At 47.3% G+C, this 55,938-nt stretch overlaps 2 protein-coding genes and 1 long non-coding RNA gene across 5 annotated transcripts; 1 reads left to right on the top strand and 2 right to left on the bottom strand.

The window, feature by feature from the left end:
- Positions 1-874: 874 nt before the first annotated feature.
- Positions 875-8,078, bottom strand: LOC120681923 (protein indeterminate-domain 5, chloroplastic-like). Of its 3 annotated transcripts, none has more exons than XM_039963605.1 (4): positions 7,785-8,078; positions 6,927-7,238; positions 4,791-5,190; positions 875-2,587 (listed from the first exon to the last, which is right to left on the bottom strand). In XM_039963605.1, exons 2-4 carry the CDS (start codon positions 7,120-7,122, stop codon positions 1,423-1,425), a joined length of 1,761 nt encoding a protein of 586 aa, XP_039819539.1. In that variant the 5' UTR covers positions 7,123-7,238; positions 7,785-8,078; the 3' UTR covers positions 875-1,422. The 3 variants fall into 3 exon arrangements, with proteins under 3 accessions (XP_039819539.1, XP_039819541.1, XP_039819540.1); XM_039963607.1 differs by lacking the exon at positions 7,785-8,078 and adding an exon at positions 7,487-7,736; XM_039963606.1 differs by lacking the exon at positions 7,785-8,078 and adding an exon at positions 7,322-7,480.
- A 13,656-nt stretch (positions 8,079-21,734) lies between these two features.
- Positions 21,735-22,282, bottom strand: LOC120680474. Its single transcript, XR_005677682.1, has 2 exons — positions 22,132-22,282; positions 21,735-21,995 (listed from the first exon to the last, which is right to left on the bottom strand). It is a non-coding gene; the product is annotated as an uncharacterized LOC120680474 (long non-coding RNA).
- Positions 22,283-37,199: 14,917 nt separating this feature from the next.
- On the top strand, positions 37,200-40,901 carry LOC120681272. Its single transcript, XM_039962784.1, has 2 exons — positions 37,200-37,302; positions 40,285-40,901. The coding sequence occupies exons 1-2, from the start codon at positions 37,200-37,202 to the stop codon at positions 40,899-40,901; spliced, it is 720 nt and encodes a 239-aa protein (XP_039818718.1).
- The last annotated feature ends 15,037 nt before the right edge of the window (positions 40,902-55,938 follow it).

Raw genomic sequence — 55,938 nt, 5'->3', positions numbered from 1 at the left:
CTTTATGATCTATTTGGCCGTCTGTTGCTACTATATTTAATTCTGTCGTTTGTTGAATGGTGCCATGCCTCCATGATCTAGTTTCTGGTGGGGAATAATTGATCCAAGTTTGTTGCTTTTTGGAAGCCAACAAATCTCCATTGTGCAGGGCACAAGATTCCATTCAGAATTTAAGCAACCTATGTTTATGTTCAAGCCTGATGAGCACACTATACCAATAATGGCCTGATCGATTTTGTCCTGGTTCCTGATCTGCTTGTGGTGTTGATTTTTTTTGAGCTTGTGGTGTTAATTGTGAGGTGCGGTAGTGTCTTGTAGCAATGTCGGCAACAAACCTTTGGATAGTCTAATATAGTGCAAAACCTAGACTTATCTTATTTATTTGGACTAATAATAATATAATCGTGAAGGTGCATTTGGAATTTTGGTGATATAATAAGATATATGTGTGGTAAAATATGTTAATTGTTTGTGTAGCTAGTATCCTATAGGTATGCACGATGTGTAGCTTGATTTGCAAAACGATGGATAGATATTTATAAATAGAAATATATTTTAATGACATTGGTGAGTAATTTATAAACATGTATATGTGCATTTTAGGCTAATTTTTTCGTAATGGTAGTGGCGGGTAATTTTAACTTTTTTCTCCGATTAACATGTGAATTTCTAAACCTTGAGAGCGAATACGGAGTCTCCGCTTGTTACCCAAATATTAAGATAATAGATAGATGGATATTTTTTTTGCTGGTAAATGGGTTTCACGGAACATTGGACAAGATGCATTAGCAACGTATTATCAACCTAGCTAGTCAGTGCTGACCCAATACTTGACAATGCATATATATCTGATCCATTCATGCAGAGAAATAAGTAGGATGAATTTGAGCTAGCATGATTAATGGCATTGTAAGGGGAATATTGTTTTGCTACAAGAGAAAAGGTAACAAAAAGCAACAGAAGGTTGGGAGTGGAGCAAGTTTAAGCTCCACATCACCCCCATTAAGCTAGCTACAAGCATCCTTATTGGTTCTATCACCAGATAAGCTATACTTAATCCAACAAAGATTATCCAACTACAGGGAAGGAAAAACCAACAGGAAGAAGAAGACCAGCATGAACACCAACCCCCACCACGAGCAAAGGGGTCATCACATGCGTCCAACTCGCACTAGCTTACTCCGTCCATTAGTCAGAGAAGACGCCTCTTCAATTTCTCTCTCTCACACAGTCTCACCCAAGGTCCCTTCAGATGACGAAAGCTTTTATCCCATGCATGAACTCACTCATGCGATACTCAGCTTCTAATTAACTTGCCACTACGCTATATAACCTTGATTACTCCTCGCATTGGTTCCGCTAGCTTGATCAAAGTCTCTGGCTTGAACTCATCATGCCTTGTAAATCTCGATGGTCGGTCGGTCATGGCATCCTGCCCCCGTTGAAGGACGAGGCCGACTTCATCTCGGCCTCCAGTGAGCTCATGTCGCTGCTGCTCTGGTGGTCTCCTCCTCTCGGCGTTGAAATCCCGCGCACGATGCCGCCTCCGCCCACGCCGAGGAAGTCCCGCGTCATGTCGCCGCCGCCCTGGCCGAACTTCACCTCGTGCTCCATGTCGCACAGCTGCCTCGGATCAAACATCCCCGCGCCGTTGCCGCCGCCGAACATCCCCGCGGCGCTGACGCCGCCTCCAGCGAGCGAGATCATCAGGTCGTTTAGGTTCGCCTCGCTTTGCTCCATGTGCGGCGTCGCCGGCCGCCCGTGAGGGGAAGAGCCGACGAAGCCTCGGAACATGGATGCCGCGCCGTTGGGGTTCGAGGTGGCGCCCATCTGCGCCGCCTTCTGGAGCAGAGCGGTCGCCGACATCTGCGGCAGCATGGTGGCCTGATCACCGCCGAAGAACCCCGGCGTTGGGACATGGTCTCCGCCACCAACAAAGTTTCCGCCGAAAATCCCCGCCGCCGATGCCTCCGAACCCCCGCCGCCGCCGCCACCACCTGCCCCGCCGCTGAACTGGTCATTGTTCATGAGTCCCTGGCTTGCATGCTCATGACTAGACCCCGAGCTGTTGCCATTGTTAGCAAAGAAGCCCAGGTTGAAGAGGCCTGGCGCCGAGCCGCCGGGGCCCCCAGCGCCATTGCATTGGAGGTCGGGGAGCTGCATGAGTCCATGGAACGGCTTGCCCTGCATGAACGAGTGGGGCCCATTGCCCGCGTCGTCGCCGAAGTCCTGCCCCGCCGCAGCCGCCGCGTTGAGGAAGAAGGCCGCCGATCCCTGCGGGGCCGGGCGGAAGGCGGACGCGCCGGAGGTGGGCGACAGGAGGTGGTCGAGGCGCGCGGCGATGCTGCCGCCGCCGCCGCCGGCCGCGGCACCGAGGCGCAGGAGCTCCGGGGACGGGTGGTGGTGGCCGTCCTGGAGCGTGGAGTTGAGGTGGGAGCCCACCTGCGAGAGGCTGAGCGCCATGTTGCCCGCGTTGGTGGCGCCGTAGAGGTGGCCGGTGAGGCTGCTGAGGCTCGTCGGCGGCAGCCGCGCGCTCTCCTGCGCGAGCGCGTCGCAGAACGCCCGGTGGGTGATGAAGCTGTCCCTCCTGCACGCACGCATCGACGGCATAGGTCAGAGGCAGGCAGGCAGCAGACGACGACGCCATGAGCCCGAGGCTGGCAGTGAAAATGCACAGTAAAAGTTGTCGCGACAAGTAAGCATGCAGGTTTCGTAGGAAAACGGCAGGGGCGCAGGCGCATGCATGGGCGGATGGCCCATGTCACGCTGGGGACGGCGCGGGCACCGAGGAACAGCGGCATCTCGGGTTAAGATACTGTTTCTGATGGACATGTGAACGCTGCAACTGGACGCATGCATGCTGATGCTGTGCCACTGAATGTTATGTATGCTCATGAATCTGAACAGTAGTCTCTCTCTCTCTCTCTCTCTGCATTGGAGGCTCTGCATTTTTCCCTTTTGTGGATATAAGGATCTGCAGTAATTATGTCGTCAGGATGTGTTTATTCCCTAATAATGCTAAAGACTGCTATTACCTGTAGCCTTACCCTTACATGGTTGTCTGATAGCAATGGTCAAAGGTGTTTGGTAAACATGCATGGACGCATGCAGATGCAGATATCAACCAGCAGCTAGCTAGCCTCACCAGTTTTTTTTTTTTTGAAGTAAAGCTAGCCTCACCAGTCACCACAAGGAAAGCCAGCTCAAGATCCCAGAAACCCATGTCAATCAAGGATGGAAAAAAAGGGACGGAGATATGATGGATAGCTTTGCCATGCTATAGGTTCCCACTTGTAGGAAGCTTCAAACGAGAAAAGCAGCGAGGCATAGGCATCAGAACTGTCATGCACACGAACACACACACCAAGGAGATCAGAAAACTTTGTGGAGCTGGTAAGCTCCCTTACCAAGGGACCAAGACAGACACACATGGTGGGAGGAAAAAAAAGGGTGCCATGTCTATCACTATAACTAGATTACTAAAATTAACCTAGGAGCGAGCAGGCCTGATCAAAATTACCATCCTATACAACAAAACGTGTGGAAGAACAGGCGGGTTTCTACTTTCTAGCAGCCAGCAGTGGAAGAACTAGTTATTCTCCAACAACTCAAGCGGCGGCCATTAATGCAACTCCTGTTGATGCTCAGCTTCAGCTCCCATACATGCTTAGTTCCTATTGGAGAATTTTTTGCCATACCCATGAAAGGGAGGAGAGAGAGTGACCACACCATTTTGGGGACATGTTTTAATCCTCCAATAAATGAACAGTGCCTCAAAGTTACACCTAGCCACCTAGGTGATGCATGCATGAACGAGCTAGGCAGGGCATACATGTTGTGAGGGCACGGCAACGTGTCCATGAAAAGGTGTGGACCTGTCCGGGCTCACTGGCACGGCCAACGAACGGCTCTGCCACATCTAGACAGCGGCCAACTCACGTGAGAACAAGGCAGGCTTACATGGCAGCCAAGTGATCGATTCAGTAGAGAGAGAGAGAGAGAGAGAGAGAGAGAGAGAGAGAGAGAGAGAGAGAGAGAGAGAGAGAGAGAGAGAGAGAGACAGCTGCATGCGCCTTACAAGTTGACTGCCCCTGACAGAATGGACCAGGAAAAATGTGGGTCTACAGGTCAGTAACAACATAGACGCATGCATATAAATGTGTGATGTGTAAAAACTGACGCACGAATCAGTCCAGGAAAAAAAATCAAAAGTAAAAACATGATACTGTGACGAGAGTGTTTGGCGAGACAGAAGGAGAGTTTGCCGGTTCCTGCTTCGTGCTTCCCTAGGGATGGAAGTCAGGAAAGGGAAGCTCGATCTCTTCGTCTTTCTAGCTAGCTAGCTCATCATCAGCCAGCCATGTCAGCCGAGCACCAAAACTGCTACACCTACAGGCAGGCGCCATGTCGCCGCGAGCCCAAACAAAACCCTAACCCTAAAGAAGGCCAAACCGTGGAACGTTCCTAATACTTTACTCGCTCGCCCGAATCCGGGAGCCATAAGCGGACAGCCACAACAGGCTCATGCAGCTAGCGAGTGCAAAACCCCATGTCGATGCCTGCCATGCTTCCTACCACATACATACACTGTCTCGCCGCCCATGATGCAGCAATCATGCACGAACAGGCTAGCTAGCTGGCTCTCTAGATATATGTATATATGTTTATATATGTACAAACATATATACAAATAATGCGGCTAGCTAGCAATGCAATGCAAGCTATAGGAGGCAGGAGAAGATGCATGCACCGATCGAGATGGATGTATAGTAATAGTAAGGAAAGTATACCTGGAGAAGAGGGTGCCGCAGTCGCAGCGGTACTCGCGGGTGCCGCAGATCTTGGAGTGCGCCTTCCAGTCGGACTGCACGGCGTAGCGCTTGGAGCACTTGTCGCACTTCCACTTCTTCTCGCCGTGCTTGCGGCAGAAGTGCTTCTTGATGCCGGTGAGGTCGCCGAGGGCGCGGGACGGGTCGTGGTGGACGCACGTCGGCTCCGGGCACAGGTACACGCGCCGCCGCTGCGCCTGCAGCGGGTTCTTCTGCTTCAGCTTCCACGGCAGGTTGTGCCCGCGCCGGTGGAGCTGCAGGTTCTGCTCCCGCTGGAACCCCTTGTTGCACACCTCGCACACGAACCGGTTCGTCGCCAGCAGCGTCTTGGGGGACAGCGCGATCACCTCGGCGTCGGGGTCTGCGATCGGGATCGAGTCGAGGCCGGAGAGAATCAAACACAAGCCATGCATGTTTTAGAACTTAGAAGGTTGGTTTGATCGAACATTCCAACTGGTGCATGCATGATGATGATCACAGAGAAGGAGAAAGCAGGATAAATCCACAGCTTCAAATTATTTGAACTCCATGAACTACTGTAAAAGAAATGCAGCATGTGGGTATATATAATAAGGATGCATGTTCATCAACTCTTGTGGGTGGATTAGCTAGCTAGGAAGACAGAAAAGATCGAGCACAACATGGCCGTGTTTATTATGTATTGATCGAGTCTTATTAATTATTTCTATGGAATTATTGTTCTATATGTGTGGGAATTACTACTAGTATATATTTTTCTTACAGGTTAGGCACGCATGATTAAGAAAAAAATATGGTGGGAGCTAGTACTGAAGATATAGTAATTTGGGGGGATCGGAGAAGATATTTGTTAATTTTTTCGCTTTCCCTTCCTCTCGGCTCGGGTGTGATGACTGATGAGCTGTGGGGGCACGGTAGAGACAAAACTGGGACACGGAGAGGGAATATTTGCAAGAGATTTTGGGGAAGAACAAGCTAGCGGGAAGAGATAAAGGGAGCAAAGGAATCGACATGGATTGTGTCATGGCTCCTATTTGCTTCTCATAATTGGGGGAAGAACCGAGTAACAGCTCATGCATGCACATCTCGCATGGAATCTTGGGAGATAAACTGATTTTGTTTTTTTTTCTTGAGAAACATACATATGGATCGGAGCTATGTTCGTTTTTTTTTTTGGAAAAAAATGTCTTTATAAGAAAACAGCTGGTAGAAGAGTTTGAATTCCTAAACCGGTTTGCGTGATTGAAACGTGAGATTTGAGAAGAACACACGGAAAAGTTTTTTTTTAAAAAAAGAAATAGTCTAGAAGCACCATGAATGAAGTCTACTCCTAGTTTTCCATTCTCCACCTGAGGCCCCGTTTAGTTCGCGAAAAGTTTGCGAAAAATTACTGTAGCACGTTTCGTTGTTACTCGACAAATAATGTCCAATCATGAATTAATTAGGCTTAAACGATTCATCTCGTGCTAATCAGTTAAACTGTGTAATTAGTTATTTTTTTAACTATATTTAATACTTCATATATGTGTCGAAAGATTCGATGTAACAGGTACTGCAGGAAAAATTTTTGAGAACTAAACGGAGCCTGAATTAATTCCCACTCTCAGGTGTGAGTACAGAGCTTTAAATGAAGTATTGATTGAAAGGTGCAAACTGCAGCCCGAACTCTTCAAGGCTGCTCCTTTTGCAGCCAAGGTATGGTAGAGAGGGGATCCGGGTTGAACTAGGTAGGCAGGAGAGAGAAACCAAAAGAACTCGAGAATTATTATTCCATAAAATTCTGTTTCCAGCAAATTAAAAACAGGCTGTAGCTTGCACACATCTGTGTTGGAAAACCAGGCAACAATTCTCTGGACTACTATTACGTATGTAGTTCAGAGAGCAGTAATTCCGAATCAAGAACTAACCAGAGAAAACACAAGCAAGAAATTAACCACGGGCAGACAGAGAAATGGAAACAGAAACCGAGAGTGCACATGTGAGAGAAGAAGATGCTCCTAGTGCCAGCTTCCAAATCATAAAACTCCAATCGATCCAGACGAGATCTCGCAGCAGGCATGTATGCAGTATGCATGCACGGCCGGAATCTAGAGAAAGGGTGGTACTTGCGTGAATCACCTGGCAAAGTTCTCTTCTTCTTGGGCGGCGGCGCCGTCGGCGCGCCTTGGCCGGACGCCGGAGCGCTCGAAGCAGCACCGGGAAGCGCCGCTGCCAGCTGGTGCTGCTGCTGCGGTGATAGCAGCGGCTTAATCTGGTCTTGCTGGTCCCCATCCCTAATCCCGAAGAACGCCGCCGCCGATGAATTCGATGCCATCGCCTCCCGATTTATCCCAGCACCAACTCGAAGACGCCAAGAGAGCTTCTCTTCCCCGGTCGTCGCTTTGGCCTGTTGCTAGGATTGGCAGCGTCGTTCCTCGCCCTTCCCCTTCGCTGCGAACAAGCAAGAGTTCCCAAAGTGAGACACCAGAATCAACAACGGCAACAAGCGGGTATCGCCAAGAAACAAGACGCACACAGCCACAGCATGCGAGCAGCAGGCGACCATGGGAGAAAAAGAAGGGGATGAATTTGCTGTTCCGCCGGAGACAAATCGATCGAGGAAGAGCCCGACAGAACCAAGGAGAAAGAGCGGAGAGGAGCTAGAGGCCCCAGAATTCCTGAGGGAGCGATGGCTATACCTCGCTCATGCACATGCGCTTGGAATTGATCTGAAACGAGAAACAAATCGACAAGGCGCCGAGAAAAACTCCAAGGCATCGGCCGCTTAGGACTCTTCCGAGATTAACAAAAGAACAAAGCGGACAGGGAAATCCAAACAAACAGTTGCACTCAAAACAAGTAAAAAAGCAAAACAACAAATGCTCGCAAACACCCACACCCACAGACTCATACATGACACAAACATACAGAGAGACAGATACATATATACTATTTAACAAGAAGAATCGAGGGATGGAGTTTGTTTCTTCTCGATACCTCACTCTCCCTAGCACTGCTTTGCTCCTCTCGCTTGCTCTTGCGACTGGGGAGGGGATAGAATGAAGTGGAGGAGGCTAATAAGAAGGTTGTTGTCTCATTTCTTTCTTCATTTCCTTGTCATACTTTTCCTCCTCTCTCTTCTCTCCCTCTCTCTCTCTCTCTCTCTCTCTCTCTCCTGCTGCTTTCCTCTCCCACACTACTCTTATATGCTCCACTATAAATCAATTTCTGGAATTTCCCCTGTGCCCTTTCCAAGGCCTATGCGCACCAGGAAAATATACAGGAGAGCGAGGCCGAGAGGGAGTATTTTTATATACAACTCAGAGCAAGAGAGAGAGAAAGGATATGTATGGTAGCACACAACGGATGGGAGCGGGGGCAAGCTCACGCAGGCAAGCGGTGTCGTGAAGCGTCTGAGGATTGGGTCCACCGACTGCGTGGGGCTTTCCTCTCAACATCACTCGCACGCACACAGGCACAAGCTTTTCCCCCGGCCGGGGTTGTTTTGGCCTGCCTTTTAGATGTTTATGGGCTGCAAGCGTGCATTTACGTGCGCGTTTCATGTGCTTTTGCCAATGCATCAAATTAAAGGAGTAGTCATCAACTCATCATTAACATTACTACCTAATTTCTGTTAGATCCACGAGCTTTTTGTTGGTATTTGTTTGCACGTATGTGCTCCCGTGTCTCTGACTCAAAATGATTACTACGGAAACGTTATGGTATATTACGTTACATACGTGTGATTGCTGATATATAGGAGTTATCTTAGAGATACTAGAGCAGATATATAGTACTACTCTAGTAAGAAAGTAACATCATGTAGAGTGAACACCAACTTATATCATGTATAGTACAAAATCCGCTCCAACAATGCGATTTGTTTGTTTCTGTAACAGACATATATAAAGCTTATTTGCTTATATGGCCATGATTAGCACCTACCTACCTTTGATTATATCCATCAACTCATGCATTGTGCAAATTCTTGCGTAATCATACAACAACTTAATAAGCAGCACCGTAAATTCATTAATTTTCTATTACAAATTATATATTCTACAACTACACCATTATGCATTGAACTACTATTTATTCAAGTAGCATATATGTACTATAGTAGAAAATATCTTTTATTAATGGCTAATATATGTTTGTTTGGAATATTCATTCCTAGTTTTACAGACTTTAATTTGTTGGTGATCCAACTAGTTAATTTTTTTACGCTTCTATTTTTTTCTTGAATGCGCAAGAGAACTACGCATCAATATATTAATAAGAAGGCTTCTATGTTGTTTTTAGCAGAATATTTACAATAAAACTGCTGACAGGCTATATGATCTAATTGTGTATACATGATGCTCTGTTGACAGGGTCACCAAAAGATGTTCCCGCATGTACGATCCTCCAAACAGTAAAAATTAAATATAGTAGATATATAGGAGACAATTTAGGATCAACAAAATACTATCTCTTAGTTTTGCATGAGCATAGTCAAGCAATATGCAATCTTATTCTGAGCATATTTATCAAGCAACTCCCCCCAAAAAAACTGAATAACATATCATTAGCTTGATGGAAACACGTGAACAACTACGCGTTCCAGTGCAGTACATGTATACTTCCAAGCAAGTTTATACAAAACCATATTTTTATTTCTATTCACTTTTCATGGGATCGATCAAGGACATTCTCCATCGTCCAAAGCAGCTACTGCTGATAGCAACCAGCAAACTAAACAACAAAACCAGTTTTGATACTAGCTTTTCAGCCTGGGTATTATATTAATTGCTTCTGTCCTCCAACCCAATTTTAACTGCCCATACATCTCTCATGTAAACTATACATGCACGGGCGAATTCAAACCGTAGAAAACCATGACGTGTAAGAGCTGGAACAATCAATGTACTACAGGCTAGGCAGTTTCCAGTAGTCGTCAGTGACCACTGCTGGACATGGAGAGACTGGTAGAAAATGTCCAAAAAAGCTAAGCTTGTGCGTAGCCGTCGAGGCCAAACGTTCACGATAGATGCCGAGGAACGCACCGTGACACTGCTGGTGCCGGGAAAGGGTCCGAGACAGCGGACGTAAGCTCAGCGCTTGTCGTTGCTCCCAGGTAGTCTATAGTCCGGCCTGTTGCTCGATCTGTATATAGTGTCGTCATGGCCTTCAACACGCTTTGAAAAAAATTCGCCGGCCGGTAGCGACGACGTGCGTCAAGATAAGCGTCTGCTTGCACGTACGTAGATGTCGGTAGCCCAGGACTAGGGTACCCCCTCTTGCTGTGTCTAGGCAAGAAGAGCTTTGTAGTTATCCTTAACTACGTCCAGCAGCCGAACCCCTGCGGTCCGGAAGCCCTGTTCACCCGACAACGGTTCCCGGACTCGTCCTCTGGTTGGGAAAGGTCCGGGAGCTCCACGTGTTCCGGAAGAAGCAGGCGCTCAGCCCGAACAGCCGGAGGCTCCGGACCTCCCGTGGAGGTCCGGATCCCCGCGGAATCCCGGACCCCCCTTTGGGGTCTCGGACCCCCGGTATAGTAACCGGACCCCTCGCCAAGGGAAGGAATCAACACTCCGCCTCGGGGTGGTCCGGAGCCACCACGTGTCTGCAAGCACAGACACGTATATAAAGCCGCTTGGTCTCCATATTAAGGTTCACCTACTGCTGTATTCATTGCGGTAGGAGGACGTCCGCATTGATGTAGCAGAAGCCGAGGCGATTCTTTGACCAGGGGGCACTATTGATCGCGTATTACCAAGATGCATAGTGGGGCTGCTGGCGCCGCCCACGCCGCGCCTGTCAGTCTGCCATAACAGATGGATACGACGGCTCGGCTTCACCCATTATGACGCCTACATAATAGCCTCAACAGGTCACGCTGCAAGCTACGTTCCCCCAACGGGCACCTTGCTGACGGGACAAGAGAAGACCACCCTTTGCTGACGGGACAAGAGAAGACCACCCTTTGTCAGAGGGTCAGCAGGGCATGGAAGCATATCGGAGGAAAGATTCGTAACCACTGTAGCCATTTAAATACTCTGCGCAGTATGCCGCACAGTCACGTTGGGCCCACTTGTCGGGGCCCCAACGTCCTATGTATCCGCACCCCTTGGTCTATAAAAGGGGGCGCCCGCTAGAAGAAAAACTCAGGCTGGGTAAAAGCCAAGGCCCGTCAGAGGATAGATTCATACACAACCAAGATCAATACCTCTCCCAGTGGATGTAGGGTATTACACTCCGGCGGCCCGAACCACTCTAGATCGTGTGTTCTTGTGTGCTTGTCTCAGAGCTAGATCAGCCCAATCGCCTAGTACCTTCCCGAGTACTCCCTCTCTGGGAATAGGCGGGTGCGCTCCGCCACCCGGCAGTGGGTCCCCTAGAAATCCCACGACAGTAAACATCCCAGGTTATTGACACATGGGCAGATGTGCTACATGCATGTGCAAAAGAAAAAAGAATACCAAAAGGGAAGAAAAGAGAAATTAAAATCAGCTTTGCTTTCCTGGCGCCAGGCATGGCGATCTCGACGTGTCACTGACGTGCCATGGTGCCGGTAGCTAGCATGAATGGGAAGCTGCGCACGTGACACATGTATATTGGATATATATACGTTGCGCTGTGGCTCACGGTTTTCTGATCCTTTTTCTGAAACAGTATATATGGCGCACAGCTGTGGTTAAGGTTTTTTAGGAACCGATCATCAACTGTTCTTAGTTCGGGATAACAAAAATTTTGAGAAAAACCGATGAAATCAATCTGTTCGATTCGGTCTAAACAGTTGCTCATCCTCACCTAGAATTCGGTGGCAAGCGTGAAAACTGCCGACCACCGGATGCTATATGGATCCAGAAGATAACTGGCAAGAGGTGGCAAAAAAGTAAACCGGACAAGTAAGGTGATGCATGCATCACAAGTTAAGTATTAAAATTTCCCCGACAACCAACATATTTTGATCATGAACAGAAATGAATTATTTGTGGTTTTACTTTTTAGGCGTTACCATTCTATAGTATTTTTGTAGATTTTTGGTGTCAGAGGCACTAAAGAAACGTCTTTTTTTTTATAGCACACCATACTCGATGTACAACACATCGCAGTTAAATGTGTTTCTTTGCTACCATATACATAGCAGAGAGAGAGTTGTGCACGTGACACATGTATGCATTGCATATATACGTTACGCTACAGCACACGGTTTTCCGATCCCTTTTCTAGAAGAGTATATATGGCGCATAGATGTGGTTAAGATGAAATTTCAGGAGCTGATCGGTTCTTAGTTTGGGATAACCGAAATTTGAGAAAAACCGATGAAATAATCAATCCGTTCTCGGTTGTGTCTATCCGGATGCTCATCCTTTACTAGAGAATTGGGTGGCAGCGTGGAAACTGCCGACCACAGATGGTATAAGGGTATACAAGATAACTGGCAAGAAGTGGTAAAAAAATAAACCGGAAAGGTCAGGCACGATGATGCATCACAAGTAGTATTAACTTTTCCAATGACAACCAACATATTTTTACCAATTACGTATTTAGTATATAGGTCTGGTTTTCTTTGGTCATGAACTGAATTTTGAATTATTTGTTGCTTTAGGTGTTACCATTATATAGTACTTTTATAGATTTTTTTTTATCTCTGGGATGCTAAAGAAGCGGCATTTTTCTATAGCACACCATACGCGATGTATTGGTCATTTTGGCATTACCAAAATGTGGTTTTCTCTACAGCACATCGCATTTAAAATGTGTTCCTTTTATAAGCTCTGTAAGATTTTGAACTTTTTTTTTCTCTCTTAAATGATATATAGCAGTGCTCCTACAAACATTTCAAAGAAAAAATGTTCTTAATTTTGCCCAGAGAGAGAGAGAGAGAGAGAGTTGGTGTGTGTGTGTGTGTGTGGGGGGGGGGTTGGTGTTTACGACCAAGCCTGCTCAGGGATACCCTTAGCAGTAAGATTGTAGGTAGGAATCGACTAGCTCTGGAACTAGATGGTGCAAGGAACACGAGAATTTAGATAGGTTCGGGCCGCGAGATGCGTAATACCCTACGTTCTGTGTGGTTACTTATATTGCCTTAGGTGTTGATGTGTGTTGAGGGGGTCCCTGCATGTCCTTATATATCCGGGGGATAGGGTTATATGGAAAGTCCTAGCCGAGTACAGTTGGAATCCTACTACAACACCCTTGGGTAATTTCTTTGTACTGCAGCTAGTAATACGCCTATTCGGGGAGTTACAAGAGAGATAAGGTACATCCATGTGCTATCCCTTACTCTAGAACATTCTATGCCTATAAGCAGTCCCGCTACCCCGGGTCTGACAGGGGGTGATCCGGTTCAACCTGACCTGACGGTCCCTATCTCGAATAGAGCCGCTTCCCTACCCCGCTTGACTCCATCCCCTTGAACTCTGCTGATTTGTGCTCTGCCCACTGCTAATTAGCACCGACAATTTCTCTTCTGAGCCCTGTATATCCTCCCGAGCTCCAACGGCTCAAGGTGGGCATTCGGTTCTTCGGTTTGGTTTCTTGGTTTTTTTTTTGAAAAAAATCGATTCTAAAAATAGGAACTGATCGGTTCCTAGAAATTTCAAGAACCGGGCATCTTGGTTCTCGATTAGTTCGGCTAGAACCGAACAACCGATTTTTTTTAGCAGAAGGTTAGATAATAAGAAAAATATACATGTTCTATAGCAAATTTAGACAATACTTCCTCTATTTTAAAAAATAATAAATGAGAATGGAAACAATAATGATAGAGTAAGAGAAGTACATAGCAATTGAAATATGACACATCACATATAAACTAAATATACTCTTACAAAATGCAAGGTTTATGTAATCGGTTCTTTCAGTTAATTCAGTTAACCGAGAGTAAGAACCAAACTATTTTCAGTTATTTTGGTTCCATGCTTTTTGGAACTGAATAGGGAATTGATTTTTTCTATTTTGGTTATTTCGATTTGGTTTTCGGTTCTCGGTTAATTATGCCCACCTTGACAAACGAGTTTGCACCCAAGTCTTTTTTTTTTCTGACTAGTTTGCACCCAAGTCATGCTATGCTAAGGTCAAGGTCCTGATAGTGTCGATGGCATGGAGCATGTCATGGTTTTCATCGGAAAAGCTTTAAATCCTTCCTTCATGTTTGTTTCCATGTGATTAGGATTTGGAAAAGAGGATATTTATTTAGGTATCTACGCTTATATATATGTAACTAGCACAACAAGCAAAGCACACCACACATTCTAATGTGTGGCGTTTGTATATTCCATCTTGCGTGGAGCAAATAATTGATGAGAATGTAGTTTTGGTTTTGAGTAGTATATTTTTTAGAGTAATATATAAAGCTCGTTATTCCTTGGAAAAGCTAATAGACATGACATCTTTGCAAACATGCATGAATATATGATACAGATTAAGGGGTCACCGCTCATTGGACATCTGCGCACCAGTTTCTCTACAACACTCGTCATTGTTGCTCCACCATCGGCCATCAAAATTAAATAAAAATTTAGCTCAAACAATGCAATGAGAGCTTTCATATCTTGATCTGAAACCTATATAAATTTGGACATCGATTATTTTTAACTACAAACAGAATACAAGGGAAAAAAATTACTGATCCTTCACTATGAATAGAGAGCCGGCAAACTAAAGGAATCATTGCTTGCTTTTTACTCAAAGTAAGGGTTGGATTTGGAGAATTGTATGCACACGGTTGAGATAGGTGTGTTTTTGGACACATACGAATGTGCGTATATCTGTGAACTAGCAAATTAAAAGCTAGAAAACTGCCCATTCAGATTGTAAAAGCAATCCCCAAATCATTTCATTATTTTCATTTTTCCAGTTTCCCCCATCCCTTTTGCACGTTTGCTAGGCTACTACCATATAAAATTAGCTAGGTTTGCCAAACAGCGCGTCAAATCACACGGAATGTATTTGTTAAGCCGCCCCTATCCATTGCACCAATGATATGCCTGTGTACCAGGTCAATCATCCGGAGGTAAGTAGGATGCCCTAACCTAGTCAAACAAGTCAAACTGTGGCCGTCACGGAAACCTATTTAATCCGCGCCCTGGCTGTCGTCCTTGACGAACAATATAAAAACCTCACCTCCCTCTCATCAGCATCTGAGCATCTCCTCCTCCAGGGCTCCAAATCTAGAGACGACGCTGCCCCGGCAACGAGACAGCGCTCCCTAGGGCTAGGCGCAGGGAAAATTGAATTAGGTGAGGGAATTCCGTGCGAGGTGGCGACTGGCATCATGCGGTTGTTCGCCGACAGGAGTCTCATAACTCGCGGCCCGCTGCTTAATTAGACCTAAAAAAAAGCACATCCTCTGATGATGCTGCTCGGGGATCAGGCTGTATGCAGCTTCGTCAGGGGCCGCGCGCCAAATATCATGCACATCAAATCACACTCACCTTCCGATCCCCGCGAGTATTAGTTTAAGCCAGCAGCATTTGGCCTGTTCCACGGACATAAATTCCAACATGGTACCATGGTTTTGTTCCGATTTGTGGAGACAGAGAAAGATGCTAACCTAACCTGTCTCTGATTGCCTGCATATGTACATATTTCTGCTGATACATGATGATGCGTACAGTAATTGTAGTGCTGTAGGGTATAGTAGCCGAGTGTACATGCGTCGTGTGTGGTTGGCGTTTTGTCTGTAGCACATAGCCGCAATAAGGCAGTGGTTGAGGAGGAATTTGGGTTCACTGTTTGTGTGCTGTACTGCTGTGACCCGTCGGGGCCCACAGGCGGCCCCTGAGATTCTCCCCGTTTGGTTGCTTTCCTGCTACGCGCGGAGACGTGAGACGACGAGACTAGCTAGATAGATAGCACTAGCTTCTTGAGACATACTAGACACTATCCTACTGGTATATCTCCAGGTTTTTCCAGCAGTAAAATCAGATGAAATACCAGCGTTCGGAGCAGATGGTAACTGGGGAAAGGTGAGCAGGGCCGTATTATAGTTGTATACTGGCTGACACTTGAGGAGCAACTTGGGAGAAATAGGCACATCAAGATTATTCAGACTTCTCTTGCAAGGACTGACTGGAATTTTAGCTTGATTATTCCGCTGGGTATCATATCACGTGAGAAAGGTTATTGGAACAAAAGACAGGTCTTTCTGATGAAGGGGTACCAGTTACAAGAAGTAAAACACATATGCATGTAAAAGATTCCATGCTTCAGATATGGCCTTGGATGTATGCAATATGGTCATACAGTAAGTTTCAGCCGTTGTCTCCAGATCTTAAAAAAGGATCAGGGTCAGGAAACAAGAAAATGTACAAGTTGCCGTTCTCTATACCGTGTGAACTAGTCCGGCCGGCCGGCTGCATACATATAAGAAATACGCTGGCTGATAAAAATTCAGAGAGAGAGAGAGAGAGAGAGAGAGAGAGAGAGAGAGAGAGAGAGAGAGAGACCTGGTGGCCTGTTGTATTCTTGTAGACTTGTGACCTCACTACTGTACACGCCATGGTCTCGTCTCTGTCTCTCTCCTTTCTCTCTCTGTGAGTGAGATGTCAGCCTCATGCCCAGCAGCTTATCCCGGAGTTATTCTCGGGCATTCTCCTTAGGGTTCATATCCATGCGCAAGGACGGGAAACGGAAGCAAGGAACAGCCAGGGAATAGGAACCTTTGTTTCCTCTTTTAGAGAGAGCTGGTAGACGAAGGCATGCACGCAGAGCTGCAGATCCGGATGCGTCGCCATGCTTGCAAAGCTTCTCCATGGACGCACGTCACCCTGCGTCTCAGTTCATGACGGCCAGAGGCGACAATGATACCAGAATATTAAATTTGTCAGGCCAGTATGGTTCCTTATTTTGTTCCTTTCTTGAAGCATTGCTGTATGGCGTGGCAGATCTAGTACGTACATACAGTACCTTTGAGAGTACTGCGTACTGATGAGAAGTGAGGTTTCGAAGCGTTTGTTTCAGCAAGTCGCGTCGTTGTGGAGGCTGGATCTAGTAGCATTGTTAAGGTACAGGTACAGTAGGCCAGGAAAAAAAGTACAAAGCTTTGCTTCTTCTCCATGGATTTTAGAGGGCTTGGATGAGTTTCGAATATGTTTGGTTGATACCAAAGCTGGCCAAGTCTAGGCTAGCAGGCCTGTTGACTATATGATATATATGTGGCATGGTGCCTAAGAAATCATGCACGGACGGATCAACACACTTGCATGTGTAAAAGATTGTGGCATGTCTAACGTGTGGCGTGACAATTTTAACTGCAAAACCAAGGATGCAGTTAGTCAGGGTCAATTTTATTTCGCCAGTCGCCACCATGTCGGAAAGGGTGCGAAGGTGCATTTTATCCAGTTTAAATAGTTCGGATCAAAGGTGGTTTAAGATATCTGGGCCCTGTTTGGATCCAGGGTGCTAAAAATTAGCACCCCTCCTTTTAGTCCATTTTAGCTCTTAAGGATCCAAACAAACGTGCTAATTTGGGGCTAAAGTAAATTAGCATACCCAAAAAATTAGCACCTTTAAGTGGTGCTTATTGGGCTAATTCACCCACCCAGTACACCTAATGGTTGGGATATATTTTTTAGTCCTCAAATTAATTAGCACATGGATCCAAACAGCTCTTGAGGCTAAATTTTGGAGAGCTAATTCATGGACTAAATTTTAGTTCTCAAATTAGTTCGAGCTAAAGATATGATCCAAATAGGACCAGTATTGGAATTGAAGGTTGAAAAATCAGACTCTTAAGGCTATATATAGTTGAAGGGTTTACCTGGACATCGCCCTAACTAATAAATTGCCAGTAGCTCAGCATAAACTCCTGTCAGTCTGGACGTACCAGTTTGAAGCTAGCTAGTGTCTCCATTGGCCAAGGCGACTAATAATCCAAACACGTTGGTAGAAACAGCCTTACCTGCCAGGTTGTCAGAGCTTTTCTTTTCTGCAGAACTCTTCAGTGTGTAAGCCCTACGGTAAAAAAAAAGGGACGCGCTCTCGCGTTTTTAATTGATACGTATGTGTGATGTGACCTGCCATGTATGGACCGACGTGTATTATACTTATCTTCAGATTCAGCTTCTAGGAGGAGGTGAGAGGAGTACCACATGTTTTCTGGTAATAAACGAGTTCAAAAAGTTTCGTCTTCTTTGATAGATCATCGATGGCAAGACTAGTTAGCATAGTTTGCTCATGTTGTAAGAAACAGCAGGGTACGAAGTTTACTGGTAATCTTCTCTAAAAGCTATAGAAAACTATAGCGAGCTATAGCGAAAACTAAATTATTTAGCAGAATGGTAAAATAATTAATAGTTACATACAAAATTAGAAACATCATTGGTCTAGCACTCTAAAATAGACTCAACATGTCTCTTGACTGCCTTGTCTATGGTCCATCCTAGTTATAATGATTCTTTTAACTATATCTTGAGGGAACGATACTACGAAAATATACTCACAACTTGATCCTTAGCATTGCCAAATATCGCAAAAATATTTTTTAGCAGACATTTATTAGCACTAAATTCCGAAAAACTCTTTAGCAGATATAGCAGACAAATATTGTATAGCGTAGTGGTAGATCTTCTAAAAAGCTAATAACAGACTATAGCGGGCTAACGGTTTTGAAGGATCCTCAGTCAACGTCATGTCAGGATAGATTTGTGGTGGCGGCAACGGATCAATCGTCTGCTCTGCTAGAGAGGCCCGATAATAAGTAATACCCGCGTCTCCGGAGTCCACGAGACTTCGTTCCCACGGAGCTTCCGGTCGATCTACTTGCATTGGCTCCTTGGCTGTGGAAGCCGTTAAAATTTTGCCATCGTCGCCTATGAAAACGACATGAATTTTCTCCTTCAAACAAACAAAAAATTAACGATCTGAATTTATTTCGTAGACCGGCGGTCCCATCACTGGGAGGGTCCACGGCCGCACGAGATGATGGTTAGAGATCGACCGAGATTTGGCCTCTTGTTTAATCATTCCATCTCGGCGGAATGAAGCGGTTGGCGTACGTTGGGTGTCTTTCCGGTTAAGAAAGACGTACGCGCGCTAGCTAGCTAATAGCAGCTGCTAGCTATTAGGGGCGGTAACGGGTCATTGATCCTAATGATTTTTTCACAATCCAATTTGATCCATATAAATTTTCAATTTAAAATTATATAAGATTAGAGTCAGACTCCAGCCCTTAGATTATTATCTAGGCTAAATTTTAAGATTCTTTATCATTCCTAGCTAAATTTTAAAGCCCTTTATCACCCTATGCAACACCAGATTGAAGAGAAAAATTGGCAAACTGCAAGCGTGCGAGACACGATCCGTAGGCGATGGTAACGTGCACAAAATGGAGTTTTTTGTGTGATGTGTGAATACATGTATATACACGGTCGCTCTCCACTGGAATCGTGCCTGAATAAACGCATATTTTAGGTGCTCCAAGATTGACAGGTGGCCAGGATGGTGCAGATGGCTGGGACGGATCCAGTGGTGGATGTAGGGGGATCTATTTTTGAGGAGAAAGGAGGAAAAAAGAAAAGGAGAGAGATGAAGAAGAAAAGAAGGAACGAGAAGAGAAAATTATGAGCGTTTCGTGGCTAGCTCCGCCACGGATGGCTCACTCTACAGGCAATGTTGTGATGAAGTGTTAGTCCTTTTTGGAAAAAGGGGGATGAGACACACAGTGCTACCACCTTGAAAACCTGAGGCCAGCATGCACAGTGCCACTACAGTCGTCACATGCATGTATGAGCAACTGAGGGTACAATCTCACCCTCCCGACCGGATCCCTTCTCCACAGTACATTTAACGCGAGCAGGACAGGTCGACGACGATGACGACCCGTCGTCCGTCGGATCCCAATCCGATCTAGCAGCGGCAGCCGGACACATGCTGGCGCGGCAAGTCACATGCATGCGCGCACGCTACTGGCCTACTGCAGCACTAGCTAGGAGGAGTACTCGACCGGCCCGGCTGGCTAGCTGGTCAGGCCGTGTGTGTGTAGCCCCGTATGGACCATGGCATGCTGCATCATCCCGCCGCCGCAGAGGCCGGCAGTGCAGGCAGGCGCGTGCACAGCCGCGTCTCGCGTCGCGTTGCGCGGCGCGGCCACGGCCCACGCTGGCTGGTCGCGGCCGCCCGCGCGGCGGGGCTGCGGCGGCGCTAGCGGCTGGCCGCCGTGATTGTTCCCTGCCGCCCTCGCGAGTCGCGACTCGCGCTCACAGGCGCGCGCGGTCGGGGGGACGGCGCCCTGGTCCCGTCCCGTCCCGTGCATGCTCTCGCCACCGCCGCCGTGAAACCAACGTCCACGCGGCGGTGGCGCGCGACGCGCGCGCTTGGCGTCTTGTTGCCCGGGGCCCCGAGCGGGCGGGGCGGGGCACGCGCGCGCGGTTGCATTGGGGAGACGCACCTGATGGCTGCTGATGCCGATGGGATATAGCTGAACAGTGCGCAGGTGAGGGGTACGCAGCGCACGTACTACTGTTGCTGGTGCCCTAGACTAGGCTAGGCGCTTGGGAGCTAGCGGCTAGCGCCCTGCCGCCCGGCCGGCCAGCGGCGGCAGCACCGCGCCACGTCGTGAATGTCCGGTGCGGTCAGTGGGCGGGGCGGGCGGTCTACGCCTGCAAAGTACTTGCTGATACATCATGGGCAGCCGTGTATGTTTGATGCCGACCTGATCGAGAGGCAGATCTTTTCCCGGTGCTCGCTCACGTGTCAGCTTTCGATAATTTTTTTTGAAAGATCAGCGTTCGATAATCCATCTATATTTTCACACACATCATGAATAGTATTATTATTGCAACATCACGTGAAACCTGAAACCTGGACCTCTGTGATGCTACGTACGTACTGCACCACGTGGCCTAGAGCAACAAGCAAGAGATCTAGCTACATCGATGCGATCTACATACAGTAGTGGTAAGCCCAAAGCAAGCACGAATAATGCATGCACGAGCTAGCTTGGCGGCCGACTAGATTTGTACGCGCATCCACACAGGAAAGACCCACGCACGCATCGCATGTGGATCTATCCCAGCACCACCGGCACGGACGACGGCCATGCCCGAGGACGACGGCCGGCCTTCTCGCTCGCCTCGGTGTTTCCCCCTTGTGTCGGCCTTGTACCCTCTCCTGTCTCCTGGACTAGTCCCGGTTAACGGGAGCACGCGCGGCTGTTCCGTCCATCACTTGGCCGCCCTGTTGCCTTGTGATGGATTTCGCGAGCAGCCTGCACTGGCGTCTGGTCATCTCAGATCATCGGCTCCCTATGATTTTGCCCTTTCAGCACAGCGGCGTTCACCTATGGATGGGATGCTGCCCATGATGGCGCCGCATGCATGCAGGCAGTCCAATTCCGATCGTTCAGATTCAGAATCAGATCTGAAAAGGCCGGTGCCTATTTGCCGTGTGCGAAGGGCACACGGCAAAGGCCGGTTTACACTCGGCAAAGTGTTTGCCGAGTGTAACACATGGTAAACAGCCCACGGCAAACAACGGACGGTAAAGAGCTAGTTTGTTGTGTGCTACATCTCGGGCACACGGCAAACACTTTGCCGTGTGCATTATTGGACCAACGGCAAAATAAAGTGCACTGGCGTAATCCCGTTGAACAGCCTGTTTGCCGTGTGGCGTAACGGCTTGGCACACGGCAAACATAGCCCCTTTGCCGTGTTCCCTGTCCTTGGCACACGGCAAACAATGCCACCTTTGCCGTGTGCCACGTGGATAGGCACACGACAAAGAATGGCAGCTTTGCCGTGTGCCTTGTCATGGCACGCGGCAAAATTAATTTTCAGATTCATTTTTTTTGTTTAATCACAAATATTTCAGATTCCAATCAAATTAACATCACAGGCAATTCATATATATTGCATCAAATGTCACGATCATTTCATATATCACAATTTGCATCACATTCAATCCATAGATGTCCAAATGCAAATATAGCAAATATCACAATGCATACAAGCCCAAATGTAGTCGATACAAGTCCATACAAGCACTGGTAGTTCATACATGTCCATACAAGCACAAGTTCAAACGATAGTCTATACAAAGAGTGCATGTCCATACAAGCACAACTCACGACTACGGCGGCGGCGGCGGGTGCTGCGACCACGAAGGGTTCTGCTAGAACTGCTGCATGTAAGTCACCCATTGAGGAGGCGGCCACACATTCTGAGGCATCGGCGAAGGGGACATTTCTGTTGGCCCATCATTTGATGCCGCCGATTGAGGCTGCAAATTCAAAGTCATTAATTTGAAGTCTTTGTTTCTAAGACATTGTTTCTAAGGCATTGTTTCTAAGTCATGATAGAGTTGTCTATTAGTCAAATAATGATAAATGAAATTAGAAGGTTGTGAAATCGCTCACAGGAGTAGGGGTAGCTGCACGCGCAGGGATATTAGTCTGAGTGAATTGCGGTGGTGAAAGACCCATTTGCGAGCCCAGAGTCTGCATGAACTGAAAAGCCAGGGCCAGCTGCATCTGATTCTGCTGGGAGGCTTCCTGTGTCTGCCGAAGGTTTTGCTGCATCCTCTCCCGCTCGGCCGCCCACGCCTGCTGCTGTGCTAGGAGCTGTGCTTCAAAGTCCCATTGCATCTGGGCCTACAAAATTAGATTGCATGGTTAGAGTACCAAGAAACATATGTCAAAATTAATAAACCTTTGTTGTAACAGAAATAAACTTTAGTGCCTCCATCTGGATCTCCGTAGTGCTTTGATGTGGGCGTATGGCCGGGCTAGAGCTGGTGCTCCTGGCTCGAATTTGCGCGAGAGTAGGAGTACTGGCGTTGTCAATCAAGCTGTCTCCAATCCAGTACCGGCCATGCTTCTTCCCTCCTCCCACCCTCATCACGACTTCTGCATCAATGGGCTCCGTTCTCGGATCAAAGTCCGGCCTATTCACCTCCGTTGCCATCGAGTTGTACTCACTGAGGCGACTATTGACAGTCGCGTTACTGTACGCTTCTGGGGGGGGGGGGTCCGCCGGGTTGTAGTTGACATCCGATGTCGCCTTCCCTTTGTGGGCCAAAGCCCACGCCTTGATCGGGGGGCAAGGCTCGCCTCCATGTGAGGCCGACTGTGAAAAAAGAAAGATGATTACAAATTGTAACGGTTGAGCGTTAAAATGAAGAAATGAATTCACTTACCCATCTGGCCGCGTACTGTCATAGGTGACTGTTGCCCTGATGGTGCGGTGCACCTGGCATCATCAAACGCCGCTGCCGGCAAGACTCGTGCATCTCCACCCAACCTTCCGCATACCACCTGTCGATTATCATGTCCCAGCACTGTTCATTCCCGGCTAACCACCAAGGAATCACCTGCAGGTCATACATGACATATAAGAAGATCAACTGTAGCGTACTTCATTTTAGTAAAAGTCAATATTAATAATATTGTATATTTTCCCTCATATATTGTTCCCGAGTTAGCCTGAGGTTTCGCACAGCCCCTTTGTTGGTCTTCACTTTTTTGATGCGACGTTTGTAATCACAGTTGGCCTGGATGCGCGCCTCGTAGAGCATATCCGCCACCAGCTTGTGACATGCCATGTTTGCCACCTCGCGTGCCACGGTCATCATTCCCTCCTCGCACAATAAAGAAATCCTTCACATGATGATGAACGAAACCATTATATCAAGAATGTCCAATTAATGAGATGTATTGACAATTATAGCGCATACAAGACTTACCCACAGTTCCTGCAACACCCGCTCTGCCTTGCTCGCAAAGCACCTGCCTTCCGGTCCGGTCTATCGATGGCTTGGATGTAGTGCTCCCAAGCTGACGCCGGCTGAAGACGGCCGTCAATCTCGATGCATCCAGGGTAGTGGTCCTTGCAAAGCAGGCCCAGAATGCCATTGGGGATGCGTTTGTGAACACCTGGAACGACGATTACAAAATTCCTGCCAAAAATATTTGTGTAAAATTGGAATTGAAATATATAAGTACGAAACGTAATGAAATAGGCTAAAGTTACTTACCTTTTACCGTCCGGCCGAATAATCGGCCGTTGCTCGAGCAGTATAGGTCGGTTCGGGAGACGAGCGGGGCCTCGCATCCAGACGACAGGTATGTCTCCTACCACCCCTCCCTGGTCGTCGTCCTCCTCACTAGAGGCCTCCTCCTCCTTCTCCTCCTCCACCTGGTCCTGCTCCTGCTGCTGGTGGTCCTCCTCCTGGTCCTCCTCCTCCTGCTGCTGCGGCGGCTCCTCCTCGTCCTCAGGGGAGGGTGACCTCGCGCGAGGCCCCCTCGTCCTCCTGCTACTCCTGCCGCTCCTCGTCGTTTGTGATGTGCCGGCGTCCTCATCTAGTGGAGGCACCGACAAACTTGCCTCACCCCTCCTAGCCATCTGGGAGGACTCACCTCTCCCAGCAACTCTGCGCATCACGGCCTCCAACGACTGCATCATACCTCCGCCGCGCCCCACCATCTTTGATCTATCACCTGAAATTAAAAGGGGCAAACCAATCAGAACAATATTTAGAAATTAATTAATGCAAGTAGTAAAAAAATAAACATAATCCGAACATGTATTACAAATTAATTGTTGCAAGTAGTAAAAAACAAACATAATTAGAACAAGTGAAAAACTGATATAATTGTTGCAAATACGGATCTTACATGTATTAGAAATACTCTTCAAGATCGGGATTAGCTGGATCGTAAGTCTCATCATCGCTATCACGTTCGTCGATATCATCAACGGCGTGCTCCAAAGGAGGAACGCTTTCATCATCACTGTCATTGCCTAAACGTAATCGCTCAAGTAATTCCAAGTCCTTCGCATTATGAACCTCATCCCCGGCATCCTCGTGAACAAAACTTTCATTGTCTACTTCCATTCCGATTGCTTCGGTTAAATCTATTTGGAAACTCCCTTGTATCCCATCTTCTTGAAAGAAATCTCCTGTATATGTGTTTGGGTCTATGTTGTAATCTTAATTGTTCGGGACAGATAGTTTACCGTGAGGGGACACCTTATACACAACATCCCAACCCTTAGACGATTGTCGGTTTGGCACGAGTATGACAGATAATAAACTTGTGTCGCCTGTTGAGCTACAACATACACATCGTCTCCTGGGTACACGGATGACCGCTGAATTTCGACTAGCCCAATATTCGGGGTACGTCTCACAGCTTGAGGATCAAACCAATGACATTTGAATATGACAGGTTTCAGAGGTACGGACCCATGAAACGACAGTTCGTATATTTTTTCAAGTGTTCCGTAGTACTCGAGCCCATCATCTCCTGGCGTGAAAACTCCGGTATTTGTTGTTCTTCGATTGGGCCGAATCTGCTCGTGCTTTGTTGTATGAAATCGATATCCATTCACGTCATAAGCTCCAAACGACTTGACCCTATAGGCACAACCATTGGCAACCTGCCGCAACTCGGCACTCATCGACGCATCATTTTGTGCCTGCAAGTTCGTCATATTATTCGCACGTACGAGCAACTTGTAATGTCATATACTACAAACGAGCAGAATTGGACATTACCTTCTGTTTGAACCAAGAAATGAAATCAGGACTTCCATTTCCCGTGCCTTGTCTAAGTAGGGTCTCAGTTTCATGGAGGCTAGGCGCCCTTGATCGACGCCAGAATTGCATATGAAATTCTCTATACAAAAGACGAATGATAGGGTTGGATGCAGAAAAGGGAAATGACTTGAGAACTAAATGAATGCTAAGAACTTACTCTATGTAGGGCAAAACTTCGGAAAGATTGGTCAACACATATAGCATGATAGCACGCCACTCTTGAATATCCAAGGTCTTGATGGTTGCAGCACTTGCACTTCCGAGTTGGCATCGGAAAAGACTCAGGGTGGAGTTAGATTCCGCAGTATTGTAATAAGGGAGTGGATTGTGGACGCTAGGAAGGTTGTCAGCATAGTATTTTGATGTGAAGTTTGATACCTCCTCTAGAATATATGCCTCTGCGATGGAAGCTTCAATTTTGCATTTATTTTTACATTTAGTTCTAAGTATCTTTTGACATCTCTCAATTGAATAGCACCAACGGTGCTGCACGGGCCCACCCATTCGTGCCTCGTACGGGAGGTGCAAAATCATATGCTGCATCGGACTGAAGAAGCCGGGTGGAAAAATCTTCTCCGGCTTACAGAGCAACACAGGCGTCATTCTTTCCATTTCTTCAACTACTTTTAGAGATAACTCCTTAGCACAAAGCTGGCGGAAGAAAAAGCTCAACTCTGCCAGCACTTGCCAGATTGGATCAGGGAGGTAGCCTCTAACCATAACTGGAAGTAGCCGCTCGATCCATATATGGTAGTCATGACTCTTGAGCCCGTTGATTCGCATAGTGGTCAAGTTCACTCCCCTTCTCAGATTCGCCGCATACCCATCAGGGAACATCAAGGTTTGGAACCATTCTAGGACTTGTCTCCTCTGGGGCCTCGTCAGAACGAAATCGGCCTTAGGCTTTCTCCACGCCTTGCCTGATCCGGGAGGCCTCATTTCTAGCTTTGGTCTATCGCATAACGTTGCCTGATCCACTCTGGCCTTAACATTATCCTTTGTCTTATCTGAAATGTCCATGATTGTTCCGAACAATGCCTTGCCGACATTTTTTTCGGAGTGCATATATCAATGTTATGTGGAAGAAGAAGGTCAGCCATATAGGGGAGCCTCCACAAGCCCGACTTCTGCGCCCAAGCATGTTGCTTACCATATCCCACAAAACCCCCACCTTCAGCATTGATCACGAGACCATCTAATTGAGCACGAATGTCGGCACCCGTCATCATCTGCGGTGGATGGTCTTTAACTTCAACACCTTTTGTAAAGTTCTTCTTATCTCGTCTGAATGGATGGTCAAGAGGTAGGAATTGTCGATGTTTGTCGAACGAAGAATACTTGCCACCCTTCCGCAACCAAATGAACATCAATGCTGCCTTGCATACTGGACAAGGGAACTTCCCATGGACACACTAGCCACAGAATATCCCATACACCGGCAGATCATGCATGGAATAGTGGTACCAAACATACATTCTGAAGTTTGTCTTTGTAGCTCGATCGTATGTCCAAACCCCATCGTCCCAAGCACGGAGCAAATCGTCAATCAGGGGCTCCATGTACACACTCATATTATTTCCAGGGTGTACAGGAATTATCAACGACAAGAATATGTTCGGTCGTTGAAAAATAACGCTAGGTGGGAGATTCAGTGGGATAACGAACACGGGCTAACAAGTGTAAGGAGCAGCCGACATTCCATAGGGATTGAAGCCATCAGTCGCCAGCGCAACACGTACATTACGAGCCTCCAAAGCTTTGTGATGATGAATCCCGTCGAAATGGGTCCATGATTGAGCATCGGATGGATGCACAAGCTTATCAGGATTGTAACGAGTTCCCATTTTGTGCCATGTCATCTACTTCGCGGATTCCTCGGTCATGAACAGACGTTGGATTCTTGGTATGGGCGGCAGGTACCGTAGGACTTTCACAGGGACCGCGAGCTGCCTCTTCTGACCATCACCAGAGTCTACCTCCACAAACCGAGAGGATTCACACTTTGGACAGTACTTTTGAAGCGCCCCGACCCGAAGATCAAGGCTAAACCATGTATTAATTACCGAATAAGGTCTCCGGCATAATACATGTTACATCAAGTGGAGTCCAGAGTCATACAGAGCTTTATTTAACACGTACATGAGGAGTAAAGTGACAACACAAAGCTACACAGAACAACCATAGGATAACAACTAGCATAGCGACATGCAGGACTAGCTCTTCATCCATCACGGCTCCACTCGATCAGCTTGGGTGCGGACACGATCTACTCGTAGTCTTCTGGCACAAAGTCAGGATCCTCTGGAGAAAAATCAACAGGGGTGAGTACAAAAGTACTCAGCAAGCTCCACCTCACCCTACGGGAGGGGAAATGACATGCACGACACACATTGAGCACCATGCATTAGCAATGCAACTAATGGTAAGCAACTCTTCCCGACACAACCCACAATAGGTAGCTCACTAGTTGTCAGGACCACACCATAGCCTGTCCATACCGTGGACACGGACCATTCGAATGGATTATACACTCTGCAGAGGTCGTACACTGTACCCACACGCTCGGCTGCCCGAACGGACAACCGACATAGCCGACACCCAGCCGTGGCTCAACCCCGACTAGTCGCCCCCAAACCCTCGGGTCTGGACCAATCCAGGTCTCACCCCAAAACATATCCACCTCGGACGACTACCAGGTTAGCCAGTGGGATTAGGCTAGGGTTTGCCCATACAAACTCATGTGGTCGTACTGAAAGTAAGCTAGGTGAGATGTCAAAACAACTCGGTCCTTATGGTTCACCAGGGCAGCAATCATCCCTCAACATATCAACTCGAGCCTACCACCACGGTAGCACTCACCTGCCAGTCTACCACCACGGTAGCGCCGGCTCCAGCATACCCAGCTGCCCTAGCCTCATCCAAAACCCTTCATATCTTAGTCTCAACTCTGGATATGCATAACTACTCATATGCATGTATGAGCATACTCAATCACTCAAGTACTGGTATATGTAATCGATCCTAGACCCAGGCTACAGCTAAACGTCCTCACATGGGTGCAACCGCTCACGTAGGGGTCGATGAAACTTGCCTTCGCTTGCGTACGCGGCGGCGGCGGCGGCTTCCTGCTCGTGGTACGGGTTTCTGGCTCCTTGGCGGGCTCCTCCTCGGTCACTCCGTGATCTACGGGCGAGAACGGCACAACCGGCAAACAAACACAAGCAAGCAATAAGCTCAAATGGAGATGAAAATAGGAGGAAAAAGAGTTACGTGAAAAGGAGTTGATATGAAGGAGATTTTGAGTTTACAGTATTGATTGGTAGAATGATTTGGATTAAGTGCTCACGGCCTGGGGGTGTTTTGGGCCTTTATTAGTGGAGTTAATGGTCGGGGGAGCTGCCTGCCATCTCACCTTGGCGTGGAACAGCTCGAGGAAGAGGATCAATTATTGGAGCTTCGTTTCGTGAGTGACCTGGGCTCGGGAGGAGTGGTTCAGCTGGTGGAGCGAAGCGGCTCGGTGCGCTTGGGCTGGTGACGGGGCTCGTCACGGCCTTGCTCCTTTTATAGGCGAGGAGAGCAGCAGCGGCGTCGCGCAAGGACGGCGACGGCGTGGGCTGTGGTAGCTCGCCGTCAACGCGAACAGTGGCAGCACTGAAGGCGCGAGCGCCGAGGCGGCAAAGCCGGCGAGGGCGCTGCAGCGGTGTGGGCGAGGTGGGGACGTGGGGGTGGGCGGCACGGCATGGTGCCGGCGGCAGTGCGCGGTCCCGTCGTGGGGCCGGCGTGTCGCGCGTGCGCGAGCGAGGGCGAGCGGGTGAGGCGGTTCGGCGGAAAAAAAATCTGGGCCGGTGCTGTGCGCGACGACTCAGCACAGTGCAGCCGCGATATGACGGCGCAGCACAACGGTAGGCAGGCTTGGTAGCTTCTTTACGCAAGCAAAACAGGGATGCTACAAACAGAGGTTTTATCAGCTCCCGGGAAGGAGCAGCGACGAGCTGCGGATGGTGCGAGCATCATGGTGCAGCACCCGGCTCAAATTATAGGCGGCCAAAAGCAGTTCGTGGCAAAAAAAATCTCAGCCGGGATCTGTGTGCGGCGACAACGGCACAGCTAAGTCGTGGAGTTCCGAGGCTGGTAAGATGATTCGACCTGCCGTGGGGCACGGCTCAGGCGTGGATTGCGGAGGTCATCGTCGAGCAGTGCGAGCGACGAGGGCGGGCAGGCCATCGGGCAAAGCTGCAGCGGAGTGGGGGCACGACGCTGGTCGGCACGGCGTGGTGCCGGGTGCAGCGTGCGGTCCCGACGCGGGCCCACGTGCTCCGTGAGGGAGCCAGGCAAGCGTAGTAGACAAGCAAGCCTGGTTTGTGAGCTCGTACGTGGAGTGGACTCAGCAGCTCGAGCATGTGCGTACCGCAAGGATTGCTTAGTAGTTTAATTATATAACACCTCTTATATAGATAGTATTAATTTACGTTGCCTGCTTAATCACAAAATAAGTTTTATTTTAGTAATAAAAATAGGGATGTTACAACTTTGCTTCAGCGTGTTCTTTCCTAAATAAGATGCATCCCTTGGGACAAGCATGTATCTGTTCATATGGCATCTTCAGTGCTCGAAGGAGTTTCTGTGCCTCATACATGCTCTTTGAAAGAATGTGCCCTTCTGGAAGCATGCTACCAATAACTTGTAACATAACATCAAAGGTGTCTCAACTCAAGGTAAATTGGGACTTCACGGCCATTAGGCGGCCAATGGCATCCAATTGTGAAACCTTGGTATGACCGTGAAGGGGTTGCTGGGTTGCAGCCAATATGTCATAGTACGCCTTCGCGGTTGCCTCTGGCTCCTCCTCCTCCCTACGTTCTTCATCAAAATGTGCTTCATGAAAGTCATCTAACATGTCTGCAACCCCGGCATCAGCGTCATGTTCTTCAATGCGTTGCCTAACAACTTCGTCTCTCATACGATTGGCTTCGCCATGGTAGGTCCACCGGGTATAATTTCTCGTAAATCCATAATTGCAAAGATGATTCGTCATGCCTTCGCGTGTTTGTCGACGCATGTTTGCACATTTGTTGCACGGACACCAGGTGGTATTGCCTCCTTTGAGCTTTGCAAATGCTCCGTCCAAGAAAGCCTCGGTCTTGTCAATCCACTCCCCGGACAACTGACCCCCACATTTCCATCCAGTATACATCCACGAACGGTCATCCATCCTCTATCATATCAATGAGTAATATAATATAAAAGATCATCCTTGCATCTACACGATGTCTACCAATTCTAATAAGTTAAGATAGGTCCTAATCCCTCCCAAGAGGATGCGTAGCTGAGGTTGGTTCTCATGCTCTACACCGATCCGAGGCAGAATTTCGGCAGCACCTCCCTGCTGTTCTCCAAATACACGTCCCGAAAAAGGAGATTGTGTATCCGGAGAACAACGAGGAGATGATGCCGAGACTCTGTCTCGAATCGGCGTAGACCATGAGAACTAACCCCATCTACGCACCCTATCAGGCTGTCCAAAAAACGTGGACAATTCGAAACTGATACGGTCATACATATGCAAAGATCTGCATATATCCAACCGTATCTCCTTCGAACGGGTGACGCCTAACTCGGTTACTCCTATACGAACAAGATCTCGGAAGTGGCCGGTGGCTGGGCTTACCTTGTGTCGTCAGTGTAGGCGTCGCCGGACTGGTGTGGGCTCGCAGTTGGAGTCGTCTCCGGCTTGTCGGACTGGCATGGGTTTAGGGTCTCGTGGAAATCGCACGGCTGGACGCAGGCGATGCAACTGTAAGAGATCAACACATCCATTGGTCAAATAGCATGACATGCAAACCTGTAAATATAAATCTGAAAAACATCTATTGGCTAATAACTCACTAAGCACCTCAAAACAACAATTACACTAACCCTTTTCAAAATATGTGAGCAATTATTTATATTGTGTTAGCTAAGATCATCACAGATGCATTCATAAAAGATGTTATCTTCTAAATCATTTACTCTAGTTAACCACACAATGTCGCGACTAATTGTTTCAAATGCTCAAGTAAAGTAAGCAATGACCTCACTGCGACGTGGACGGCCCGGCGTAGTAAAGTAAGCTTCGGGGCCGCCGGGTGGTGGCGGGGACGCGGCGCCGGCGTGCTAGAGGCGGGACCGCGGCGCGCCGGCGTGGTGGAGGCCGGGCTGGGTAACAAAGCTGTGAGCTGCGGCCGGCGGCGCGGCAGGTGTGCCTCACGGCGGGGCACGGGCCGCCGAGGGGCCGGGCCGGCATCCCTCCCCGAAGAATGCCCACGGGTGGGCCGGGACGCCGTGCCTCCGTGAAGGTTCCTGGCCGCCAAGTCGTGAAGGGGCCGCGGCGCCGGCGTCGTGGAGGCGGGACCGCGGCGAGCCGGCGTGGTGGAGGCGAGCGGCGGCCGGACCGGGTGGCGGCGCTGCGGGCGGGTGGTGGCGCGGCGAGCGTGCGGGTAGGTGGCGACGCGGCCGTGTGGTGGCGGCGCGGCGGGCCGGAGGCGGCGCGGTGAGCGGGTGGCGTCGTGGAGGCGGGACCGCGGCGAGCCGGCGTGGTGGAGGCGAGCGGCGGCCGGACCGGGTGGCGGCGCGGCGGGCGTGTGGGTGGGTGGCGGCGCGTCGAGCGGGCGTGGGAGGCGAGCGCGTGTGTGTGGTGCGTGGATGGGCCGGCCGCGGACTGAGCGCTAAGTGTTGTGGCCGGCCTTTTGCCGTGAGCCTAGATCCCGGGCACACGGCAAAGACACTGTTTGCCGTGTGCCACGATCCAAGGCACACGGCAAATAAACTATCTATTAATATATATTTTCAGTGAACTAATTCAATTTCAAAAATTGTTTCATGAAATTTTATCGAATGAGCTTTGAAAACACATTGCCAAAGACACTAAACAACTCACGTTTTATGATTCAAACCAAAAAATTCTATTATTTCATGTGTTTCAAATTGTATCAACCAAATCATTTACAATTGTGTGTTTAACCAGATTTGATTTGACAAACTTTAGTGTCTATTTAGCCAAAGTGCATAAACATTACATGTTGGGTGATTCTTTTCTAAAAAACATTATTTCATGTGGTTACAACTTGATTTTATTGTATATTAAGATGATATGGTTTAATGGTTTAACAGCAAAATAAATTTTAAAATTAATAAGTGGATCCGAAAAATGACCAAATTTTGGCATTAAGGAATCTAAGTAGCATACTACATATAGAAAAATTTTAAAATTGAAAACCCAATTCGACCATCACTTTGACTTGGAATACGTACGATTCGGTCTTAAAACACTATGGACCTTCTCTGGATATGCTTGGGTTAGTAAGGAGTGCACGTCAAACAAGCGAGAAACTGACTCAATTTTTTACCATAGTCATATGACACGAAATTATTGTATCATGAAATTTTTTAGGATTTTTGCACTTCATATGCTATTTATAAAATTTTAAAATGATTCGACCTCATGTTACCATTCATGGTTCGGGATAAGGGTAGTTGATATTGCCTCTGAATTCATACACACGGCTTCAATTTACACTCAACAACATGAATTTGATTTTTAGATGAATTTTACTACAATGGCTTCAATTTACACTCAACAACATGAATTTGATTTTTAGATGAATTTTACTACAATGTTCAAATCTCTAGCAGAACAAATTAGACTTAAATCAAAGAAATGTGGTAAATCAATTTAAATGATTAAATATAGCAAAGACAATTAGAAAAATACCAGATGTTAACATCAAGGTCAATTTACTACAAGTGCATTTCTGAAAAATTTGGGATTGCTAATTTAACTTTTTGACCAATATTTTGCCATGTGCATGGGCCGAGACTCACGGCAAAATTGGAAAACACACGGCAAAAGGTGTTGTTTGCCGAGTGTCCCTATTGGGCACACGGCAAAATATTTTCCCGTTACGGATTTCAAAACATTTGCCGTGTGCTTAGAGTTTACTGTGGGTTTCATCTGTAAGTACACGGCAAAGTAATCAATTTGCCGAGCGGCTTCTATTTGCCGTGTGTTGTAGTCAAATGCACACGACAAACAATTTGTTTGTCGTATGCTTTTGTTTTGCCGTGCGTCGAATCTGTGGCACACGGCAAAGACCACCTTTGTCGTGTGCCCGATATATGGCACACGGCAAAGCTTGTGGCACACGACAAACGTGGCATTTTCCGTAGTGAGAGAGCATGCAATGACTGTGTGCAGTGCTGCCATGTCTCTGATCTGGGGTGTTTTGACTTGCGGAAATGCTGGCCGTTAAAGACGACGACAGCCCTGACACGAGGCAAAGCTTGCAGAACGTAAGGAAATCATAGTCATTGCAAAGGTATATCTAGTATACGGTAAAAGACTCGATGAACGAATCGAAAAACTTGCCTCGTCGTCGTCCTCTCGCTTTCCACATCCCGTGAGCGACCCGGGCCGGGCGGGCGGGGGTACACGCCGGTGGTCGTCCCGTCCCTTTCTCTCTCCGAATCCATGTCTGTTTCCCCGAGTGCCCATTCATGGCGTGGACATCGAGGCCTGAGAGAGAGGAAGCAGGGCGGCTGGCGAGCTGCAACCGGCTGCGCTGCCATGACTTGTGTCGGTGTGGGCGACAGAGGCACGCACGGGAAGGCGGAGGAAGGATCAGGCTCATCGCACTCGTCACTCTCTAAATTCACTCTCTAAAAAGAATATTCCTATCTGGTCATCAAGATTCTCCTCTCTATATTCAGTTTCTCCGCGTTCATTCTCTCTAAATTTCTACTCTACACCAACTACAACGAGTGGGGCCCACGTGTCATAATTATTTTTCCTTTTTTTACCCCCCCTCCCCACTCTCTCTCTCACACCGCGGCCCCCCTCTCTCTTTCTCCCTCCCTCTCTCCCTCCGCCACCGCGCCCCTCCTCCCCCTGGCCATGGCGGCGGTGCTCCCCGACTGCCGGCGCCGGCCTCAGGGCGGGATGGCACGAGTCGACCACAGAGGGGCCGCGCGCGTGCCCCTCCTCCCTCCCTACCTCGACGCGGGAGCGGGCGCGGCGCGGCGGCCTCGGCCCCTCCCCGGCGGCCATCCCCACCAACGCGGGCTTCCCAGAGCTCCGCCCACCCCCATGGCGGGCCTCCCCGAGCTCCGCCCGCCGTGGGCCGTGGCCATGGCGGCGCGGCGGCTGAGCCCCGCGTGGCGGCCGGATCCTGCGGCGGACTCGGGCACCTCCTCGGCTCCGGGCGGGGCCGCCGCGACCCCCCTCCCTCTCCCCTGCTCACTGCGCTGGCGAGCGCACGAGCCCGCGCGGGCCAGCAGCGGCGGCGGCGGGGGAGTAGCGGAGGCGGAGGCCTCCTCGAGCTCCGCCTTGCTCCATGGCGGGCGGAGCGGCCTCCGCCGACGGCCGGTGGCGTGGCGGCCATGGAGCTGCGGTGCCCCGCCGGCAGGATCCGCGCGCGGCGAAGGCCGTGGCAGAGCTCCTCTCCGCCGCGGCCTCCTCCCCGCCTGCCTTGGTCCCTTCGCCAGCGAGCCGGCGTGCTGTCCGAGTCCGAGCGCGAGGCCGGGTGGAGCGCGCGGGCCCGCGCTAGGCGGCCACGTCTGCCTGTATAGAGCTTCTCTACCGCGCTAGAAATGGAGCGCCGCGGCCTGCTCTCTAATTTGGCGCAGGTGTTGCAGTACCCCGCTGCAGCAAAATATACTCCAAATGCATACTGCAATGCGCGTTCAGATTCGTTTAGAGAGCCCAGTGCGGGCAGCCTCAGACGGGGAAAAAGGAGGGCTCGGCGATGATGGCCGGAGACATCCGTCCAAAGGCTGCCGGCCGGCGCTGCGCTGCCGCCGCTGCTTCTGCTTCTGCTGCCGGCGTGCCTTTGGCAGGCCTGCATGCATGTTGCATCGGCTTTGTGCCGTCATTGCCCGGCCGGCCCTCGAGCTCGCTCGGCGCTCATTCCGAGGCCAGAGAGGGCGCAGCTCAAAAGCATAAGCCTGGCGTTTTATTGCTGCAGCGCGCCGGTGCCAGACCGCCGCAAGCTGCTGCCTGCATCAGCTCTGGCGTGGCCTTACTAGCTCAGTCCATACACCCTTGGCGCCACTCTCTTGCACATATCCAATCCAATCCGATCGACTCCGTGCTAGTCATGTGTAACACTTCTTCGTCTTAGTAAAATAGTCATGTGTAAATTATGATGCCCATCGGTCTAGCCAACAAATGGGACACGTACACGCGTGCAGATACCTACATAGTACATAATATGTACACTGTAGCAGTAGCTGCATGCAGAGATCCAGAGATGCTGTTTTGATTTGGGCGTTAAGTGTAACGTCTTGTGAAGGAAAAAAAATCTAGCGGTGGAAAAGAGGATGTACAAAATAAAGTAACAGAGATGAAATAAGGACACCGATCACTTGTATTTGTGTTTGCAGCTTTTGAGCTTGTTGCATGTATGCACACTCGCGACTGTGCTAGAACAGAAGCCCTACATTATTTCTCTATGTGATCATATGCACCACACATTCACGCAAATAGGATTGAAAATCTTGTCAATGCCAATGCAAGATTAATTTGCATGCCCACCTAATCTCTCGTATGCGTTTTGTGAGTGTTTTTACCGTGTTTTCCTGGAAATGGAATCCCCCCTCATCAACTCTCTCTAGGCATCTGAACAACTAGCCGAAGTTTTAGTTGTAAAATATAATATATTGGCGGAGTTTTCGAGGGGAAAACTTTTGTTTAGTAAACCTTATTCTAAGTTTTACAAATATACAAGTAAATTTCAGTTTCGCTTCCCAAATTTAATTTGCGCCTATGTCCAATAAGTACACGAATTCTCATTCATTGGCACATGTTTGTCCACCAATGCAAATGGTCAATGAAGATTTGAGCTTCATTGTGCTGCTACTGTCCTCAGCTGTCTAAATCAAACCTGTACGTTTCCAACTTCCGTCGCCCCTGCGGGGGAGACCCAGAAGACCGTGAAAATAGCCACAAAAAAGGGTCACATTTTTGCTACCTAGGGCCTGCGTAGGAAACAAAGCATTCAAGATGTGATGATCGATTGGGAAAGAAGAAATTCTCCCCTAGCTAGCTATCCCTCTCATACACACGTGAAAGCTACTCCCTCCGTTCCAAATTATAAGTCATTCCAAGAATTTTGGAGAATTAAAGTATTTCAAGTTTGACCAAATTTATATAACAAGATAATAACATTTATAATACCAATTAAGTATCATTAGATTCTTTGTTAGCTATATTTTTATAGTATACCAATTTGATGTCGTAAATCTTTGTGTTTCTCTCTATAATTTTGGTCAAACTTTGAAATAGTTTGACTCTCTAGGATTCTTGAAATGACTTATAATTTGAAACGGCGGGAATATATGAATATGTACGTGCAGCTGGCTTTAATTTCTTTTATTTAGATGTGTCTTGTCATACTAGAAAACCATGTGTGCATTATTTTATGCCCATAAATCGAGGATAACTCAATTTTTTCAGCTATTCCTTGAAGACAAATTAGATGGTCAGATTGAAATTAAATTCATAACTGACTATAGCGAACAAAGCGAGAACTCATAATCTTGTTGGTTTTGTTTTTGTTTGACCTTGGTCAACAACAGAATCAAGAGAAAAAGAGGGAGATCTCATCCTGTGAGTTTAGGGATCGGTTCCCAGAACCAATCCGCGATTGCCTTGATCGGGAGGCAATCATAAGCCCATTGGCCTCGGCCCTGGGCCTACAGTGCTTATAAATAAGAGGGGGTCAACCCTAGGTCAGCAATCTAATCCATTCCACCATCCACCGATCATTCAGAGCACTGGAAGGCTCAGAAGCGCGAGTACCACGCCCGAGGCAGTGCCGGTGGCGTCCTGAAGGCCGCCGCTACCCTAAGAGGATGCTCAAGGAGCGTCCGTGCTACGTCCCCGACGCCATCAACACCGTCGACGACGTCACGCCTACACCTACTTCCAGCAGCGCCATGGACACCACTACTGCTGGTATAGACCGAACATTTTCATTCCGCGTTAGTTGATGTACTAGATGCGATCTACTTTGGATTAGTGATTCTGGTTAAGCAAGTTCATGCTAAGTTTTGTTAGATTAATCCTAACAATTGGTATCAGTCGCCTCTACTAATCCAGTATGGATCTGTTGTCGGTCGAAACCCACCGGCGAGCAGCGACAGGCAACACGAAGAGCCGGGAGGTCGCCGGGGCGCTGGCAGGCACTGCTCCCTCGTCGACGGCCCGCAATTCCATCACACACCCGGAGATTCCGGAGAATGTCGGGCGTGCCACCTGACCTATACCCGATCAGGAAGGTGCGAACGTGCTTGCAACGATTTGCCTGCATACACAAACACGTGGAAACATAAGTCCGAGCCGTGGTCGGCTCCCCGGGACGACTCTTGCATCGGCTTTAAAGAGCCGATCAAGTCCCGGTGTCAGATTGGATCTGCATCTATCCAAATATTGGTAAATAAAGCAAATAACTGTAAAGCTGCTTCAATTAAATCTAACTAATCTAATCCACGATGGTAAAAGCTTCACTGCTAGATCGGAACATCCTACACGTGATTGGGCCTAATAAACATAACAGATAACTAAACCATAACAAAAAACAGAGGCCTAAGAACTAGCAAGAGCCGATCCCCGGATCAATTCCCTGTTAAGACTAAAGCAAAGCATCTAACACGCCACCGGATCATCCAACCCGTTTGCAAGGCCTAACCTAGCAAATATTACACCAACTCTTAAGAATAAGAGCAAACCATAACAGATTAGATCTATTAGATGGAAAAGAAGCAGAGTGTTGTCTCCGTGCAACTTATTCTTCACAACAAGAATTAACATGAGATTGAAACGTGACTGCACGAAAAACAGCATGATATTCGTAGATGATAAGCAACAAAGTACAATAGATCTACTAAAAGCCATGCTACGAACATCAAGATAACTAGCATTACTCGCCATAAAAAATGCTTCAGTACGAGTAATGCCAAGGTAAAAGCAAGAACAACGCTGCCCTGATCGCAAGAAGCGATCAGAGCAGCATGGCGCTTACTTAGATGAAACCCTAGAATTAGGGGTGGCGATGCACTGAAAATTGTTGTTTGCGAGACGTGATGACGTTTTTTTTTTCATGAATAACATAGGGTACATATTTATAGTCCGAAGACTTAGGAAACAATCTAATCCTATCTTGTCCCGATCGGACTCTATCTCTAATCTTGAACTAAATCTAAAGATACATGGCCCATGTGGCCCAAATGCTCACGCAGGAGCCGATTTACAAGCCTTTTTAATCTTCTGCTTTAAGCCCAACTTACTTTCGGCCCATAAATTAACCATGTTAATTTATGGCGATAACAGGATCCCCTAGACAAACCCTAAGTTTAGGTTCGGTTTAATGGTGTAGATCTATCTGTGCATGTTCTTTTCATGTTTTAGCACTACTCAGTTAAGATTCGTATCATGCACACATGTTTTAGTTAGATTTTACTTAAGTCAGAAATGTTTTCATGCCTAAAACACTAGATCAGTCATGTTTTCTAGGTGTTTTTCATGTTTTAGTTCAAGAAATTAGGGTTTTCTTCTAGTCCATGACCTAATCCATCTAGGTTTTGGGTCAAATTTATGCATAAGATCAGTAATCAGTGAGATTAGAAGAAGGGGAGAACTCAGAACCAAAAGCAAATCCCCACCGAATTCCCCAAACCCTAACCCTAGATCAGTTTAAGCTCAGATTAAGAAAGTAGGGGCTTACCTCACGGTCGGTGGCCGCGCGTGGCATCAGCTGCTGTCGTGCGTAGTCGCCGGCGAGCGTCCAGGAGCCGTAGCCCACTCACCGACTGCCTCGCCGCGGCGGTGCTGGCTCCATGGCCACGCTCGCGCCGCCGTCGGCGTATCAGTCGTGTCGCCCCTCACCATCAGCTCGCGGCCTTAAGCTTGAGCCCTCACGCGGCGCATTAGCTCGCCTCGCCACCGGCCATGGAGCCCCAGCGGAGCCCCTCGGCGACCCGCACGCGAGACACATGCGGTGCCGCAGAGAGGGCCCGCGGAGCTCCGGCCATCAGGTCCCGCAGAGCGTGCACGCGGGGAGAGCCTCGGCGTGTCACGCGGCGGACGACGGCGCCGCCGCCGGCCGCCTTCAGCACAGAGCACGCGTGGGAGGGGAGGGGAGGGGAAAGAGTTAGGGTTTTCCCCTCTCCCGATTTTTCCTGCTATTTAAGGTACCCCAAATACGCTTTCAGCTGTTAGATCAGAGCCGATGGCTCAGATCGATCTCAGGAGGGGGCGGGGTGCGCACCGAGCGGGCCGAAAGGCTGGCCTGCTCGTCCGCTGCCGGGACAAATGCTTAATGGGCCGCCTTAAGCCGCCGCCTCCGCCTCCATCCGCCTAGCCAAGCCGCCCCTGAGCCGAGCCGCGCGCCGCTAAGCCAAGCCCGCGCTGAGCCGCGCGTGTTGAGATGGGCCGCGCCATTTAGCTACAGGGCCACGCGCGTGCGCACATGGGCCGCCGCGCATAAAGAGTATGGCGCGCGCTAGCGGGCCGTTCTGGGCCAATTTGAGTTTTGGGCCAAATTTTGAGTTTTCTTTTATTTTCAATTTTCAGTCCATTTTCAGTATTAAGCTCAGTTTAATTCCTGCTTTATTTTCAGTCAAGCTATCACATGAGTAAATTTAAGTAGTTGGTGTTTATTTAATGTTTATAAGTTTATTCCACCACTATACTTTGAGATGCCTCTAAATAAATGGAACCACCGAGAAATTTATTTAGAGTAAACTTGAGATTATTTCTGACCACTGTTGTTTAATCATGAGTATTAAGACAAAATTTCGTTTGTTTTCCCCACCGGTGATGCAAATTGAAATTTTAATTGCATGATGTTAATCAGACCACCGTAAGATTATTATCATGCTTTTATTTGCATTTTATTGTATATGATTTCTAAGATAAGTTTTTCCTTTTGATTTTCAGTGACAAATGTTAATGTTGTGGCCTCCTACCTGAACAACATTGAGCCGCTCAATGGAGCGAATTTTCCTGATTGGAAGGGTAAGGTCATGACGTGCTTGGCTTGGAATGATCTTGATTTGGCATTAAGGGAGGATAGGCCTGCTGTTGCTACAGGACATACTTCAGCTGCTCTGGAAAAGTGGGCAAGATCAGACCGCATGGCACTTATGGTCATGTCTCAGACCATCAGTGCTGGCATTAAGGGCGCCATCCCCACCAAGGATGCGCAGGGAGCAGATCTGAGTGCTAAGGCCTTTCTGGCAAAGATTGAGGAGAACTTCAAGAGCTCATCCAAGACTTATGCAAGCACACTCATCATGAAGTTAGTGGCCTCTCAGTATGATGGGAAGACTGGCATCAGACAACACATTCTCAACATGTGTGACATGGCCAACAAGCTTAAGGAGATGCAGATGGAGATCTCAGATGGCTTCCTTGTTCACTTCATCGTGACCTTCCTGCCCTCACAGTACAATGCTTTCAAGATCAACTACAACACCAACAAGGCTATTTGGTCTATCAGTGAGCTGATCAGTTACTGTGTTGAAGAAGAAGAAAGGCTTAAGACTGAGAGATGAAGGATGTGGTGAACATGGTCCATCACATGAGCATCAATGACAATCCTCCTAAGAATCAGCATGAGTCAGGTAGCAGCAAGCAAGGCCAGAAGAAGTTCAAGAAGAAAGGGAACCAGAACTTTGGTCCCAGGAACAACAACAAGTTCAAAGGCAAGCAGTCCCAAGGTGGAAAGATGCTGTGCTCATTCTGTTCTTCACCCAAGCATCTTCAGAAGGGCTGGTTAGGCTTTAAGGAATGTCTGAAACAGCAAGGTAATATTAAGTTTGATGTTGTTTCTTTCATTGATGAGTTATTCTTAGCACATTTATCCCCTAATACTTGGTTAATTGACTCAGGTGCTACTGTGCGCATTTCTAATTCATTACAGGTATTCCGTTCGATCCGAACTATAAGAAGGGGGGAGCGAAGCCTAAGAGTGGCTGATGGGAACATGGTTGGAATCGAAGGTGTTGGAAGCTTCTCCTTAGAGTTGCCAGGCGGCTTCCAGCTTAATTTAGATGATGTCCTTTATGTTCCTAGTTTAAACAGAGACATTATTTATGTTTCGCATTTAGATAAATATGGACATGTGTGTGAGTTTGGCAACTCGGTAAATTTCATAATATTAGTGTTGGCCTTGGTCATTTGCAAGACGATATTTATTTGCTCTCTCTCGATGATAATTATTCTGTAATGAATGTTTGTGATGCGATACATAAGCGTAAGCGTGATAATAAGACTTCTTCGAAATTGTGGCACTGTCACCTTGGCCACATTTCGAGGGAGAGAATGGAGCGTCTCATTAAAGATGAGATACTTCAGGAGTTAGATTTTTCAGATTCAGAGCAGTGCATCGACTGCATTAAGGGAAAATATGCTATGACTATTAAGAAAGGAGCGACTAGGAGTACGGGCGTATTAGAAATAATTCAAACAGATATCTGTGGCCCTCTCTCAGTAACATCGGTAGACGGTTATGATTCTTTTATAATATTTACTGATAATTACTCCCGTTATGGACACATTTACCCCATCCAAAAGCGTTCAGACGCTTTAGAAATATTTAAGATTTATAAGGCGGAAGTTGAGAAACAGCACAACACTTCCATTAAAATTGTAAGATCAGACCGGAGAGGTGAATATTATGGGAAACACGCTCAATATGGTTAGATTAAGGGACCATTCGCTAAGTACTTAGAAGAAAATGGCATAAGAGCGCAATACTCTATGCCAGGCGAACCATAGCAAAATGGAGTCGCTGAGCGACGTAACCGTACACTGCTTGACATGGTACGGAGCATGCTCAGTTATTCTAGTTTGCCTGTGGAGCTGTGGATGGAAGCATTAAAAACAGCTGCTCACATATTTAATCGGGTTCCATCTAAGTCAGTCCCCAAGACACCTTTTGAGCTGTGGAATGGGAGGAAACCGTCACTTAATTATTTAAAAGTGTGGGGCTGTCCTGATGAGGCTAAATTATTTGATCCACAGCAAAAGAAATTAGATTCTAAGATGGTAAGTTTCCACTTCATTGGATACCCAGAAAAGTCTAAGGGGTACCAATTTTACTGTCCTGGTCGTAACACTAAGTTCGTAGAAACCAGACAGGCTGTGTTCCTAGAGGACTCAGGAGTTAGTGGGAATTTCCCAAGGAGGAAAGTGAGTCTCGAAGAACTACGGGTTGAGCTTCCTGATCCAGTAGTTCAAGAGCCCACAGAGGTATATCAGTTTGTACCACCAGTCATTCCTCCTATTCAGATAAGTGGCGCCATGCCTTCTACTGCTGCTCAGTAGGAGAACATGGAGCAAATGGTTGGGAACCAGGCACAACCTGCACCACAAGATCAAATTCCTCAACCAGTTCCTCAACCAGTTGCGATTGAACCAGTAAGATGGTCGCAACGAGCAAAGAGATCAGCTATTCCTGATTATTATGAGACATACTTAAGTGAGGATGTATATGATATCGGGAATATAAGTGACCCTGCCACATTCAGACAGGCAGTGTCAAGTGAGAATTCCACTAAATGGATTGAAGCCATGGAAGATGAACTAAGATCTATGAGTACTAATAAAGTATGGGATTTAGTAGAAATTCCCGATGGAGTCAAACTAGTAGACTGTAAATGGGTCCACAAAACCAAACGTGATTCCAAAGGGAAGGTCGAATGATTCAAAGCTAGACTCGTAGCAAAAGGGTTTACACAGAAGGAATGAATTGATTATAATGAGACCTTTTCTCCTGTGTCTACCAAAGATTCATTTAGAATCGTCATGGCATTAGTAGCCCATTTTGATATGGAGCTACATCAGATGGATGTTAAGACTGCGTTCCTAAATGGAGACTTAAATGAAACAATCTTTATGGCACAGCCAGAAGGTTTTGCCATAAAGGGTAAAGAGCATATGGTATGCAAATTAAAGAAATCCATTTATGGACTTAAGCAAGCGTCCAGGTAGTGGAACCTTAAATTCGATGAGGTCATTAAAAAATTCGGATTTAAGGAGAATGATGTGGATAGTTGTATCTACGTCAAAGTTAAGGGTGGAAAATTAATAATTCTAGTACTGTATGTGGATGATATACTATTAGCGTGCAACGATAAGAACATGTAGCATGAGACTAAGAATTTCCTTTCATCCAACTTTGATATGAAGGATCTTGGTGATGCCTCATATGTCCTTGGCATTGAGATACACCGAGATAGAGCTCAAAGAGTACTAGGGTTATCTCAGAAAGCTTATATTGAGAAAATGCTTAAGAGATATAACATGGATAAGTGCAACACTTCACCTGTTCCTATTCAAAAGGGCGATAAGTTTAATCAAGTGCAATGCCCTAATAATGACTTAGAAAGAGAAAGAATGAACAATGTTCCTTATGCATCAGCTGTCGGAAGTCTGATGTATCCACAAGTCTGTACGCGTCCAGATTTGGCATTTGCTGTGAGAACCGGCCAATTTAATACTATTTTAAGCGAACCGCCAGTCATTATTATTTAGATGAGAGTTAACACATGCTTGCCAGAGAGCGTGCCACGTGTTACCTACATCTAGAGACACGAATTACCGACACATTGTTCGCCCAAAATAATATTAAATCCGGTAGTCCCAGTATATACTCCAACATACGCCCAGAATCAGCATATGCATATACCGTTTACAATCGAATACATCGCCAATAATCCACAAAGAGCAGTTTTACATTACCAGAGTTCGAAACTCAGTATTACAAGTTCAACATAGGAAGGTTCAAACTAACCTCCATTACAAGCCTTGGGCTCATGAAAGCCATATTATACAAAAACTTAAAGTTTATTATATTTACATGCTCTCATAGAGTTCTGCTGCGCTAGAAATACTAAAAGATAATGGTGCCTTGCTCAAGGACACCATCACAGCCTCAACGACCTACTCCTCCCCCGCACCTGGATCGGCGGGGTAGAAGTGGCCGAACACCACTTCTGGTTCACCTGCAACTAGGTTTAGAAGCAACCTGAGTACAAAGGTACTCCGCAAGACTTACGCGATTAAATAAATAAGGATCATGCAAAGGCTCAAGTAAAGGCTTTAGGGTAAAGTGATTATTGCATAAGCATGAGCTGTCTAGACTATCACCTAGCAAAGTTAATTAATCTTGCCCAACCCCAAATAATTTTTGTTGATTAAGAGAGTAACATAACATACAATAGATCATCGATATGACATGACTTCAAAGCCAACAATACCGAAACTCTCTATGAAGAATTCGACGAACCAAGAGCTTGCACATATCCGAGAGCGTGGCAATTCGAATTGATTATAACCTTGCAAGCGTGGCAATGCGACTCACCCAGCCGATCACGCCGGGCAAGGGGGTACTCATGTCAACCGTTCCCAACAAGGCTTAACCGTTGAGGGTATGCCCAGCTTGCGCGTGGAGACTTAGTTCCACCGGGGACATCTCTAAACTTTCCTACACATAAGTCCACCCGGGGACACACTAAGCCTCCCTACATAGCCCTTGGCCACGTATCTGGGACCGGGCCCCAATGATTAAGTCAAAGAAGGTAATTGGCTCATCCGTACCATTATATTGGATATGTAGTAGCACGGAAAGGTGCTCAAGGCCGATGGCATCCACTCGGTCCTTAATCGATCTGTAACATCCCAGTTTTCATCAATATTGAAAGAAATGCAAGGCAACCCTCTAGAACATTCTCCACTAAGCAAGAGTGAGATATTTTCCATGGATACTCTAGAATTAGTAATAAGTAAAATTTTGAAAATGTTAGAATATTTTGGAATTCTCTAGAAGGGGGACACTTGTCCTAATACCATGGTGTAGCGAAAATGGCCTCTCATGCCATATTTCAATATAATGTTTTGGAGATTGATGACACACACAACACTTGGACTAATATGATTGTTAAGATGACCATTCTCAGGCTGTTAGGGTCAAGTGATGACAAAGACAAGATAGGCGTAGCTAGGCCCGAAGGGCCGCCCCTTCGGTCCAAAGGACAAGAATCGAAGAGACCATGAAGAAAACCAAGTCAAAGAAATCAAGACAGAGATACTTTAGTATCACCGGTTGAACCGACGCTGAGAAAATGACATACGTCAGTGCATTGACTTGGAGCACACCAGGAACTTTAGTTTCACCGGTTGAACCGACGTTAGGGAAGTTGAATACGTCGGTGCAATGGATCCAGAAGCTAAGGCAAAGTCTATACACCGGATGAACCGACGAGAGGGTCTTGGTGAACGTCGGTGCAGTTGTCCAGAGAGTTGGTTTTTCAGAGTTCACAGGACAACTACACTCACCGGTTAAACCGACGCAGCATCGGTTGATTGTCCGTACACGTAACGGCTAGTTTTTTAGGCGGGCAGTTTAGTATCACCGGTTGAACCGACGATGGCTATTGGAGGTGCGTCGGATTAACCGGCGTTAAGTATTTTTCTGGCAGCTTTTCTCCAACGGCTATATTTGCTTGTGCTGCCTATATATACCCCCAAGGCCGGGTCATTTGAGTGTGCTGGAGTTGCTGAAGCCTACTACAATTGAAGAACACCTCCAACCACCATAGAACTTCATTGTACATCATATAGGCTTAAGCACACTTGTGAGAGTGCTTAGTGCTTTGTTAGGCTTAGCTCTTGAGAGTTTAAGCTTGAGTGAAAGCCTTGATGTGGCAAGCATCTTGTGAACTCGTCGTGTGACCCTCCGACTTGGTGTGGAGAGGCAACGACACTTTGTGCGGGGAAGGAGACCCCTCTTGGTGAGAAGATCCGATAGTGAAGACGGTGCCGTGGGTGACGCTTCGAGAGAGACGGTGGCGGTGGCCTTGTCTTGGTGACTTGGGGTCACTTAGCCTTTACTTGCCGGGAGCCTTGGTGGCGAACGCAAGACGGTGATCAAGCGGAGAGACTCGGCATCACACTTGTTCGTGTTGGACAAGTGGCCATGGACGTAGGGAGGGACTTGGTGTCCTAACCGAATCACGTTAAATCGTGTGTCTTGGTGTCTTCACGGGAGTTTGCATATTCTCTCCCTTACCTCTTTACTTACCGTATTACGTTTCCACATTTACTCTATCTTGCGTGCCTTTACTTTCCTAGTTAGTTTGATTAGGATTGGCTATAGGTTGCAAGTCTTTTAGGGGTAAGTAGAGAGTAGCATAGATAAGCCTTAGTCATAACTAGCATGTGTATGACGTGTTAGGTTTATCTCATGCAAATAGATTGAGCCCTAGGATAGAAAGAGATTAGCGACCCTATTCACCCCCTCCCCCTCTAGGGTCGGACACCCCGGTGATCCTTACACATGGCTTCCCTTGACCTATAAATAGAGCCCCCCCTCCTTGCCATGGCATCCATCCATGAGCAAGGTAGATGAGTTGTGGTAGGGCTAGAAGGGTGAGTGCTAGGCTAGCCACTTAAAGGTGTGTGTTCCTTTGTAACTTTGTTTCTCCAATAAGGTAAGTGTCTTTATAAGTGTTAGTCTCCCGGTTAAACTTAAGTACTTAGTGTATAAGTTGTGATCCATCGAAGGTTGGCTCTACCACCCGGGATCACAAAAGGGTCTGGGCTTCATCGAAGGTTGGCTCTGTCACCCGGAAGCTAGCTTCATCTGTTGGTAGGCTCTGCCTCCCGGAAGCAAAAGGCGGCTCTGCCGTCAAAAGGACCTGGTACACTTAGTGACTAGAAGCTGACCGACTCTGAAGTGAGTTGGTGTGTCATAGGGGTAGATCCTCAACTTAGTGGGTATTAAGGCCACCTCAATTTCCAACAATCACTAAAATAAAACTTAGGTTGCAATTAAACTAGTAACATAAAATAATACTAACGTCATATGAGGTATTACATAATTACTAGGCAAACTATTTTATACTCTTGCCTTGCGTTAGTACATTCGTTCCCTCCAGTAACCAGCATACGCATGCTTGCACCCGCGACAAATATCATCTCGTCTCTTTCCATAGAAGCCTCTTGAGTCACCGTACCACGCCATAACTCACAGTCAACCGATGGAAGCACCTACTCGCTATTACTCACGCCTCGACGGCAACTTACCACGCCATAATTCCCAGACAATCATGGCAGCGCCTACCTCCTTCGCCATCATTCCCTGGAAGCCACAGAGTACCCACACCATTAACCTTGAAATGACCCGTCATGGCAGCACTCACTCCATTTCCTGGAAGCCGACACCCCCCCTCTGCCGTCCTCACCCGCATACGTAAGCGAAGGCAAGTTTCATCGACCCCTACGTGAGCGGTTGCATCCATGTGAAGACGTATAGTTGTAGCCCTGGTTTAGGATCGATTACATATACCAGTACTTGAGTGATGGAGTCTGCTCATACATGCATATGAGTAGTTATGCATATCCAGAGTTGTGACTAGGATATGAAGGGTTGTGGCTGAGGCTAGGGCAGCTAGGTATGCTGGAGCCGGCGCTACAGTGGTGGTAGACTGGCAGGTGAGTGCTACCATGGTGGTAGGTTCGAGTTGACATGTTGAGGGATGGTTGCTGCCCTGGTGAACCATAAGGACCGAGTTGTTTTGACATCTCACCTAGCTTACTTTAGTACGACCACAGGTTCCGGTGTGGGCCGGACTTAGCCTAATCCCACTGGTTAGCCTGACGGTTGCAGGGATGGTTTACGGGTATAGACCATTGGGGTCAGGGCCCGAGGGTTTGTGCGGCCGTGCTGGGGCGTGACCACGGCTGGGTGTCGGGTATGTGGGTTGTCCGTTCGGGCAGTCGAGCGTGTGGGTACAGTGTACGACCTCTGCAGAGTGTATAATCCATTCGAATGGTCCATGTCCACGGTATGGACAGGCTACGGTGTGGTCCTGACAACTAGTGAGCTACCTACTGTGGGTTGTGTCGGGAAGAGTTGCATACCATGAGTTGCATTGCTAATGCATTGTGCTTAATGTGTATCATGCATATCATTCCCCTCCCGTAGGGCGAGGTGGATCTTGCTGAGTACTTTTGTACTCACCCCTGTTGATTTTCTCCAGAGGATCCTGACTTTGTGCCGGAAGACTGCGAGTAGATCGTGTCCGCACCCAAGTTTTTCGAGTGGAGCCGTGATGGATGAAGAGCTAGTCCTGCATGTCGTTATGCTAGTTGTTATCCTATGTTTGTTCTATGTAGTTTTGTGTTGTCACTTTACTCCTCATGTACGTGTTAAATAAAGCTCTGTATGACTCTGGACTCCACTTGATATAACATGTATTGTGCCGAAGACTTAATTCGATAAATAATCCATGGTTTAGCCTTGATCTTCGGGTCGGGGCGCTTCACGATCCAAGCGGACTATGCCCATGTGACTTCATTCTCTAGGCCCTACCATTCCGCTCGAATATCGGTACTACCACTTCACTAACCACCAAACCAAATCAGTGCGATCAAGGGTAACCGGTAAATGTGATACTCCAGCTGTTCTTTCTAGTAAGCCAATTGAGTATTCTAAGCAGAGCTAAGCATCTAGTCAAATTAAGTTATTAACTAACTAACATGTGGCAAGGACATGGTTAAACAATTCAAGGAAGGATAGTGCATCAAAGTTGGTACAAGAATGCAATACATATATAATATATATAACCCAACATTACCCAAGTGAGATAACTAAACTAGTCAAATTAGATAGGTGCAAGGAATTATGCATAGTTGCTTGCCTTGGTTAGCTTCGGGATCAACCACAAATTGGACTCCGGGTTCGGGCTCAACGGACTCGGTGGGCTCCACGGGTTCGTTCTCCGACGGTTCAGTCACTATAATGCATGAATGAGATGCCAGAATTAGCATGATGCAATGATCGTGCAAGAAATGCTATGCATGAAATGATGCGTATGCGATATTATGATGCAGTGACATGAAAAAGACATGCTATGAATGAAATATGGATAAAATACTATGCAAAGGCACAAGAACGCACCACAGGCGATTATAACACACAACACTAATGCATAACGATTCCAAAGTCAATATAAGAATTAAGAAACATGACTTACACAGCAAGCATAAATCATGGAATAAATTGAGCATGCAGATAACATTACAAGGAACTCAAGAAAATTGTATTTGCATCAAAAGCATTTTCCTAGAATTAACTGTTAATGTTACAAATTCAGCTATCCTATACAAGTAAATTCAGAAAAGGCATGTAAACTTAACTGAACAAATCTAGGAAAATTACCACAGAAGATAGACAATAAAAAAAAGCTAACAAAATTAGTTTCACCTTTTTATCATTTTTCTATGAAGATTTATTCAATAGACAACATTTCAGACAGCAAGCATGAAAACACACTAAGACCTTAACAAACAGGAGGGAAACATATGAGCAAGTTGAACCACTGGAAACTACACTTCACAAGGAGTCTAGCAAAATTTGGTTTGACATTTTTAGAGCAGCACACAAATAACTAAGCATTTAAATCACTTTTGCAACAATAAATCATAAATAAATATACAGAAAGATAACATGCAAAATAACATTTGTCATGGGTAGATCTAATGCACAGGAATCCAATAAAACAACTTTTACATTTTTCGGAGATCTATATGAATTTATACGAATTTTAAAATTTCACTGTACAACAAAAAGAATCCTAAATGCTAGATCCACCCACAGCTGGCCAGCCCAGAGGCTGACAGGCGGGCCCACGGGCCAGCGACCCACCCAGGCCGGGTCAAGGCAAGGCCGGGACCCTGACCCGCGCATGAGCACGGCCCCGGGGCCAAGCGGGAGCGCGGCGCGGGCGCGGCGCGCGCGGCAACGGCGGCGGCGCCGGCGCAAGGCGGCGCGGTGAGGCGAGGCCGGAGAGGGGCAGGGAGCGCCCGCACAGCATGTCCCAGGCGGCGGCGAGTCTCACCGGTGGCGGCACGGGCGGAGAGGAGCAATGACGGGGCGGCGCGACAACGAACGACGGCGGCGGGTGGAGGGGTACGGCGGCAGCCCTGCACAGCAAGGGGGAAGGCCGGGTGAGGCTCGGAATCGGCCGAGGAGGGTGTGGAGAAGTTCCCCGTGTGAGGAATCGAGCCACGGCTCACTGGAGGCGACGAATCGACGGCGACGGTGGAGCTCGGGGGTGGCGGCAATGGAGGAAGGGGGCTAGGGTTTGGGGGAAAAGGGGCCGGGCGCTCCAAATGGACGAGAAGAAGGCGAGCGGGCGGACGGATGGGCGCTGCTGATAAGGACGCGCGTGGAACGAGGATCGCCGGTGGCGGCGGTGATGTGCGGCGCGCCGTGATTCGTGCAACGCACACCGAAGCAGAGGAACGGCGGACCGTCCGCTGCCAAAACCGTACCGTTCGAAAAAATTTGGGGTCATGACAACTCTCCCCCCTTAAGAAAATCTCGTCCCGAGATTTGGTTAAGCAAGAGGGGAAGGATAAAACTGGGACTAGGTTAAGGCCATAATCACCTAGACAAGACAAACATCTAAGAGAAGATATACAAAGGCATGGGTGATGTGGTATGAGGAGACATTCCTAGAGTCTTCTTGATGGTGATTGTGTACTCATATAACGATATCCAGAAAGATGAACTTCATTAAGGAAGTGGGGTATGGTAGAGAGATAGCTTACTTATTGGAGAAGAATTCGGGGTACTCTTGACGTAGTCGATCTTCACGTTCTCAAGTGGCTTCATTCTCGGTATGATTACTCCATTGAACCTTGACAAATTTTTACCATGCTATGCTTTACCTTTCTTTCATCTCAGTCAAGAATAGCAATAGGGTGTTCTTCGTAGGTAAGGCCCGGTTGAAGATCAAGTGACTCAAGGTCGATGGCGTCAGTTGGAACACGATGACACTGCTTCAATTGAGAGATATGGAAGACATTGTGCACGGCGGAGAGTGATTGAGGAAGTTCCAATTGGTAAGCCACTGCTCCAATTGTCTTGGTAATCCAAAAGGGTCCCACATAACGAGGCGCTAGTTTTCCCCTTACTTGAAAACGGCGAGTGCCCTTAAATGGAGAGACTTTGAGATAAACATAATCGCCAACATTGAGATGAAGTTCACGACGGCGACGATCGGCATAAGTCTTTTGACGAGATTGGGCGATTCGAAGATTCTCACGAATAATTTTGACTTGCTTCTCGGCATCCTTCACCAAATCCGGCCCAAAGAAAGGCCTTTCTCCAGATTCAGACCAATTAATAGGAGTCCTACACCGTCTTCCATATAAGACTTCAAAGGGGGACATTTTGATACTTGCTTGGTAACTATTGCTGTGGGAAAACTCTGCAAATGGCAAGCAAGTAACCCATTTCTTTTCATATATGACATCACAAGCTCTTAGCATATCTTCCAGAATCTGATTGACTCTCTCGGCTTGACCGTCGGTTTGAGGATGATAAGCAGTACTATAAGTGAGATCGGTTCTCATGGCTTCATGTAGACTTCTCCAAAAGTGAGCGACAAATTGGGGGCCGCGATCTGAGACAATTTTCTTAGGAACACCATGAAGACAGACAATGCGAGTGAGATACAACTCCGCATACTGCTTGGCATGATAAGTAGTCTTTACCTGAAGGAAATGAGCCGATTTTGTCAAATGATCCACGATTACCCATATAGAATCATATCATTGAGAAGACTTTGGTAACCCGGTGATAAAATCCATTCCAATTTCTTCCCACTTCCATAATGGAATAGGTAAGGGCTGAAGGGTACCGGCCGGTTTGAGATGTTCGGCCTTAACCCTTTGACAAACATCGCACTCGGCGACATATCGAGCGATTTCTCGCTTCATGCGAGTCCACCAAAACCTTTGTTTGAGATCTTGATACATTTTAGTACTGCCCAGATGAATAGAGAATTGAGAAGTATGGGCTCATCAAGGATAATTCGCCTGAGGTTCTGATCCTTAGGCACCACAATACGCTTTCCAAAGAATAGAACTCCTTGATCATCCGTAGAGAAACACCGAGCTTTGCCCTCCTTCATTAATTCCCGAATTCGAGCCATACCCTTATTCTTCTTTTGGGCTTCCTTAATTTGATCATAAAGATCAGATTTGACCGTGAGAGTAGCAAGATAACCTTCTTTGACCATAGAAATTCCAAGTTTTCGGAGATCATCACAAAGAGTACATAAAGGAGGGGCTATGGTCAAACAGTTGCATTGAGCTTTCCGGCTTAGTGCATCAGCAACGACATTTGCCTTGCCGGAATGATAGTGCACTTCAATGTCATAATCTTTGATTAATTTAAGCCACTGACGTTGCCTCATATTGAGATCAGATTGAGTGAAAATGTACATGAGGCTCTTGTGATCAGTATATATGTTGCAATGATTACAAAGCAGATAATGACGCCATATTTTTAGAGCATGGACAACAGCTGCGAGCTCTAAATCATGGGTAGGATAATTTTCTTCATGTCACTTGAGTTGTCGAGAAGCATAGGCCACTACTCGGCCACAACACAGACCGATGCGAGAAGCATCGCAATAAACATCAAAGCTCTTGGAAATATTTGGCTGAGCAAGAACAGGAGCGGTAGTGAGACGATCCTTAAGGGTTTGAAAGGCTTCTTCACAAGCTTGAGTCCACTCAAATTTGACTCCATTTTTTAATAACTCAGTCATAGGCTTCGCAATTTTAGAAAAGTTTTCAATGAATCGGCGGTAATATCCCGCAAGTCCAAGAAAACTCTAGATTTCAGTGATATTCTGAGGTTGCTTTCAATTAAGAACATCTTGCACTTTACTAGGATCCACAGCAATACCATCTTTAGAAAGAATATGACCAGGAAAGGATACTTTTTCAAGCCAAAATTCACATTTGGTAAACTTGGCATAAAGACAATGCTCTCTAAGCTTTTGGAGGACAATATGAATGTGACGAGCATGATCTTCTTGGGTCTTGGAATAAGTGAGAATATCATCAATGAAGATGATCACAAAGATATCAAGTTCCTCCATGAAGATGCTATTCATCAAATACATGAAATAGGTCGGTGCATTGGTGAGGCCGAAAGACATGACAGTGAATTCATAAAGACCATATCTAGTAGAGAAGGTTGTTTTTGGAATATCCTCTGTTCGAATCTTGATTTGATGATAACCCAATCTTAAATCAATCTTAGAGAAATAACGAGCTCCCGAGAGTTGATCAAATAAAATATCAATCCGAGGAAGAGGATATTTGTTCTTGATAGTGACTTTATTTAACGGACGGTAATCCACACACATCCGCAAACTATTATCTTTCTTCTTCACAAAAAGAGCCGGGCATCCCCAAGGAGAAGAGCTTGGACGAATAAAACCCTTGTCCAATAAAGTCTTGAGTTGTTTCTTCAATTCCTTCAACTCATTGGGAGGCATTCGGTAAGGCTATTTAGAGATAGAAGCAGACCCGGGTATGAGCTCTATGACAAACTCCACCTCACGATCAGGAGGCATACCCAGTAATTCTTTCGGAAAGACATCTGGATATTCACATACCATAGGAATATCTTCCAATGATGTAGCTTTAGTACTCGGCAAAGCATATAAACCAGATTTCATCTTGGCAAGAGAGAGTAGAACTCTATTCCTGGAGGGATGCAAAAGATCGATGGTGCGGGGCCCACATTTAATAATTCCATCATACTTACCCAACCAATTCATTCCAAGAATCACATCTAAACCCATCTGATCTAGGACAAGAAGATTAGCTTGGAAAGTAGCTCCCTCGATGAGAATTAGAACCCTATCCACAAAGTTTCTGGAAATGATCTCTCCACCCGGTGATTCTATATGGTATGACACTTTTAGGTTTTGCATCTCAAGCTTACTATGCAGCATAAATTTCTTGTTGATGAATGAAAAAGTTGCTCCAGAATCAAAAAGAACCATAGCAGGGTGAGAATTGATTAGGAGCGTACCCATGAGGACTTCGGCATTCTCCGGAATTTCTTCGGTGGTGGTGTAGTTGAGGCGGCCACGTTTAGAAGCTTGTTGTGGCTTATCTTCTTGACGCTATGCTTGAGGTAGAAGGTTATTAGGCCTAGGGGCATTGAAGGCACCGCCACACCTCGGAGAGGGACAATCCCTGGAGAAATGGCCTGTGCCACCACAATTATAGCACGGCCCCTTCGCGGCAACACTTGGGTTGCTCCAGTAGGCATTGACCGGCCTAGGAGCTTGTCCTTGAGGAGGTAGAGGGTGGCGCACAATCCACATAGGATGGGAAGGTTGAGCACCCTGCGCCCAAGGTGGAAGAGGAGAAGGCCCCGGATGTGGACGTGAGGAGCTACCTCCCGCAGAGGTAGGAGCAGGACGCTTGTTCTTTGCTTTAAGATTCTTCATCTTGTGCTCGGCTCTGATAGCAACATTCACCAAGTCATTGAAGTCTTCAAACTTGGTAGTGGAAAGCTTGTCTTGCAACTCTTCAGAGAACCCATCATACAAGCGTTCTTGCTTCTTGGCATCTATGGCCACTTCTTCAGGTGCATACTAGGAAAGGGTATTAAAGGCATTGACATATGCCATCACATTACGACTTCCTTGAGTAAGGTTCAGAAATTCCTTCTTCTTAATATCCATTATACCCTTGGGGATATGGAAGGAGTGAAAAGCTGTCCGGAATTCCTCCCATGTGAAACGGTGATCTGCAAGGTGAGAAGCCTTGAAGTTCCGCCACCAAACCCCAGGGGCATCATGCAGTTGATGAGTAGCAAATAGAACCTTCTCATGTGGCTCACACTCATTAAGACCCAATTTCTCTTCAATGACATTGAGCCAGAAATCCACATCAAGAGGATCCTTGGAACCACGAAAGATAGGTGGGTTGGTGCGGAATAAATCCCCGAACCTGTACACTTGAGGCTCAGCCCTTGGACCATGATTGCCAGCATTGCCCATTTGATTGACTATGGTCGCCATAAGTTCAGTTTGTTGAACCAGAACGTCCGCGAGGGTTGGGTGAATAGGAGGGTTAGGAAGGGGGGCATCGTTGTTGTGGTTGTTGCCACTCGAACCACTTGCATCATCCCTATCCGTTCCCGAACGCAACACCATCCTGTTAGTAAACAAAATAGTTAGCGACCGGGAATAAAGGATAGAGAATGGTACATCAGGAGGGGTGAAAATATATTGCGTAGATAAAAATTTAACACATAATCGATCACGAGATAGCAGTTTTAAGAAGAAAGGCAGATTTGGTCTACTAAGATCAATAGGAACAAGAGGGGCAAAAATCTGATCAGCCGCATAGAAAAGTGATTGGGTGCAGATTTGGGGACCAAAAGAGTGAATACATGTATGAATGCATGCATGCAAGGTATGAATGCAATATGTAGTCTCCTCACATCATGAGCACGCCTTAATGTTCTAGCACTCACTCATGATCCGAAACAACCGCATTGCCCAGCAGCGCTACAACCCTCCTACTAGCACTTAGGACAATGGGTGATTCCCACCCTCTCAACCCCGGTAAAAGGCTCAAAAGGTTTCCAGCAGGTGAAAGGGTTTTCCTACGCGCCCGCTACCCACAAAGTCTAGAGGGGTTAAGTACATTTTAATTAAATGAGTGAAGCAATAAGGAAGAATTTGCTCTAAGACAAAG

The sequence above is a fragment of the Panicum virgatum genome, chromosome 7N (assembly GCF_016808335.1).
Source record: "Panicum virgatum strain AP13 chromosome 7N, P.virgatum_v5, whole genome shotgun sequence".
Taxonomy (NCBI): Eukaryota; Viridiplantae; Streptophyta; class Magnoliopsida; order Poales; family Poaceae; genus Panicum; species Panicum virgatum.
The sequence above is the reverse complement of the archived record's forward strand: the minus strand, read 5'-3'. Positions and strand labels throughout refer to the sequence as shown.

Coding starts and splice junctions, on each gene's coding strand:
- LOC120681923 (XM_039963605.1), bottom strand. CDS start 7,122: ATGGCATCGAATTCATCGGCGGCGGCGTTCTTCGGGATTAGGGATGGG. Junction 5,191..6,926: donor GAAGAAGAGAACTTTGCCAG/GTGATTCACGCA, acceptor TCCCGATCGCAG/ACCCCGACGCCGAGGTGATC. Junction 2,588..4,790: donor TGCGGCACCCTCTTCTCCAG/GTATACTTTCCT, acceptor GCGTGCGTGCAG/GAGGGACAGCTTCATCACCC.
- LOC120681272 (XM_039962784.1), top strand. CDS start 37,200: ATGCTCAAGGAGCGTCCGTGCTACGTCCCCGACGCCATCAACACCGTC. Junction 37,303..40,284: donor CATGGACACCACTACTGCTG/GTATAGACCGAA, acceptor TTTGATTTTCAG/TGACAAATGTTAATGTTGTG.